A 72089-nucleotide genomic window follows, 5' to 3' on the forward strand; every position below is an offset into this window, starting at 1 on the left:
ACATAGGAGGAAACAAATGGAGAGCCAATTAGGATAATCCTTAATTTATATAGTCAAGGAGATCATAAATGGATGAACAGAAGGCTGAAGTCAGACCTCCAACAGGAAAGTCATGATCCTTTGCCCAGTCTCCAGACCTGAGGCATTCTCAGACTCAGAACTCACTCACTTAAGTAGTGGCTGGGATTACATTAGGAAGGACTGTAAAAGACCATGAAAAATGTATGTAGTAATTCCCCAATCTTTCCCCCAGGGGATCATAGCAATTCACTCAGTTCATGATACACTGGAAAAAGAGGATACCCAGATCTTCTGAGGGCTGTGGTACATAGGGTCTGAGTTGATGCTGATACTTGGTGTCATTATGGAAATGAGATAATAAATAGAGTTCTGGCCAAGTCTGTCTCATGGTTTTCATTCACATGAGACAGACAAAAATATTAATTCATGGTCTCAATGTAGCACTATAAACCTCCTGCTCCCTGTTATAATGAAGGCACCTGGCCCATCTGGACATTCTATAGAGCATCACATTAATTCACTATATTGATGATATCATGTAGATCAGACCTGATTAACAAGAAGTAGCTAGTATTCTGAGTGCCATAGTGAAATTAATGTGCTCCAGAGGGAAGGAGATAAACCTTACAAAGATTCAAGGGCCTCACTGATCTGGGTCATGCTCAACCATCCTCTTCAAATTAAAGAGCAAGTTATTCACCTTGTATATCTTAGTATGAAAGAAGAATCACAACACAAGGTAGGCCAATTTGGAATTTTAATGTAACATATTTTGTTTGGAATATAGCACCAACCCATTTATTGGGTGATAAGAGAGACTGCTAGATTAGAGTTGATCCCAGAGTGAAAAATAAAAAATAAAAAGGTTTTTATTGAAGGTCCAAGCTGTGGTATAAGCAGTTCTTCAGTTTGGGCCAGATAACCTAGCAAATCTTGTGGCAGTAGAGGTATCTTTGGTAAAGAAAGACACCAAGCAGAATTTGTGGCAAACCCCCCATAGGGGAATTGCAGCACAGAGCCTTGGGCTTCTAGAGTAAGAGTATATCATCTGTAGCATAGAATCAGGCACCATTTACAAACAGCTTCTGGCATGTTCCTGAGCTCTGGTGGGGTCTGAGCATCTGATCATGGGACATGAAGTCCTAACTGAAGATGATGAGCTGGATACAGTCAGACCCATCCCATTGGGTCATTAGGTTAGGCTGGCTGAGATAGATATGGAGCCACTCAAAGGAAGACTTGCCAACCAACAGTAGGAAGTACAGACAACTTCCAACTGTCTGCTCCTTCAGGGCCTGCCTCAGCAGCAGAGAGACACTCAACCCAAGGTTATACCATTCCCAGTGTCCACACCTAGTGACTGAGAGAGACAAGGGAGCCAAGGCCTGGCTCTTGCAGCCTGTTGCAGGACATCCCAACAGACACCATTTGCTGCAGAGTTCCCAACCAGGTCAGCCCAGACCTTGGTAGACTGGGTGGAAGTTTGACTTCCTCCTCTGCCCAGTCTTGCTTCCTTCCACTTCGTTTCACAAACACAATTTTTTTTAAACTATTTATTTATTTAGCTGTGCCGGGTCTTAGTTGTGGCATGTGGGATCTTCACTGCAGCGCGTGAGATCTTTAGTAGCAGCATGCAGGATCTTTTAGTTGCAGCATGCGAACTCTTAGTTGTGGCGTGTGAGATCTAGTTCCCTGACCAGGGATCAAACCCAGGCCCCCTGCACTGGAAGCGTAGAACCTTAGTCACTCAACCACAAGGGAAGTCCCAAATGCAGATTCTTTAAAAACATCTTGCACCCCAAATTTTTCCTAGAGTCTGCTTCCAGAGAACCAATTCTGAAAATACTTATAAAATGGAAGTGATGTATCTATCTGGTTCAGAGGGCACAAGAAAGCTGCACAAACATGTGGCCCAGATCCCCGTGTCATTCACCACTGTTGTTCCAAGGCCTCTCTCTCAGCTCACACCTAGGACCTAACTGGGGCTTGAGTGGGATTAGGTTTCCCCATGACCAGCTAGTGAAGAACAAAAACTAAACTTAAGTCACAGATGGGTCAGCTCAGTATGTTGGTGCAAGCTGATAAGAGATAGTTGCTAGTTTACAGTGCTACTCAAGTTGATTCTAAAAGAGAACAGTGAGAGGAAACACCCCAGTAGGTAGAGCTCTAGGCAGTACATCTGGCCATCCATTTTGCATAGAGAGAGGAGTGACCAGTGTAAGAATACACATAGTCTGTGTGAGGCAAATTGCTTAGCTGTTGATCAGAGCCTCCCTCTAACCAAAGGTGATCTAGCTGCTATCAGTGTGGACTGTGCAGTATGTTAGCAGCAGAGACAAATCGAAGCCTCCAATACAGAACCATCCCTCATAGACACCAACAAGCCTATTGATGTGACATTGATAAAAGGGCAATGATTTATTTTGATCAGAATTGACAGATATTCTCAATATGGGTTGAGATCCCTCATAACATTGATTTGATAACAGATCAAGGGACCCAATTTTTAGCAAAGGAGGTTTAGTAGTAAGCCCATGATAATAAAATCCACTGGTCTAACACACACCTCACCATCCAAAGCTGCTGAGCTGATAGAACCATGAAATGGCTTCTTGAAGATACAGCTAAGGGCCAGTTTGGAGATGACACCCTGTGAGGACAGAACACTATCCTTCAGGATGTAATATACTCATTAAACCAATACCCTATATTTGGTGCTGTGTCTCCAAAAGGTAGAATATATGAGAACAAAGGAGTAGAAGTAGGAGTTTTCCTGCTCATGATCATTCCAGTAACACACTTGAGGAATTTTTGCTTCTTACCCTTGAATTTTTAGGACCCGTGGGTCTAGATATCCTTACTCTCAGAAAGTACTCACTCCCCCCAGGGGGTACATTGAGTCCCACTGAACTTAAAGCTATAGTGGCTGTCTGGTCACTTTGTATTCCTTGTTCTAGTAGACTAGCAAAAGGAAGTTAATATATTGGCAGAGATAATAACACCAGGAGGATAAAGGACTATTGCTACATAGTGGGGGCAGTAGAATTATGATTGATACTCAGACACCAATCATAATTGATATCTCTTAGTATTCCTATGCCAGTTTCAACTCTAAATGGGTAAATTCAGGAACTTTGGTCTGATAAAGACGTGGTGATCGGGGGCCTAGACTTTCCAGGACTGAGAGTCTTGATCACTCTAGCACGCAGGCTATTAGAACTGGAGAAGTGCTAACCAGCAGGGACAGAAGATGGATGGAAGGTAAAAGCAGAAGATAATGAGTGAAAGTTATGACCTCAGGATCTACTGTAGCAACAGCGGCTGTCGTTTTTCCTACTAATTCTCCTCTTAGGTTTTCCAGAAATTGTGACCAACCAGAATCCCGGGGAAGCAACACTTGCACAGAGTGAGCTTAATGTGAGAAGCAAGTGGATTTCATCACTGCAAGGGGAGGACGGTATCAGACACTGTTGATGCCCACCCAGATCCCTTTACTCCATTGGCGCCCCCAGCCCTCAGCTGTTGTAATTGCTCTTACTGGCTCACATTTGCCCCTTTCCCATGAGAACTGCCCTTTAGCAACAGGAGCTCCTCCCCCATAGGATCTTAGGTACTCCAGAAACCCCAGCTGCAGCCAATCCACAGCTAATAACTGCCTAATACAGGAATACAAAAGGCTGGACTCCTTTCCTCAAGGTAGGACTAACCTTTTGGTGCAACTAATACTCTAGAACTCCTCATAGGATCAGGTTGAAGCTAGACTTCAGCTGAGAGCATATTCTGGCTTAGCTTTCTTCCCTTCTCCTATCCTGATTCCATCACCCCCTTTCTCCTGAGAGTGTTCCCATAATAAATCACTTGCATAAGAATCCCCACCTTAGGTTCTGCTCCTAGGGAACCCAAACCAAGTCACTGCACCTCAGCTTCCTCAACCATATCTACTACTATTGACCCTTTGTCACAGAGAAGGAAACTGAGGTGTAATTATAAAATCCTTTTAAAAATGCTTAGAACATGCCTGACACATTAAATGTTCAATAAGTGTTAACTATTACTCATACTCTGCAAACCTTTTGAAAAAACAATATGCACTTACCAAATTTAGTTTGCTCCATTATGACAAATTAGAGTCATAATCCCCTATCAGGCTCAAAGAAAGAAATTATCTATCTTATTGTTTTCTCATAAAGAGAAATTTAAAAATTGTTCATCCACAGGTCCTTTGCACTGTGCAATACAGACCTACCCCCAAGTACTAGCTATGATATTTGTGTCTCACTTATCCAACATGTAGTTCTATGTAAGGGACCCTCATTAATCAAGGGCAAAGATTCCTCCTGATTCACAAACTTTCAACAAACTCAATTTTGTCTTAAATAGTTTTGTTTTGGGTATATATGTATAGTGATCTGGAAATGAGATAAACACAAAGAGAGAACAATAATAAGCCAAATAACTTTCTAAAATGTTGTCCACCTAATCCTAAGAAATAAATTTCAGTACTTTAAAAGTATTACCTTTGAAATTGTACTTCAAAATTAAATTTACCCTTCCCTCAAGAGGCGAGGGTTTATGTCCATTTATTGAACACTCATGACAAATCTATCATTTATCTAACCTGTGTCATAAACTATTCCAAATCAGAGTAGCTTAAAATAACACACAACGTTTTTTGTTTTTGTTTCTGTGGATCAACAGTTTGTGCTGGGTTCAGCTGTGTGATTCTTCACTGGTCTCACATGGAATTACTCTACGGCTACAGGAATAGACAGGTTTGATTGGAGTCTTAATTTGTTTGAGCTGCTATAACAAAACATCATAGGCTGGGTGACTTGAACAACATACATTTCTCATAGTTCTGGAGCCTGGAAGTCCAAGATCAGGACACCTGCATATATGGTATCTGGTGAGAACTTACTTCCTGATTCATGGATGGGCTGTCTTCTGTGTCCTCACACAGCAGAAGAGACAAGGGATCTCTCTGGAACCAGGGCACCAATCCCATTCATGAAGGTTCCACCCTCACAACCTAATCACCTCCTAAAGCCCCACCTCCAAATACCATTATACTATATTGGGTGTTGCGATTTAACATATGAATTGGGCAGGAGGGACACAAAATTTGGTCTATAGCGACTGGGCTGGTTGGGCTAGCATGGCCTTCCTCCCATGTCTGGTGATTGTTATGGGCTATAGGCCCTCTCTCTACCTGGTCTCTCATTCTCAAGAAGGCTTCTTCACATGGAAGTCAAGGAGTTTCAAGATGATAAGAACAAAAACTCATGGTCTCCTGTTGCCTAAGCACAGAAGCACCACAACATCATTTCAACCACCTTTTTTTTTTTGGTTGCCTTGGGTCTTCGTTGTTGCACACAGGCTTTCTCTAGTTGTGGTGACGGGGGGCTACTCTTTCGTTGTGGTGCACAGGCTTCTCACTGCGGTAGCTTCTCTTGTTGCAGAGCATGGGCTCTAGGCACATGGGCTTCAGTAGCTGTGGGGCATGGGCTCAGCAGTTGTGGCTTGCAAGCTCTAGAGCACAGGCTCAACAGTTGTGGTGCACAGGCTTAGTTGCTCCACAGAATGTGGTATCTTCCCAGACCAGGGCTCAAACCCATGTCCCCCTGCATTGGCAGGCAGATTCTCAACCACTGCGCCACCAGGGATGTCCCTACATTTACCACTTTAAGAGTAGAAAGTAGACTAATAAATAGAGCTTTGTGAACATAGACAGATGCAGCACTAATTACACATCATCTCATTTTCCCATCTGTGGTCCAGGGTGAAAATATTCTCAAAGTCTGAGCCTTCTATTGTCAGGATGTATAGCTGATGGAATTGAGGATTGATAACCACTAGACCATGACTGGGCTGGGCTGGGCCCAGTGCCAAGGCTCCAGTTCAAGGAGCATCGAAGGAATAAGATTGATCTTGGTGTCATATAAATTAGTTTTTCAAATCATAAATAAGCAATGAAATCAATTTAGGGAGCTACCACTAGTATTTCTTAAATGAACAAATTACAATAGAATAAAAACTATCAGTAATGTCACCACAGCACCCACAGGCTATGACTAGAGCTCAAATATTTAATTATGTAGCCAGTCCCACTAGCTCCTGTCAACCAGAAAAGACTAGCTCTTCACTAGTCCTTTTTGCTCCATCTGTTAGATTACTACAGAGATTCAATGTTTATTGGATTACATCCTTCTAAAACCCAACTTTTGAAGTGGGGTCCTGATGATATATTGGCTTATTTGGTTAATAGTATTTATTTGGTTATAATCTTACTTACTAAGCTGAGCCAAATTCAACTAATATGAGAAACAAAGCTTTCTTAAAGCCAATGTAACATTATCTAAGAGTCATTGTGCTTTTTAAATCACATCAGGGTCAATAACTAATCTCAAACTTAGTGATAAGATTTATACTAAATTCTTACCTTAAGGGAAATAATCAAAATATTTTGTTTAAAATTCCTGTACAGAAGCTGAAACCAACTTTCCTTTTTCTTTACCTTTCAAGATGAAATAATCCCACAGAACATGGAAAAAAAGGTCCTATTTAAGTAAAGAACTAGGGAATTCATCAGTCCCTTCTACCATCTAAAGAGATATGGATACAGAATAATACCCCTCTTCCCTGGAGTTTGCACTTCTGGCAATCTCAGTCACTTTAAGCAAAACTAGACCCTAGATATAAATGTAAAGGCTCTAAGTAACTTCTAGATGGCCAAAATAAAAGTCACAAAATCTACATGCTAAAATCCTTTCAGTTTGTTAAATAATTTTTACCTATTTTACATTTTTATTGATATTCCAATCATAGCACACTTAAGGCAAAAAATTACGAAAAGAAGTTGCAGTTAGAGATAAGCATAGTGATAGCAACAGAAATGGTAGCTAACAACCCACTAAGTTGAGAGATAGGAAAATTGTCAAAACTCTGATAAGAGGACACCAAAAACATAGCAGTGTATCGTCATTTAGTATAAGCACCAATGTAGCCTTACATATCTAGCCTACATACATACCATCATGAATGATTCCCACAAACATAATAATAATTGAAAGGAACCAGACCAAAATAAAAGTATATGCTGAGTGATGCCACTTATTTAAAATTAAAAGATAGGCAAAACAGATCTATGGTGTTAGGAATTCAGGCCATGGATTACCTTTGAGATGGAGTCAGTGTGGGAGAAGGAATAAGTTGGGGGGGGGTAGAGGTTGCTTCTGAATTACTAGTAATGTTCTTATTCTTGATCTGGGTAATATTTTCACTTTGTGAAAATTCATAGACCTGCACACTTACATTTTGTATGTTTTTCTTTATGTATACTGTAGTCAATAAATTATTTATAGAAGAGGTGATTAGGTAAAAGTAAGTTAAAAATGTGGTTATGCATTTTATCTCTGTGGCGATCATATTATAGAGCACAAAACTGGAAGTTGTGTTGGTTCAGGTCCCACAAAAAGCAGCTGGCAAGACAAGATTAAATATGTAAGGATTTTATTCAGGGAAATGCTTGTGTGGGAGACCTTGAGAAGAGAGCCAGTGAGGCTGGGAGAGCCATAACCACCATGCATTCTGTCTTGAGTGAAGAAGGAAAGGAGGTTGGGTGGAAGTGTCCTACACTGTGGTGTAGCCTAAGGAAGGTTCAACCAGGCCACTGGAAAGACCCATGACCCCCAGGAATGTGCCTGCCTTAGTATCCCTGCCATGCTCAGTCACTGGGAAATGCAGCAAAGAATTTCAAGCACAGAAGCTGACCCTTTGGTCAAGCTCTTTGTGTTGGATGTATGCAATGCCTACTTTTATGGCCACTACAGACACTTTGGCAAGGTATTTTCTTTTTTATATTAAAATGGAATTTTTTTAGTTTCTAAATTTTTATTCACTTTTTAAATTTACATACAGTAAAATTAACTCATTTTTAGGGACAGTTCCATGAGCTTTGACAAATGCATACAGTCATATAGCCACAACCACTGTTAAGAAATTTATCAGTTCCCTCAGTCTAAAAATTCCCTCAGGTATAACTTTTTTTTTTTTTTTTTTGGTCTTCCAAGTGTCCGGGTTTATTGAGGGCCTGAGGGTCTACAGGGGAGCCCCAGGTGCCTGTGGGGAGGGCCTGCCATCGGCCTAGAGGGGCAGCGGCCCGGCGGGCAGCCAGGGATGTGGTCTTCAAACCCTGGGTTTACTTGAAAGTGTGGCTCTCTGCCCCACCACGCCCAAAGCCTTTGGGGCCGAACATGGCCGCGTAGCAGGGGTGGTTGCAATAGGGCTTGCCTTCATGCTGGGCGTGAGCCCCCGTGGTCAGAGTCTTTCCACATTTCTCACACTTCAGGCAAGGGCGATGCCAGTCCTTCCCCCGGTAGGTCACCCGCTCAGCAAAGTACACCTCCTTGTTGCACTTGGGGCACTTGGGCGTGGTGGCGCCGGGTCCGGGGTGGGTGGCTGAGCGGGAGCAGAGCGGAGTGCGGGACTCCTCATGGTATAACTTTAAAGTGACCCTCTCATCCCATCCCCAGGCCCTGGCAACAACTGATCTATTCTCTGTCCCTATAATCTTTCCTTTTCTAAATTATAAGTAAAATCATATGTTATGTAGCCTATCGAGTCAATGCTTTTGAAACTAATTCATATTCTTACATGCATCAATACTCTTTTTTATTTCATTTTTTACATCTTTTTTTATTTCTGAGCAGTATTCCACTGCACTGATGTACAACAATTTGTATCCATCCATCAGTTGTGAATATTTAGTTTGTTTCCCATTTGGGGCAATTACGGATAAAGCCACTGTAAGTATTTGCATATATGTTTTTGTGTAAACAGATTTTTTCTCTCTTGGGTAAATACCTAGAAATAGAATTGCAGGGTCATATAGTAAGTATATGTTTAATATTAAAAGAACTGTCAGTTTTCCAAGTGGCTATATTATTTTTACATTTCCATGCACAATGTTGTTCCACATTCTTATCATCACTTGGTATTTGTCGGGGTTTTTTGTTTTTTATGTTTTGTTTTAGCAATTCTAATAGGTGTGTGGTACTACCTCATCTTGGATTTAAGTTATATTTCTCAGGTGACTAATGATGTGGAGCACCTTCTCATGTCTTTAGTTACTATTCACATATCTTTGGTGAATGTCTGCTTAAATCTTTTCAAGTATTGCATATTTTAATCCATGGGAAAAAAATTTGCCTTCCAGCCCCAAAATTTCTATGCCCAAACATTTTCTGAGGTTCAAGTGTTTATTTTATTTATTTTTTTAATATTTATTTATTTATTTATTTTCCCCTGTGTTGGGTCTTCATTTCTGTGCGAGGGCTTTCTCTAGTTGTGGCAAGCGGAGACCACTCTTCATCGCGGTGCACGGGCCTTTCACTATTGTGGCCTCTCTTGTTGCGGAGCACAGGCTCCAGATGCGCAGGCTCAGTAGTTGTGGCTCACGGGCCTAGTTGCTCCGTGGCATGTGGGATCTTCCCAGACCAGGGCTCGAACCCATGTCCCCTGCATTAGCAGGCAGATTCTCAACCACTGCGCCACCAGGGAAGCCCCAAGTGTTTATTTTTATATGAAAATAAAAACAAAACCTTTAAGGGAGATCACCTCATCTCCCTTTAAAATATGAATTGTTGACCAGAAACAAATAGACTGCTGACTATTTCCCTAGCAAAGATGAGTTTATTGGGGATCAGCAGAGAATTGCAATTTCGGGTCTGCAACCATGGCAAGCTACATGCAGGTCCCTGCACTACAAGGAAAGGAGAATGTTTTTATAAGGAGGAAAATGAAGTTGGGAGGGCTACAGTAAACAAAGCAACCATGATTTTTCATTAGTTGAGTCCTTGCCATGAAAGGAGTCTTTCTTTTTCCTGTTGGGCTCTGCTATCATCGCAGAGTGTGAGCACTCCTTCTTCTGGTCTCCCAACTCTATGTAATTGAGGTTTCTGTTTATTAATTGTTATATTTCCCCCTTTTGATCAAGATCTTTCTCTGAAAGCATCACTGATGAAGAGTCAGGCTTTCTAGTTTCAGAAGCTTTTTCCCTCAGTTGTCAGGAAAGACCGTTCCTGGTTGTTGTGTCTCACGCTGGAGGGAAAGTGCACAAATTGGAAACCTATTAATGTCACATTCAAGTAACAATGAGGGGTAGGATGGAGAACTCTCAGGTACTTTTTATCTACATTTTTATCAAAATCATAGACTTTATGATCATCTGAAGCATTACGTCAACATCAAAGATTTAGCAACAAATTCCCAACAGGCCTGGTCAGGATGCCTTGGGAATGCTGTCTCATCAGATGTTGTCTACCTCAATTCCAGGAAATATTTATTTTCAGGTTATCAGATAATGTGCAGGTTCAGACAGGATTTGACATTTTTTTAGCTGTGTCACATGGATCCAAGAGTCTATTCCTTGGAGTTTGTCAGCACAAGAGTTGGTTAGCAGTACCTGATTGGGTCTTTCCAGTGAGGCTGAAGAGAGTTCTTTGGGTGTTGTCTTTTCCAACAGGTGAAATCTCCAGGTTGCAAGGTGTGATGCTTAAGGTCTTTGCCTCCCTAAAGCACACCGTGAAAAGACTGCTCTACCAATACATGGTTATAGAAGCAATTAGGCCTTGCAATATTGGAGTATCTCTCCTTTCATCAGTTGTGAGTCAAAAGAAGAAGGAGTAAAGTGCACTGGGCATCCAGTGACTGTCTCAAAGGATGAGAGTTTATGAGTTCCAAAAGGGGTGGATCTGAGATTTAGAGGGACCAATGGCAATGTTTTTGGCCACATTATTTGCAGGGCCTCTATAAATTTTGGCAGTTGAGTCTTAATAATGCCATTACTGCATTTGACTAAACCAGAGGTTTGAGGGTGGTAAGCACAGTGAAAGTGTTGTAAAACAAGCCAAACAACACAGACTTGTTGAAACACTGTGCCAGTAAAATGGTTTCCTCAATTACCATGAAGTTTTAGAGGAGTTCTCCAGGTAGGGGTAATCTTTCCCAAAAGGACTTTAGCCATAGAAGAAGCAGTAGCAGCCTGTCTTCAAGGGAAGATTTCAGTCTAGTGTGAAAACATACAGACTATGACTAAAACACATTTATACCCATTAGATAAAAGAATTCGTTTGCCAGACCTTTAATGGTCCATTTAGTTAGAAATGCACATGAGGAAGAACCATAGTTTTTAAACATAAAATCAGCCAGAGTCCTCTGGGGATAGGAGCACCCTCAAAATACCTAGATAACTGGGATCCCATTTTCTAGAGGTTTTTCCTCTAAAGAACAATTTTCAAAAGCTCAAACAATGTACAGCACAATGGCTCAATTCAAACAGCTTTCAAGCCAATTGCAGCTGGTCATAAGGAGGCAGCTTTGTCCTGGAGGATCCAGGCTGAAAGCTTTTTTTTAGCCAGTCTCCAGAAGACAGAAGTCTTCCAAAAGAATAGGCTAAAGGCTGAAAAACCTGAGAAACCATTTCAGAGAAACAACTCCTCTCCCTGAAGGAAGGTATGTATTCTTTGAACTATAAATTCAAAGAATACGTAATTCTAATAATTTATCATAAGGATATGTATAAATATATATATATTTGTACACATATACATACCAACAAACACATGTACATTCAATACAGTGTTGTCTGTGATATAAGAATGTTGAAAATAATATAACTTCAACAATATGGGATTGTTGAAATAAAATATAATAAGTCCATATAATGGAGTATCATGTGGTCATTTAAAATGATGTTTCAGGTATAGATCTATAGATATAAAAAAAAGTATTCATGACAAATCACTATGAGAAGAAGGCAGATCACAAAATATATTATTGTATGTTCCTTTTTGTTTTAGTATATGTGTGCCTATAAGTGTGCATTTGAAAATACATGAAGAGTTAGCATTGGTTATCTCTGGATAAATGTGATAACTGATGTTTTCCTCTATGTATTTCTGATTTTCTGTAATGAGTATTGCTTCAGTAATGGGGAAGGGGAGATAATAAAAGCAAAGCATTACAGAGAAATAAAAACATCATATTTAATTATTAATAGTGATGGATGAATCATCAAGAAAATGTTTAAATGTGTTTGGTATACTTATTAAAGAAGGCAGATTCATATTAAATATTAAAGTTTTTTTTTCTTTATTGGAGTATAATTGCTTTACAATGGTGTGTTAGTTTCTGCTTTGTAACATAGTGAATCAGCTATACATTTACATATATCCCCATATCTGCTCCCTCTTGCATCTCCCTCCCACCCTCCTTATCCCATCCCTCTAGGTGGTCACAAAGCACCAAGCTGATCTCCCTGTGCTATGCTGCTGCTTCCCACTAGCTATCTCTTTTACATTTGGTAGTGTATATATGTCCATGCCACTCTCTCATTTCATCCAGCTTACCCTTCCCCCTCCCCGTGTCCTCAAGTCCATTCTCTACATCTGCGTCTTTATTCCTGTCCTGCCCCTAGGTTCTTCATAACCATTTTTTGTTTAATTCCATATATATGTGTTAGCATACAGTATTTGTTTTTCTATGTCTGACTTACTTCACTCTGTATGACAGACTCTAGGTCCATCCACCTTAGTTTAGTAAGTTTCATTTGTATAGAGAAAACCTCATTCCTATGAAGAAAAAGGAGATGAGGTATATCTGTGTGTGCATATTTGCATGCATATGCCATGAATATGTGCGTGCCTGTCTGTGTATTCTATAAAGTAAACCTGGGACTCCCTAGCCTTTTTCACATAGTCATAGAGAATATTTGACACAGAGGGCAATGTTCTGATTCATCCCAAAGCCTGCACCAGCATTGGTAAAATATCTTTATTCTTATTTTGCTACAAGCATTGAATTCACAGAGGAAATCGTACTTCAATAGCTTCCCTCAGTTTGGGTCAAAGAGACCTACTTTTGCATCACATAGTTACAGAAACCATATGAACATTTTAGCCACAAAGCATGTGTCTCAAAGACATGATATTCACAACAGAAATTTCAGGCTTCAAACTGTGGCTTTCATAGCTCATATGGTTGTGTAGATTTCTTTTCACTTAAAGCTAGAAAGATGATTCCTGGAATACTTTATCTTCTTTACCTTTTTTTAATAATCTCAGCCTTACTGACACCCAGAACACAAGCATTTTTCTAAACAGAAGGTAGTTTCCAAGTCGTTCGAAAACACTGTACTTTTCAAAGCAGTCTCAATGAAAGTCACAGTAATCTGATACTCCATGAAGCTCTAGTGATTTAGAAAACATGGACCAATGTGTCAATCAGATCAGAGACACCACCCACAATAGAGGACAAAGAAGAAGACATACAAGCAGCATATTCTAGGATGATTCTTGTTCCCTCTATTGCCCCCATTGAAGGCTCTCCTGCTGCTTTCTGGTATTTTGTTAATGAATAGAACAGTAGTAAATTCCACTATGAGCTGGAAAACATTTTTATTTCATTCTAGGGGCACAAAAGGAGATCTCCTTGTGAGTTACTAAAGTATGGAGACAAAAATCAAACAACCTCAGCAAAAATTTTCGCATTTCCCAGGAAATGATGATGGAAACCAAATCAGTCTCTGCTCCAAAACAAATAAAACTAATGCTTTGTTTTTCCATTTTACCCTTGATCAGTATATCACCAAAAGCAGAAGCATCAGTGGCATTTTTCAAATAAAACGACAGCTAGAGTAAGGAGTGCTAACAGATAATATTTGTTCTAATTTGAGTCAAATACGGTAGAACTTGTTACAGTAATAACCCACACAATGTCATTTTTATGTTCATCCAAATTCTTAATATTTCAGTCTTCTTTCATAGTAACTTTTCTTTACATTTTTATTATAAAAATTTTAATGTATTAGAAATATATGTATATAATCAATTCAACCCTCAAAACTGTCTCTATGTCAAAGAAAGAAAACTAAATTACTGGGAGGTTAATGAGCTTTCCTAAGGTCACACATAATTAACAGGTGTTAACACCTTTTGTTGCATTTTCTTTAAATTTTTTGTTCTTTTCATAAATAAAATATTACACACATAGCTGAAGTCCCTGTTTTATTCCTCGGTGAATCTATTCCTCCTTGCATCCCAGAAGAAATCACTATCCTAAAGCTATGTACCTTTCTGTTACATTACTGTACTTTTGTTACACACATATGTATTTATAAACAATATATAGAATTGTTTTCTGTGTATCATTCTGCATTTGCTTTTTTTACTCTATGTTTCTGTGACATAGCCACTTTAAATCATATAAATCCAATGCATTCATTTAGCTGCATTATAGTAGTCCATTATATGAATGTTCCACAGTCGAATTATTCTTTCTCTTATTGACAGATATTTAGGATGTTTCAAATTTTTCAATACTAAAAGCAATGCCACTGAGCAGACTTCTCATTTTCAGTCAGTCCTTCCAGTGAGCTTGGAAGTTGAAAATCCACCCTAACAACAGGTAAAAAGTTGAAAATCAACAACTCTTCTGAGATCCATCAAAGAAGTGAGGCCAAAGGGCAAACTGCTGCTCCCAAAATTGGAGAAATGCATACAGAGAATTACAATTTACCAGAGCAGAAATCCATGAGCAGAAACTTCCATGAGAACCCGTGCTGGGTAGGAAAACCTGAACTGTAATTGAAGAATTGCTGGAGGCTCAGTGTGGACAAGTCCAAGAGTTAAAAATTGCAGGGGGCCTCCCTTCAGGTTCCCCACACTTTTGTGAGTTTTACCATCAGGACCTCTACCAAGTTCTCACAGTGATGAATGAAGGAAAAACCCCCTTGTGCTTCTTGCAGGGGGGAGAAGAAAACTAACCATTTTTAAATCACTAGAGCATTCTGTTTGGGGGTTATTTATTTATTTATTTATTTATTTATTTATTTATTTATTTTTGGCTGCGTTGGGTCTTCGTAGCTGTGCACGGGCTTTCTCTAGTTGTGGTGAATGGGGGCTACTCTTCGTTGCAGTGCATGGGCTTCTCACTGTGATGGCTTCTGTTGTTGCAGAGCACAGCCTCTAGGCATGTGGGCTTCAGTAGTTGTGGCACACAGGCTTCATTAGTTGTGGCTCACAGGCTCTAGAATGCAGGCTCAGTAGTTGTGGCACATGGGCTTAGTTGCTTCATGGCATGTGGGATCTTCCCAGACCAGGGCTCGAACCCATGTCCCCTGCATTGGCAGGCGGATTCTTAACCACTGCACCACCAGGGAAGCCCCAAGCATTCTGTTCTTAACAAAGCTTGCCCTTCAAGAATCTATTTTACAAGACCCTAAACTACTGGGGTTTTATCAGAGCCTAATCTACTTGGTGGAAAGGAACTCCAGCCATTCAACTCCAACTCCAGCCTCCTTTAGCCATCCTGTCCCCCACCTAAGGCAGGGGAAAAAACTGAGAAGCCCTTGTGAAGTTCACAGAGAAGGGGTGCAGACTCACTAGACGACTGAGACCAAATCATAGGACTATAGAACATGTCCCCCCCCCAACACCCTACCACCACACCCTTAAAGGCCTATTTACATAAGTTCCTTTTACCCCATACATCATATCTGGCTTTTAACAGAAAATTACAAGGCGTACTAAAATGCAAAAAACACAGTTTGAAGAGAATGAACTAGAATCAGAACCAGATTCAGATATGGCAGGAAAGTTGGAATCATCAGACCATGAATTTAAAACAACTATGATTAATGTGCTAAGAGCTCTAATGGGAAAAGTAGACACATGAAAGGACAGATAGGCAATATAAGCAGAGATGGAAGTTCTAAGAAAGTACCAAAAAGAAGTGCTAGAAATCAAAAACACTACAACAAAAATAATGTCTTCACTAGGCTCATTAGTAGACTAGACACAGCTATGAAAAGTATCTCTGAGCTTGAGGATATGTCAGTAGAAACTAAAAGCAAAAATAAAGATACTGAAAAAGGGACTTCCTTAGTGGTGCAGTGGTTAAGAATCCACCTGCCAACGCAGGTGACACAGGTTCGAGCCCTGGTCCGGGAAGATCCCACATGCCGAGGAGCAACTAAGCCCTTATACCACAACTACTGAACCTGTGCCCTAGAGCCCGTGAGCCACAACTACTGAGCGCATGTGCCACAACTACTGAAGCCCACGTGCCTAGAGTCTGTGCTCTGAAACAGAGAAGCTGCTGCAATGAGAAGCCCGTGCACTGCAATGAAGAGTAGCCCCTACTCGCTGCAACTCGTCAAAGCCTGCACACTGCAATGAAGACCAAACACGGCCAAAAAATAAATAAATAAACAAATTTATTTTTTAAAAAACAGAACAGAATATCCAAGTACTGTGGGACAACTACAAAAGTTGTAACATACATACAGTGGAATACTAGAAGGAAAACAAAGAGAGAGGGGAACAAAAGCAATATCTGAAGCAATAATGACTGAGAATTTCCCCAAATTAATGTCTGACACCAAAGCACAGATCCAAGAAGTTCAGAAAACACCAAGCAAGATAAATGCCAAAAAAGAACAAACAAAAAACCCACTATGCCTAGGCATATCATATTCAAACTGCAGAAAATCAAAGATAAAGAATAAATCTTGGGACTTCACTGGTGGTCCAGTGGTTAAGACTCTGCACTCCCAACACAGGGGGCCCAGGTTCAATCCTTGGTCAGGGAACTAGATCCCACATGCCACAACTAAGAGCCCACATGCTGCAACTAAAAGAGCCCGCATGTTGCAAAGAAGATCCTGTACATGGCAACAAAGATCCCGCATGCCACAACTAAGACCCAGCACAGCCAAATAAATAAATAAATATATTTTTTGAAAAAAATCTTGTTATATGTCAATTATATCTCAATTTTTTTTTTTTTTTTTTTTTTTTTTTTTTTTTTTTTTTTTTGCGGTACGCAGACCTCTCACCACTGTGGCCTCTCCTGCTCCAGAGCACAGGCTCTGGACATGCAGGCTCAGCAGCCACAGCTCACAGGCCCAGCCACTCCGCGGCATGTGGGATCTGCCCGGACCGGGGCAGACTCTCAACCACTGCGCCACCAGGGAAGCCCTCAATCTTTTTAAAAAAGAAAAGAAAAAGAAAAAATCTTGAAAGCAGCCAGAGGGAAAAAACACCTCAGCTATAGAGGAGCAAAGATAAGAATTACCTCTGACTTCTCTTCAGAAACCATGCAAGCAAGAAGAAAGTGGATTGAAATATTTCAAGTATTGAGAGAAAAAAAAAACAACACCAAAATAGAATTCTGTATCCTCTGAAATTATCCTTCAAAAGTAAAGGTGAGGGCTTCCCTGGTGGTGCAGTGGTTGAGAGTCCGCCTGCCGATGCAGGTGACACGGGTTCGTGCCCTGGTCCGGGAGGATCCCACATGCCATGGAGCGGCTAGGCCCATGAGCCATGGCCACTGAGCCTGCATGTCGGAGCCTGTGCTCCGCAATGGGAGAGGCCACCACAGTGAGAGGCCCATGTAACGCAAAAAAAAAAAAAAAAAAAAAAAGTAAAGGCGAAATAAAGACTTTCTCAGACAAACAAAAATTAAGGGAATTTGTTGCCAGTAGATCTGCTTTGCAAGAAATTTTTTTTAAAGTTCTTCAGAGGGGCTTCTCTGGTGGCGCAGTGGTTGAGAGTCCGCCTGCCGATGCAGGTGACACGGGTTCGTGCCCCGGTCCGGGAAGATCCCACATGCCACGGAGCGGCTAGGCCCGTGAGCCATGGCCACTGAGCCTGCGCGTCCGGGGCCTGTGCTCTGCAACAGGAGAGGCCACAACAGTGAGAGGCCCACGTACCGCGTACTGCAAAAAAAAAAAAAAAAAAAAAAAATTCTTCAGAGAGAAGGAAAATAATATAAGGTCTGAAACTCAGATCTACATAAAGAAAGGGAGAAGATTAGAGAGAATGAATAAGTGAAGGTATATAAAAACTTTTATTTTTCTTATTCTTAGTTGATCTAACAGATAACAGTTTGTTCAAAATAATAATAGCAACAATATATTTGATGATTATTGCTTATGTATAAGTGAAATGAATGAAAGAAATGATACAAGGGATGGGAGAGAGGAATTAGGATTAGTTGATGTATTAGGGTTCTCCAGAAACAGAACCAGTAGTGTGTGTTTGTGTGTGTGTGTGTGTGTGTGTGTGTGTGTGTGTGTAATGAGGAATTGGCATATCCAATTATGGAGGTTGAGAAATCCCAAGATGTTATCTGTAAGCTGGAGACTTAGGAGAAACAGTGGTGCAATTCAGTCTGAGTCCTTAAGGCCTGAGAATTAGAGAAGTTGCTTGTGTAAATCCCAGTCAAAGGCAGAAGAAAATATAATAAGTTGTCCTAGCCCATTCAGTGAGGCAGGGAAAAAAGGGGTGAGTTCCTTGTTCTTCTGCCTTTTGTTCAGTTCAAGCACTCAACGAATTGAATGATGCCCACTCATATTGGGGAGGGCAATTACTTTATTGAGCCACCAATCAAATATTAATTTCATCCAGAAACACCCTCACAGACACACTCAGAAAAAATGTTTAGTCTGACCACCTCTTGGCCAATCAAGTTGACACAAAATTAACCATCATGCTTGGTTATTATAAAGTACTTGCAGTACCCATGAAGTGGTACGGTGTTATTTGGATTGGTTGTCAATGTGCATTGCAAATTCTAGAGCCACGACTAAAAAAAGTAAAAACATGGGAGCAATGTCAATTGCATAGATACCATGGGTATTATTTGCCAAATGCTTTAGAAATTCTAAGATAAAATATATGAGAATTACATTACCTAACATATCCAATAAAATTTTTATTTTAAAAAAAATGCTACTGTGAACATCCTTGCATGGTTCTCCCTGAGCAGATATGGATGGAACTGCTGAGTCACATGGTCTTTAGGGGCATCTTCCACTCTGCTAGGCATTACCACACTATCCCCAATGTGGCTGTACCAATTTGTACTCCACCAGCAGTTCTTGCTATTGTTCTCCATCCTTGTTGATACTTCTTACTGTCAAATTTTTTAATTTGGGAGTGTGAAATGATATACCTCATTTTAATTTGCCTTCCCATATTTATTAAATGCGGTTGATCATCTTTTCATGTGTTCTTTGGCATGAACTTGCTCTTCTATGAATTACCTGTTCATATCTTTGTTCATTTTTTCTATTAGTTTGTTTTTCTTTTTCTTACTGAAGTGTAAGATTCCTTTATATGTCTTAGATAATAATCCTTTGTTGGTTCTATGTGTTATAACTAAGTATCTCTTCTCAGTTCTTAGAACTCATCTTTCCACATATTTATGGTGCATGTTAAATTTTTATAACATAAACTGTCCTTATAAGTGGAAGTAAGATACTTACAACAACATGCTATATAAACCAGGCTTCTGAATTACTCTTTCCTGTGTTTACTGCTTTTGTTATTATATTTATTTTATTTTTCTTTAATAAGTAGTATGTGTGCATAGCATAAAATTCAAAATACACAAAATGATGAACATAAACAATAAATTGTCTTCCTTCCTCTCTTCCCCAAGATACTTAGTTCCTCTCCCCTGATGCAAACACTAGTGCTAATTTTTTTGTATCTGTGAAGACAGACCATGTATTTATAAACATTTATCAATATAGTCTTTTTTCCACAAAATGATAATATGCTACACCATTCCATTCCTTGCAGTTTTCTTATAAAATATGTATCTTAGAAATACACAAATATTTGTATTTCTAGACAGTCTAGGATATCAGTACAGTACATACAGTGGCTTCCTTCTTTTTCAAACCTTCCTAGAATTAGAATTCCACATGTATGGGAGAAACTGTAGCCTAGTAAGACTATGTCAACTCAAGAGCCTCAGTTTGAGTCCCAGCTCCTCTATTTATTAGGAGCAAGTTAGTTGTCCTCTCTGTGTCTCAGTTTCCCATTCTGTAAAAAGAGGATAATAATTATTCCTACCTCATATATTTGTTGTGAGAGTTAGATTGTATATGTAAAGTGCATACTATAGTACTTGGCACACACTAATATTCAAAGAAAGCTCTTATTATCCTCACGAACCGTATTTTATTTAAACATTCTATTAAAGGCCATTTAGGTCACTTCCAAATGTTTCTATTATAAACGATACTATCATGAATATCTATACACATTCATTTTGCTCATGTATGAGTATACTTTAGGATCAATACATAGAAAATATATAGCAGGATCAAAGGCTATCTGAATTTCTCAGTTAGATAGATATTGTTAAGTTATCCTCCAAAGAGTCTGTATCAAATTACACTCTCACAGGACTTTCCTGGTGGTCCAGTGGTAAAGAATCTGCCTTCCAATGCAGGGGACACGGATTTGATCCCTGGTCAGGGAACCAAGATCCCACATGCCGCTGGGCAACTAAGCCTGCACGCCAAAACTACTGAGCTCATGCGCTTCATCGAGAGGGCCTACATGCCACAAACTACAGAGCCCAAGTGCCCTGGAGTCCATGCCTCACAACTAGAGAGAAGCCCACGCGCCACAAAGAAAGATCACACATGCTGCAACTAAGACCCGGCACAACCAAGAAAATAAATAAATAAAATAAATATTAAATAAATAAAGTCCTTCTGTCAAAGACAAAGAAATCACTCCCATTTATTTTTTAAAATTACACTCTCACCAGTAATGTAAGAGAATAAATTTCCCTATGTCTGGCTAACCATGTATTATCAAACTTTTCTTTGCCAACTTAATATAGTGAAAATAAGTGGTATATTATTATGGTTATATATTTGTCTTTATCTTGAGTGAAGTGTTTTATCTGTTTGAGTCATTTTTATTTCCTTTCTTAGTAAAATTTCCTCACTTTGCTGTTAGCCCACAGTCTTTTTCTTTATTGATTTATAGGCTATTTTACATATTAAAAACAGTATTTTTATATAGTATATTTCAAATATTTTTCCAGTTTTATAACTTTTCTATGTTTACAATATTTTTATTATATTTATTTTTATGAAAGTAAATTAAATCATTGTAATGGATTTCAGAAGGGTTGTGTCATTTGTAGAAAGGCCTTCCAAACACCAAGTTTATAAAACCATCTTGCACAATTCCTCTGCTACATAATTATTCTAATATTTTAATATTTATGCCTTTGACCCATCTGGATTTACTTGGGGGTAGGGGGGAGATAGGGGTCATGCTTTATGCTTTCTTTCAAAAAGCTATCCAATTGTCCCATGAGAATTTAATGGATAAAGCATCTTTTCTCCATTGATTTGAAATACCACTTTTACATTAAAATTCCATATATATTTGAGTCTATTTCACAACTTTGTATTCTTTCTATTCATATACCAGTACTACACTTAAATAATGTAGCTTTATTGTAGCATATACATATTAATATGTGATTGGCAAGTCCTGCCTAAATCATCTCTTTCTCTTTTAGTGTAGCTAGAATTTTCCACGCTACAGTTTCTTGATCATTTTTCCATATGAATTTCAGAGTAAACTTGTGTAGTTAAGACAAAACAAAACAAAAATTCTGTTAGTATTTTAGCTTAGATTTATAGATTAACTAAGGGAGAAATATAAGCTTTATAATATTAAATCTTCCTTTCCATGAACATGATATGCCTCAACATTTGCCCCAGTCTTATTTGTGTTCTTTAGTAATATTTTAATTTTTTTCATGTAGATCTTGTGAATTTTTGTTCATTTTATTTCTAGGTATTTCTCCTTTTATCACTATTATAAATGAGCGTCTTTGTACTGCATCTTCTAACTGGCTGTTGTTTATTGTTCTTGGCGTATCATTTTGTTATTGCCAGATCTAATCCTCTATGAGATTTTTCTACCCCTGTAATCCATCAAAATCTTCTGAAGCTCTGGGCTGACCAAGAAGTACTAATCAAAAGTACAAATGTCATCACGGTCATGAGGGTAACATATAACTCTTATTTATGGGGCTTCCCTGGTGGCGCAGTGGTTGAGAGTCCGCCTGTCGATGCAGGGGACATGGGTTTGTGCCCCTGTCCGGGAAGATCCCACATGCCGCGGAGCGGCTGGGCCCGTGAACCATGGCTGCTGATCCTGCATGTCTGGAGCCTGTGTTCCACAACGGGAGAGGCCACAACAGTGAGAGGCCCGCGTACCGAAAAAAAAAAAAAAAAAAAAAAAGACCATCAGTGATTTCAGTGACTCATGTGTTTCCATAATGTAATAATTTTTAAATTATATCTTAATTTACTATGCTATGACATGAAATGGGAAAACTACCAGACACTAGTTCAACTTTAATGTGATATATGACCTATTTACATAGCTTTGGGTATACCAAGAACAGTGGGCTCTCCCTAACATGACCTCCAATGAGTAATGCATGCCTTTACATAATCCCCTTCAGTGCAGAAGAAACTATGACCTGCTTCTTAGTCAACAGAATACATCAAGGGTAATAGGATAATGAATCCCTTGGTTAGGTTATATTATATGGCAAAAATGATAGTATAGCCACTCCTGTGATTATGTTACATTATATAAGAATGTCTTTCAGACTGGAGGAAGAGATTCTCCTGCCGGCCTTGAAGAGGTATGCAGTCATGTTGTAAGAAGGCCACGTGCCAAACACTATGTGAGACCTCTAGGAGCTAAAATTACCCTGGCTAATTGCCAGCAAGAAAATGAGGTACTCAGTCCTATCGTCTCAGAGACCTGAATTCTGCCAACAATCACAGGAGCTTGAAAAAGGACCCTGAGTTTCAGAAAGAAATGCAGCCCAGCTGGCACTTTGCAATCCTGTGAAGCCCTGAGAAAAGGACTTAGCTAAATTGTAGCTGAACTCCTAATCTATGGAAACTGTGAGACAATAAATGATGTTTTAAGCCTCTATGTTTGTGGTAATTTGTTACAGCAGCAATAGAAAACTAATACACTATGTCAAATCCTGTCCCCAAACAGTACAACTACAAACAGTAAATATCTCTTATAGTTTAGCAAATTTATGGTGAGGTTAGTTCTGAGTGAAAAATCAGTATAACATAGTTTCATTCTCTCTCTAAATTTACCATTCTGTAAGGAATTCCAGAATAACCCCAGATGCTCCAAAGCTCAAAACTTTGACATAACTCCTTCATACCACATACTTCAAAACCGAAGCTAAATATTATTCATCAGCATTCAGAACTTGTCTAAATTGTAATCTCTTATAAGTGCAAGAGTCTATTTGAAAATTAAAGTACTATATTAATTTATAACTGACAATGGGGGGCGGAAACAGAGTCTTATTTTAGAATAACTGACATGCTTCATTTATCTTTGCCTTTTCAGTTACCCCTGGGGTATAAATTTCAGTGCTTTTTTTATGGTCAGAAACAAAACCACAATAGCCTACCCATGGTTACAGCTATAATAACATTTCCATGGCAAACCCAATTTTCTAGAATTTCCCATAACACAGCTATTTGAACACTTACAATCCAGCATATGGGTTCAGACTTGACATTTACTGTCTCACGTCTTAAAACAAACTGTTCCATCTCTTTCAAAAAGAACATTAAAATGTTGGCTTACAAAACAATACATTGGCTGACCAAACCCTTTTAATGCTTGCAGTCCTTGAATTCGAAACTGGTTTTTTTTCATTAAAAGTTTTTTCTTTTTCTTCTCCCAATATTGTAAAAGGCTACAAAATTAGTGTCTGACATGTTATATGGATGTAAATCCTGGTATATTATTCACATGTTATATGGATATAAATCCTGGTATATTATTCATATATCAGTCACTCAAAAAAAGGATCATATCCAAAGTCACAGTTTAAAGATCCTGTGAGTAGACAGAGTTTTCTGAAGAGGATGGGGCTTTACATCACAAAGACTTAAAGGAGCTTGCCCCCCCACTCAGGATCAGAGAGAAATATAGACCACTGGTGAAGAAGGCAAGGCCAGACTCTATTTATTTGTAGAGTCCTCTTAACAAATAAGTTGTATTCATCATCCAGTTTTAACTTTTTATGTCCTCTACTGTTATTCCCAAACCTTCTGGAAAGCTGGTACATAACAGCCTTGCATAATCTTAGCAGTCCTCTTGTGAATTACTAAGTATAATAAGATATGTATTCTAGAGATAAGGCAGTGAGGAAAAAGGGACCTTCACCAAACCATCCTGCATTAGACCAGCATAGTAATAGCATGAAGAATAAAGCTAACACTTATGTGACATCCTATGTGCAAAGCACCCTATGTAGGTAGTAAGTCAAATAAACTGCTTTAAGTTGACTTCCCCTGAACCAGACTCTGAGGCAAGGATTTGTGTGCAAGTGATTTAATAAAAGTGTTTTCAGGAGAAGTGGCAGTGGTGAAGTGGGACCAGAAAGTGAAGGAGACCAAGCAAAGATGTGAGCCATGTCAGAGGGAGGATAACTCAATCCCACAGCAGCTCTGATGTAAAACATACCTCAGAGTTATGTCACCCAGTGTGTCTGATGGTTAGGGGGCAAGGATGATGGAGTTACTTACACTCTATAAGTGTCAGTCATTGATTAAAAGGCTGGGGTGGGGGAACACAAACAAATTTCCAAGTACTTTTGGAAATTTACAAAGCAGGTTCTGACAGCCAAGGGCAGTTGACAATAAAGACACCCAGTGCCAGCTCGGGAGTGACAGCTCATCTGGAACATGTGTGCACAAAAATGGAAACAAAATCTGAGGGTATTGGACAAGTCACTTACTATATAACCCTCACGACAACCCCTGGATGTAGCTATACATTTTATACCCATTTTATAGGTGAGAAGACTAAAATACAGGAAGATTAAGTCAGAGACCCAAGATCCTACAGCTGATAAGTGTCAAGCCAGGATTTGACACCAGATCATCTGTCTCCAGAATCTACACGCTTATGCATTGTATTATTAAGTCAAGTGCTAGAGCATGGCATGCAGGGGCCAAAGGCAGAACAAAACCATGGTTAGGAACTAAGCAGTAATAGAGAACAGGCAGAACCAGGAATGACTAAGATGCAGCCCAAATATACGAGAGCAAGGTGATCCTCATTTGAGAAGGGTGGGTAATAAGATCCTTCTGTTACGTGATTAGAGCCTATACAGGCACCAGACACTTGGGTTACACATAACATTCACTTTCACTCTAAGCTTGCAGGGGAGAGAAATTGTTGCAGGCAGGAAAGTAACTGTGGGGAGAGGGAAGGAACAAAAGAAAATTTTTCCTCCTTCTTTCCTTTCCCTCTCTAATTCCCACTTTCTCCTTCCCTTCTGCACACACTCTCATGCACATGCGCATGTACACACACACACACAAATACACACACTGAAATCTGAAAGCTTCTTTCAGTGTGCTTCTGATATTTATTGAAAATAGAGATAATTGGCAGAGACATTAAATTCGACACACTATAGCAAGGAACAAAGTCAGAGAATTTCCTATAAGCTAAGCTTGGCTATCAGAATGGCTTGTGTAACAGATAGCTTTTTAATTAATTTTAAAAGCTCGTTGCTTCAATACATAATTTGAGACTCCCTGGGAAGGCTTGTGATCCATAATATATTTCTTTTGTCAACCAAGTTATTATTAAATCTACCATTAGATCTTCCCTCATTTGAATATTGTAGATTTTCAACTTTTAAAAAGTCTCCTATGGGTTTCAGCAATAGGAGAGACTGAGCTGTATAGACTCCCCTCATGTTACCAAAAATAACAAAATGCTGGATAAAATATAACCCCCAAAGTAGTTTACAAAGCTGAGAAATAATAATAAATTAGAAAGGTAAATCTCAAGTGTCAGAAATGAAGCAGGAACTCAAAGCCAGAGATGTGACAAAAGCAGCCAATGTCATGGATCTGGAGGGTAGGGCCAGGAAAGAAGGCAAGAAAACCAAGTCCTGGAACAGGCTGTCTCCAAGATAGGAAACCTAAGTGGTAAAAAAAAAACTCCACCTGACATGGAGAAAGTCTTCCTTGAGTAAGTAAAGCCCCGTGGCTGAACCATGCTTGGATATATTTCTAAATTTATATATATATATTTTTAATATATTTATATATATACATATATTTTTAATATATGTATATATATACATATATATGGAGAAAGACTGACAGAAAAAGAGTAATTAGCATAGGCATACACAAATAGACAAATAGAACCTATTTGGAGACACCGGAAAGAGAACGCATATACCTGGGAACTGGATACATGGCACAGATCACATTAAAAATATCAGAGGAAAAGGGACAGAATGGCTGATGAATGCTGGTAGGCATATTTGATTATCCATAAAAATAAACTAAACTTAGAATCTATCTCACACCATACCCCAAATAAATTCCAGATAGATCAAAAACACAAATGTAAAAATCAAGTCTTCCAAAGACTATATAGGAGAATATTTTTATGACATTAGGTAGGGAATTCTTTCAACAGGGCATGAAAAGCACAAACCACAGAGAAAGGGATTGGGCAATGGGGTGCGGCAGACTGTATCACTCTGAACAGATTTGCTACCCCTCCCTACCTGTTTCACCTATGGGAGATTATATACTCTCACCTCATGTCACTTGCTTTGACCAATAAAATGTGGGTATAAAGTGATATGTGCCACTTGCAGACAGAAGCTTTATGAGCCTTCCCGTGGGTCTGCAATCTCTCTCTTCTCTCTGCTACAAGACTGGCATGTCTAAGATAAGAGCTGCATCTTCAGCTATGATCCCTGGAGTGAAAAATATGTGGAGCAGGGCCTGTCAACCCGTGTGAATGTGAGTAAAAAATAAACTTCTGTTGCTGTAAACCCTGAGATTTGGAAGTTCTGTTACCATGGCATGATCTACCTTAAGCTAACTGAAACACTTAGCTACACTCAAATATAAAAACTATGAAAGCAAACAGATTAGGTACAGGTCTTTTTGATGTATATGATCAACAAAGAAATTGGTATATAAAAACCATGAAGAGGGGCTTCCCTGGTGGCGCAGTGGTTGAGAGTCCGCCTACCGATGCAGGGGACACGGGTTCGTGCCCCGGCCCGGGAAGATCCCACATGCCGCGGAGCGGCTAGGTCTGTGAGCCATGGCCGCTGAGCCTGCGCGTCCGGAGCCTGTGCTCTGCAACGGGAGAGGCCACAACAGTGAGAGGCCCGTGTACCGCAAAAAAAAAAAAAAAAAAAAAAAAAAAAAAAAAAAACATGAAGAATATCTACAGATCAATAAGAAAAGAAAAACAACTTGAGGAAAGTGGGCAAAGAATACAAATAGCTATATTGCAAAAATTAAAAACCAAATGATCTATAAACATAAAAATAAACCCAACCTCATTACTAATCAGGAACTAAAAATTAACACAAAAAGATATAACAGTTCATGCTTAACAATATGGCAAGAATTTTATTCTGACACTACAAAATACTATACGAATGTGTAGTACAAGGAGTTGTCATAGACTGCTAGAGAGAGGTGGGTACAAATTTGTACAACTGCTTTAGAGAAAAATTTGTCGGTATCTAGTAAAGTTTCAGAAACTCCACGTCCAGGTATACACCCTAAAAAAACGTTTTTACATGGACGCAAGTTCAAAGATACACACAAAAAAAACTGAGTGAAAAAAAGTGAGATATAGATATAGATAGAGCGATAGAGATAGAGCATATGTTAGAGATAGATACATATGGATATATTGTATGATACTACTTAGTAAACTGAGAGCACATCAAACAATACTCTGTGTGTGTGTGTGTATGTGTGTTTGATGGATCATATATAAGCAGCAAAGTCTATAAAAGAGATATATATGTATCTCGGTATACTGGTTAACTCTGGGGAGAAAAATAAGGAAATGAAATAGGTTGCATAGGTTCAATACATCTGTAGTATGTATTTCTTTAAAAAATGTTTTTGGAGCAAATATGACCCAAAATGTTGACATTTGTGAAGTCGAGTGGTGAATAGTAACAATGTTGAGCTTTATTAGAGCCCTGAGATCCTGTAAAACAGCAATGTTTAAAGAAATCCCCCCACTCACTCTTTTGTGTTCTGGAAAATGGCTTACTGCAAAGAACCACCAGTCCCCATGTAAATTAGATAAGATTCATGGATAACACCCTTGTTTACCTTAAGCATGACCAGGTGCAGACCAAATTCCCATTCTTTGCCTCATGTATGATTAGCTGAACTGCTTGTCCCTACCGATTTGTCAGGACAAAGTGCTTGTTAAGCTATGGTTAACTTACTCTCCTACCCCCAGGTCTCTCTGGCCAGCAGACAGATCTTCCTTTATAAGCCCTGTGGAGAATAGACTGGCCTTAGGGTAGAACATTCTCTAATCTACTATCCTATCTTGCTACCCTTTCATCCCAATTCCCTACACCACTCTCTCTAGCCTTGTTACTCTTTCTATTAAAGAAAATCCCTTTTTGCATAATGCTTGAGATGCTTGCAGATCTTATGGTCAAAGTGTTCTACCTAACGGCAATAGTCCCTTTCCCCATCATGCAATAATCCCCTCAAATAAAGTCTTTCTTTACTAAGTCTGGATTTGCTTTTTTTATTTGAAAACCAGGTACTTTTACTTTTTTGCATTTTGAATATTTCATATTATAAAATAGATTTTAAAGAGGTCTTATTAAATAGAAAAATAAATAGTTGTTTAAAAAGTTAGAATAGTTTTCAAAATGTCTTGATAAAAACAGCAACAGAGGGCTTCCCTGGTGGTGCAGTGGTTAAGAATCCGCCTGCCAATGCAGGCGACACTGATTCGAGCCCTGGTCCGGGAAGATCCCACATGCCGCGGAGCAACTGAGCCCTTGAGCCACAACTGCTGAGCCTGCGCTCTAGAGCCCGCGAGCCACAACTACTGAAGCCCGCGCACCTAGAGCCTGTGCTCTGCAACAATAGAAGCCACTGCAATGAGAAGCCCGCATGCCACAACAAAGAGTAGCCCCTGCTCGCTGCAACTAGAGAAAGCCTGCGCGCAGCAACGAAGACCCAACACGCACAAAAATAAATAAATTAAATTAAAAAAAAAAAAAAAACAGCAACAGAACTCAAGTCATATCAACTTTCTAGCAGAGATCGGATTAGAGTTTCTGATTGACCAGGCTGGTCAGGGGACGCCTATGAAATACAAGTGAAACAACTGGGAAAGAAAAGATTCAAATGGGCAAAACAGCTGATGGGTTGTTATGTGAGAAGTGGAAGGAAGTTTCTATATGTTGCTATTAGGTAGAATTGTGATCAATAAATGGAAGCTTCAGGAAGACTTCAGCATAATCTAATGAAGAATTGTCTGACAGAGTGGTCCAAAGGAGGAATGGGCTCCTCACCTGTGCCAGTGTCCAGATATGATGTGTATGAACCCCTAGACCAAGAGCATTAGACAGGTTGTTGGACCAGCTAACTAGTCAGCTTCTGGATTCCATGCTTCTGTTCACTGGATAATGCAGAGAGCACCTGAGTAAGCTTTAATAAGCAAGCAATCACTTACTGCCAAGGTTTTCCCATTGCCAATAATTTCCAACTTCATTAGTCATAAGCAACAGAAAAAAGACAGTAAATACCACCCACTGGGAGATACATGTTTTAAGATTTTTTTAAAAAAAAGAGGGGAAAGAGTAAAATCAGAATAATCAATAAGCAAAAGAAGTCATTCTTTAACCAGAATGTGCACATTAGAAAGAAACAAAAAGAACTCTAACCCCTAAACATGTAGCTTATGCTTCTGACTTTAATGGTACTGCATCCATTTTAAATATGAGACTAAGAAAATTGTAAAACATGTAAATTCTCCACCAAATAAGTATTTGATGGCTGAAAGTTGGATAGAGCAATGAGACACTTTTCTAAAAGCCATAACAGGAAACTCTGAATGGGCATATCAATCAATCCAACATAATCTACACAATACAAGGTTCTGGAATAGCCAATGAAAATGATAGCTGATTGGATTTAAGCAACTGCTTTAGGAAAAAAAAAACTGCTTTGCAGATTTGTTTGTCAATTACTTTCATATTCCAGCCTCCATGACCATGAAAGCCACACAAGGGGGATAATTATATTTCACAGAAGCTGTTCTTGTCTTAAATAGGCCCCTAATATAAAGCAGCCAACAGAGGAAATTATATTTAATAAGACATCTGGCTTCTAAGTGAAGATGCCTCCCATTTTTATTATAAAATAATTTTAATTTGGTTTGTAATTGAAACACGAAGTTGATGGAGTTTCCTGTCCCAGAAAACTGTTTACAAAAGAAAGGTATCAGAATATTTTCATGGTGCAAGATTATGCTTTTATCTAAAGTATGACAAGCCTGAATAGATAGTTTGACATTAATATCTTCCAGGAGAATTTAACTTCTTTTTACTCATGAGATTATATTTCCTTTAACTAAAATGAATAACATAAGATATTTGCTTTATCCTATGCTATCTTTTTAATACTTATCTACTCATTCATTCATTCCATCCATTCATTTTCTCCAAAGTTAATGTTTTTACTTATACCTCCTTCTATTAAATAAAATTCTTCACCTGTTCCCATTTTATCTCCTTTATTTTTCCACTCCTTTCCTTTTCTCTCTTCCTATATCTTGTCCCTTCTTTATTCTACCTTTGCAACCAAAATGATTCATAACTGTTCAGTACCAAGGGAAAAGTGAATGTTAACGGAAGGAATTACTTTGCATATAGAAGACCCTCCTATAGAAAGACACCTCTAAAAGAATGTTATCATAGAAGATAGTAAAATGTGAAGTGAAAAAATAATAAAAGAATGCCAAAATAAACCAAAAGTCAGACTACTCAAAATCTAGAAATTAAGATTAGTGGCTATTACAGTTATCAGAACAAAGCCAGTTATAAGTTCTATTCTTACTAAAATATTTATTGACATTTTATTGCTAACTAAAAATTAATAATTTAGTCCTTATAGACAACTGCAATAAAATTTGAAACTATAAAGAATTTATCATTAAGAAAAAATTTTGATTTCATAAATATTCTACTGATCTATTCTTGCAAAATAAAAAAATAAATCCATGAAAACTGAATCTAGTGGAAGACGGCACCCAAATCCATCTCTTCTCAAAATAACTGGCCTCTCGTGTCTTCTTTAAATTATACATAGTTATTCCTGAGTTTATTTGAAAAGTAGAAATTTACAATTTAAAATAAGATTATAATTTAAGTTAGAGATGTAATGGGATTAAGTTATCACATTATTGTAACTAACACAGACTCCCATATTGCATATTCACTTAAGAATTTCAGTTAAATGCTAAAAAAAAATTAAAAAAATAAAAAATATAATAATAAACCATAAGAATACATGAAAAAAATTAATTAATTAATTTAATTTAATAAGATTATAGGGCTTTCCTGGTGGCACACTGGTTGAGAGTCCGCCTGCCGATGCAGGGGACACAGGTTCGTGCCCCAGTCCGGGAAGATCCCACATGCCGCGGAGCGGCTAGGCCCTTGAGCCATGGCCGCGGAGCCTCACGTCCGGAGCCTGTGCTCCGCAACGAGAGAGGCCGCGGCAGTGAGAGGCCCGTGTACCGCAAAAAAATAAATAAATAAAAAATAAAATAAATAAAATAAGATTATATGAACAGAGTTGTTTTCTCAAAATGTAAAGCATTTTACCACATTATTCATGATTATGTATGTTATAATATGTATTTTGTGAAGATCAAATGGAGAATATTTGTTAGCCTGCTGAAACACCACTGGCTTAATTAAAATGCCTGAAAGATGCTTTTTGCCTGCAGCAGAAATTGTCATATAATTACTATAATGCATCTGCTATGTTTTCACTTTTTTTTTTAACAAAGATGAACCCAGGTGATTTCTGGGTAACTCTAATATGAATCAAGAGGGATAACTGTAGAAAATGAAGTGTAAATAAAATATGTGGACCTCAGAGTAATTGAAGAATTTTGCCTTTGAATAAAATTACAGTCATCTGCTTTTTAAGAGTTTAGGGGGGGACTTCTTTGGTGGCACAGTGGTTAGGAATCCACCTGCCAGTGCAGGGGACACGGGTTCAAGCCCTGGTCCCAGAAGATCCCACATGCCACTGAGCAACTAAGCCCATGCGCCACAACTACTGATCCTGCGCTCTAGAGACCGCAAGCCACAGCTACTGAGCCTGCATGTCCAGAGCTCGCGCTCCACAACGAGACGCCACCCAATGAGAAGCCCGCGCACCACAACTAAGAGTAGCCCCCACTTGCAGCAACTAGAGAAAGCCCACGCACGGCAATGAAGACCCAATGCAGCCAAAATATAATTAATTAATTAATTATTTTAAAAAAGAGTTTAGGGGGTTATTGTGGTTATTGAGAAATTTTCATACCAACATTCATCAGAAATAAACCAACTGTCATAATAAACTTGTATGTATCGAAGTGAGTTACAGTACAGCAGGCTGAGTGAATCATATATCAAATTCTAATTTCAGCTGTTTTTAATCTTTAAATTGATGAATGTTCCAAGTTCAAGAGTTCTCCTTTTTAGAAAAAAATAGAACTCTGAGAAGTACACAAACTTATCTTGTTAATAGACGTTTACTTTGGTTCATTTAAATACATTTTTTTCAGTAGACTAATATGTCTTCTACAGTTTTGTTTTCTCACAATGTTTTTATACTAGTAAAAAACAATTCTAAATGATATTTATGGATCTTTTTAAGATATTTTCAAGTACTTATGACTTAACAGGTTTATTCAATTATACATTTGCAAACATCAGAGAGGAATGGTTTGACATTTTACTTATGCGAGGTAAAAAAAAATTATAGATTACTGCAGATAAAAGATAAAGTTGCAGACTGAATACTCAGGGTAAGATTCAGAAATATGTTAAAGCATTATATGGACAACCATATAGGGAGAAAATATTCCCTGGCATTTTTCAGGGGAAATAATGTCATTTCTGATTCACTTATATTTGGCAATGAAAATGCTGTTTCTTTAGAAGTTCTGTCCAGGACATGTGAAAACTTTGAAGTCTTTCTAAAAATTTTTGCTTAGAAATAACAGTCTTAAAATATGTTGAAACCACAAATGTGTTTCTATTTGGAGAGGGTCAAAACCAGCCATATTTGAATAGATACCACATATCAACCTTAGGAGATGCTACCTTAGAGCAGTGGGAGTTTTTCAAAAAGAGTAAATGTGTGAACTCTGTGAAGGTTTGCCAAGAATTCCACTCAAACTGGATAACTATTGAGAGGTTTTTTATTTAAAAAGAAAAAATATGTATCCGAGGTATCTCAAGGGCCTCAAAGGCAGAAAGTACACTCAGAATCACATAGCTGAATCTTAGAATTGGAAAGCGATCAGGAAATAAACTCTCTCTCTTCCTCCACTGCCTGCTCCTTCACACTCATGACCCAGACACAGCCACACTCTGCCAGCTCCAGCAAATTTATCAACTCATCTGCATTTCTGTTTCCCAGTTACAAATCCCCATTAGATAGCTCTAAAAGGGTTCAGTCAGGCACTGCTTTGGCTCTCCTTGGCGCTGATGTCCACCCCCTGCCCATTATAAAACTGTAGGAACTCATCCTCTGTTTGGGAAAGGAAATTTCCAGAGAAGTGAAGTGATTTGAGGTGATTTGCTATTCTCCAGAGCTAAGAACAATTAACTACTTGTTCCTACATAGTTTTAACTTTATAGTGTATCTTGTGTATATTTCCATCAGGAATTCAATTTCATTCATCTCTGAATGCTTCTGGCATATCACAGATGTTCAATTATTATTTGTTAGAGATGAATGAAGTAGCCACAGACAAACTGTTAAAAGATAAACTGAGGCATATTTTATTTTTTTATTATTTTTTTTAATTTAGTCAAATCTCATTCATTCCTTTTTTTAAAAATTAATTTATTTATTTTTTAACATCTTTATTGAGGTATAATTACTCTACAGTGGTGTATTAGTTTCTGTTGTATAACAAAGTGAATCAGCTATACGTATACATATATCCCCATATCTCCTCCCTCTTGCATCTCCCTCCCACCTTCCCTATCCCACCCCTCTAGGTGGTCACAAAGCACCAAGCTGATCTCCCTGTGCTATGTGGCTCCTTCCCACTAGCTATCTATTTTACATTTGGTAGTGTATATATGTCAATGCTACTCTCTCATTTCGTCCCAGCTTACGCTTCCCCCTCCCCATGTCTTTAAATGTTAAGAGTTTGAGCAAAAATTGACCCAAATGAGGCAGCACCAAATGGAAAATGGTTAAGAGTACTCGGCAGATAGGAGCCAAGGGAAAGACTTATATAACGTACAGAAATAAAAAAAGGAAATTATTTGATTGCCTGTAGCTTAAAGCCTAGTTGGCTGATTGGGATTGTTGTCTTTAGCTTTTTGATTTTGTAACCTTAAGGCATCTGCAGGCTTAGATTTTGTTTTGCTTATGTAAGCCACCATGGCATTAGCGCTTCCGCAGTAGAATGGTCCCTTGTTTAACCAATTTAACACTACATTTGGTTATTTTTCTGGTTAATATGGAAAGTCCTACAGATTGTTGGAGAGTAACCTCTGGCAGAGGTTAATCAGTGTTAAAATAGCTTGTATATACAATAATTGAGACATCCCGAGGCTGAATCCATAATGTTGAAATCAATATACAGCTTTTAAAAACAATACAAATTAATTTAGCTATTATTATACAATGAAATGAAACCCAAACAAAATATTTAAATTGGAGTTATTATTAACAGAGACTCAACAGCTGTCCTTCAAAAGTGTAGATATGTCTAAATGTTATTCAGCAATTTCTATTATCTATTGTCTCTAGCAGAATATACTGAGAATATTTCCTTGTACCAAATGTCATACTCGTCCTTGAAAGTATTTTTTCTCTTCTTTCATCATCACCCTTGACCACCTCACCTCGCTGCACCCCAGTTCAGTTCACAAAGCTAGAAAGTGTGCTGAAGGCAAAGTATTGACTAATACAGTACTTGACACCAAGTGAATATTCCAAAGAAGCCTGACCGGACATATAAATGAAGGAATAAATAAGTGAGTGAACACATTTTGACAGTTATTCAGGAACCTTTGTCTGCAAATACTCCCTTCTACTCTGGCACAGGATGAAGAAAACAAACATTTGGACATGAAAGTAATCAAATTTATAGCCATGGACATTAACATCCAGTCGCCATAATCTCCGCCTGAGTTCAGTTTGTTGGCCACAGCTTTGAAGCCAGAGAATTTTTACTTATGAAAGTTATGGAAATGGAGGAATAAAAACCTTTACACTATTATTCCCACCTCTAAAATTCTATTTCTACAACTTGCAGCTAAAGTTCCTCTTGCTCATCCCCTAATTAGTCTCCTTTAAAAATACTTGGTGGGCTTCCCTGGTGGCGCAGTGGTTGAGAATCTGCCTGCCAATTCAGGGGACACGGGTTCGAGCCCTGGTTTGGGAAGATCCCACATGCCGCGGAGCAAGTAGGCCCATGAGTCACAACTACTGAGCCTGCGCATCTGGAGCCTGTGCTCCGCAACAGGAGAGGTCGCGACAGTGAGAGGTCCACGCACTGCAATGAAGAGTAGCCCCTGCTCGCCGCAACTAGAGAAAGCCCTCGCACAGAAACGAAGACCCAACACACCCAAAAATAAATAAATAAATTTATTTAAAAATATATATATATATATTTGGTGTAGGGACTTCCCTGGAGGTCCAGTGGTTAAGAGGCCACCCTTCCAATGCAGGGGGCGTGGGTTTGAACCCTGGTTAGGGAAGTAAGATCCCACATGCCGCACAGTCAAAAAAAAAAATTGGTGTTGTTCTCGCCCATTATGAATGTTGTCCCTAGCTGTGACACAAAATGAACCCTTCCAGAAGTCTCTCCCCAGGAGGGAGTTAAGTGCTTAAGGAGGCTTGTTTATTCTCAAGGCTGAGCAGCCATTTAGTCCATTACCATGGAAAGAGCGATTTCAAGGCAAGTATATACCGCTAGAAACAGGTGCCTAACAATGTGGCTGTCTTACAGGCGTAAGAAGGCAAGAAATTCAAATTAACCCCATGAATCCTTCTGTTGGAAACTACCACTCTGACAAGCAAAGCAATTAGCACCTTCTGTCCAACTCTGGACTGCTTGATTCTCTAGGTTCTTGGCACTTTCAGTTATTTTCTTTTACTACATCAAAGTAAAGAGGAAGTAAATCATGACGTTTTAGTAATTCGAAACGAAAAGCCACAGGAAAGAAAAACAGTAATGAAAGAGAAGGGGGAAGTACTGCCGTTTATTAGAAATCAAACTTTTCCCAAAATTCAAAATTTATTTCACAGTACAATGTTTCAATCTAGTAGAAAATTCATTTTAAATGATTTAATGCTGGCCTTGTTTATTCACAAAAACTCTTACTAGCTTAATAAATTATAAAATAGACATTTTTGTTTGATGAATTACACACTCCTGCCTAGCTCATTTATAGGGATAGAGGGCAGACGGACATTGTTTTATTGCTCTTAAATTCTCCAACGTGCCTAACACAGCGGTAGGTGATTGTGAATTGTGAGTTGAAATTTAATAACACTACCCAAAGCCTAGTGCTACTGCATCTCATTTCAAACAGTAGTCAGTCCAACAACATAAATTCTGCTTGTAGAATGAAATGCTATATGAAGCCATGTCCCAAATACCACATTCCTCTTTTCCTTTACTCCTCTTCCCCCAAGTCAACTGAAAAAAGAAAAAAGCACAACCTAAAAGCTGAGAGTTATGTTTTATTCAGCAGACAAAACTGAGAACTTAAGATAGCTCTAAGGGACTGCTCTTAAGAGGTACGGAAGGAGCCAGGATATACAGGAGGTTTTGCAACAAAGACCAGGTAGTCAGAACATCAAAAGATTCCTGTTAATTAAAGAAAACCAGACATCTCAAGTTAAAGAATTTAGCGCTCTTCTATATGCGGGAAGATGCAAGAGTCTGAGCTCACTGAAATCATTCCTTTGATATGCACCTCAGCTATCTGGGGCCAGTATCCTTGTGCTTTTTCATCCAGTCTCCTCAGGATGCATCGCTGCGGGTGGATGCGGTGACTGAGGGCTTGGCAGCAGGCAGCCTCCAGGCTCACTGTCTGGGCTGGTTGTAGTGGCTGGATGGCTGCAACATCCCTTGTTTCCTGATACGGCAGAGGCAACACTTTCTCACTGACCCCCATTCCGAGTTATGCGCCATGATGAGGGAGAGAGAGAGAGAGAGAGGAAAAAGAGGGAGACGGAGAATAGAAAGTTTCTGCCATCCTAAAAGACCACACCTTCTCCCAACAGTGAGAAGCTTATTGTGGATTGACTTGCCTCTTCCGATAAGCATTGTTTTGACTAAATAAATGACCTGAAGCAACTGAGAATTTCAAAGGACTAATTCAGTCAACTTTGGAACTAAATCGCAGTGGACTTTTTTTTTTTTTTTTTTTTTTTTTTGCGGTACGCGGGCCTCTCACTCCTGTGGCCTCTCCCGCGGGCCTCTCACTCTTGTGGCCTCTCCCGTTGCGGAGCGCAGGCTCAGCGGCCATGGCTCACAGGCCCAGCCGCTCCGCGGCATGTGGGATCTTCCCGGGCTGGGGCACGAACCCATGTCCCCTGCATCGGCAGGCGGACTCTCAACAACTGCACCACCAGGGAAGCCCCCGTAGTGGACTTTTTAATTCCTTACCATTAAATCTGCTCATCCTGCCAGAATGTGTTGTTGAAATTTTACACATGGGGCCCAAGAGAATAAGGCACAGTGCTCTAGCACTCTTGGTTATATCTGGGATAACAATCTAATGAAAGATGAAAATAAAATTAAAATACAATAAATTACTGCTATCTAACAGAGACAAGTGTACTCAATTTCTTGCTTACCTGATATTTTTCACTTTTTTTTTTTTTTTTTTTTTTTTTGGTGGCAGGCAGGAGACAGTCAGTTTTCCAAAGAGCTGATTCTTGGATTTAGTTAGTGCAAAAAAGATTTCTAGCTGTTACGGTAGGGGTTAAAATGTGCAAATGCCTGCAGCAATTCACTCTCTTTGACTACGCTGTCAAAACATTTAAATTGTGTCCCTGTCATTCCTCCCTCCCTCCTCCACCTTCTCCCCAGCAGGGGGTCCCAGCACTGAATCTTCCTCAAAAGTGAAGAGAGTCAGATTAGCAAACTGTATCTTTCTAAAAGGATCTCCAACCTTCTTTGTGTTGCTTGTCATGTTTATTTCTTTATGTCATTTTTTCATTAATCCTTGCTGACTCTTTTCAGTTTTATTTAATGGAAATGTCCTTATTTTAGGTCAGTTAACAGCCTAACAAAAGACATTACATTTGGTTAATGAACGTGCTTAAAAATAATAATAATAATTGGAGACTTTCACTGTGTCTGGACAATGAGGAAAATAAGCAGTCTGCAGAATCACTTTATAATTACTTCAACTGATAATAGAATAAACTGTAGCAGAGAGACTTCACTAAACATGTTCCTTAAATTCTGAAATGTGTACAAGGGAACAAAGGCACAAGCATCACCCTCATATTATAAATAATTAAATAAATATTATTAATAGAATATAGTGGGTAATAAATGTACAAATTTATTAAAATGTTGAAAATATTTATTATTAAATACCTGCCCTCTATACTTCTGATTATTTCATTTAATCCACATACACAGGCATTCACTGAGCAGTCATACTGTGCTAAGTCTTGGAATACTGATGAGAAAGACACAATCTTTGCCCTCTGATAGCTCACAGTCTAGTGAGGAAAAATGACCAGTAAACAATTGTGAAACGAGATTCAATGGATGCCCACTTACAAAGGCATCTGAGAAAGGTCATTCAAGTATAACTGGGGAAGTTGAAGATGTTAACCAAATATGGCTTTGTGAAAAAAGGGGGATGGGTGGAGGTCCTCCAAGTATTGAAGAATGAGAGTTAGACAAAAGATAACATATTGGGGTGGGAGCAAGAGAAGGAGGGGCAGTTTTCCAGGCCAAGAAGGCAGCCTTAAAAAAGGCAGAGAGTTATATGAAAGCAGTGCATGTTTGGGAGAACAGCAAGTGATCATTATTAAACCTCGGAGTGGAAGATGAGGGAAAGAGGCGTTAATGCTCGGCTTAGTGGGCCATGCTGAAGACAGTAGACTTTATCCTGACGACGCAGAGGGATAGCAACACGATTTTTAAACAGAGTAGCTAAATAACTGTACTTTTAAGCTAGAAATAATGATAATCATAGATATACTTTACTGAGTGATATTACATGCCATTTACTTTATATAATTCAATCTTACTTAACTCTCTTTACAATGTTGTAGGTATATATTCTCATTTCACAGATAAAATAACTGATGCTCAAAATCTTTAAGAAACTTGTCCAAGTTCATCTAGCAGCTAAGAACCGAAGCTAAGTTTCACAATGTTCTCTCACTTTTCCACCCTATCTCTCATAATAGCTGTAGTTGCTCTCATAATAGCTGTATTTGTGTGGTTAAGTGCAGGTGTTTTGGAGGCTAACTGACTGAGCATGAATTCCTCACCACTTTATTTGCTGTGTGACTTTGTGCAAATTGTGCCTTATTTCATCATCTGGAAAATATAAATGCGGTAGTGCACATAAAGCAGTTAGTACAATGCCCGGCCCTTGGTTTAATGCTAACCGTTAGTAGTATGATACTAGATAATGCTTGAGCACATTTTACATACAAGAACCAAGTATGGGTATTATTATCTTCATTTTACAGCTTTTTTTTTTAATGCTGAAACTTAAAGATATTAAGTCACTTGCAGAAAGACATATAACTGTATAACAGAGCTTGTTCTGCTCCAAAGCCCACACTCTTTCTGTTAATGCAGAATACAGTATACCAGAGACTGTCTCTGGTGCACTATAGAGGATAAATTAAAAGGAGATAAGACAGGAGGCAGAGGGTAGAATATTTAAAGAGGTTTTTGTAGAAATCTAAGAGAGAGATGTCAAGAGTCTGAAATAAGTAGTTAAATGGAGTAAAAAAAGTCAGTTAAAAGATATCGACAAGGTTGAATGAACAAGAGTGGATGGCGGGCTTCCCTGGTGGCGCAGTGGTTGAGAGTCTGCCTGCTGATGCAGGGGACATGGGTTCGTGCCCCAGTCCGGGAGGATCCCACATGCCGCGGAGCGGCTGGGCCCGTGAGCCATGGCCGCTGAGCCTGCGTGTCCAGAGCCTGTGCTCTGCAATGGGAGAGGCCACAACAGTGAGAGGCCCGCATACCGCAAAAAAAAAAAAAAAAAAAAAAAAAACAAGAGTGGATGGCAAATTGGATGTTGGGAAGTAAGGGGGCTGGAGAGATAGCACCGAACTCACCAGCATATGGGGCAATTAGTATGTAGGGTATTCTCACATAACAGCTTCTATTTGCTGTGTGTTAGGAAAATTCATTCACAGGAGGTAATGGGCAAGGTTGCTCAAGGAAACTTGGCCAGGTTTGAATTAGCTTTTGAGCAGCAACAATAGAAAGAGAATTGCCCAGAGACACAGAAACATCAGCACACAGGCTGCTATTACTGGAGATAATGAATCTGCAGTGGAGCTAATCCACATAAAGGTGTGACTTACAGCAACACTATTCTATAGGTGGTTGAACGAATACCCTGCTGGAGATGGGAAAAGTGAACAATGCAGGACTATTGGCAAAGGATCTGATGGTATTGGTGCAGATTATTAAAATGATAGTCCTTAGGGTATTTTGTTCCCTTGACAGGAACCATCAGTTCCCTATTATACCACCTCCCCTTCTCCTTTATTTCTCTTTCTCCAGTTAACTCTTGGCATTTCATTAAATCCAACATGAATATCATTTTACTGGAGATGCCTTCCCTGACTACATCAAATACACCAATTCCCTCCTTTTAAACTTTCTTATATATTCTTTGGAGCACAATTGCATTGTAATCTTACGTGTTTAAGAAATTAAAAATACAATAGTTATTTGGATGATTCTTTGATCATGTCAGACTCCCCTAGTTGGCTATAAACTTTTGGGACTTATCTTTGTTCTGTTTTCCTCCTCACCATTATATCTCCTATGTCTAGCAAAGTGCTTTATGCTTAGTAGGTGTTCAATAAATAGTTTTCGGATGAGTAAATTATTCAAAAAATGAGTGATTGGATGAATTGTGAAAAGAATAAATAAGGAAGCATATAAACAAGTGAACAAGGAAGGAACTGAATCAAAAGAAGTCAGCAGCCTCAATGAATTTCAAAAGCAGTATCAAGAGCTTCATGGGAGAGCCAAAGTTTAGTGGGCATAACAGACTGAATTGTGTACCCTCCAAAATTCATATGTTGCACCCCTAACCCTCAATATCACTTGAGGAAGGGACTTTTAGGATGTAACCAAGTTTAAATGAGGTCAAAGGATGAGATGCTAATCCAATAGAACCACTGTCATTATAAGAGGAAGAGAGCCCAGGGGTGCTTAAGTACAGAGGAAAGGTCATGAAAGGACACAGGGAGAAGGTGGCCATCTGTAAACCAGGAGGAGAAACCAACCCTACCAGCACCTTGATTTTCAACTCCCAGCCTCCAGAACTGTGAGAAAATTAATTTCTGTTGTTCAAGCTACCCAGTCTGGTATTCTGTTATGGCATCCCTGGGAGACTAAAACAGTAGGCTATAGATTTTAGGTTTGAAAGGATGGAGTGGAGATGAGAAAGAAAACTAAAACTTAATAGACACAGAAACAAATTAACACACTGTAGTTTAAATTAATAACCATGATGGGGGGGGGGTGGCGGGAGTTAGGGAAGGATAAATACCACATAGAAGGGGAAAAAAAGAGAACCAATCCAAATAACTTTTGAGCACAGCATTTTGACATTATACCCACAATCTAGGGAATAAAAGAACTCCAAAAAGTCTTGAGGTTTTTCTGATGGGTTTGTTTTTCATCATGATATCGGTGTAGCTATTCTAAAACTATTTTGTGGGTAATGTAAGACTGAGAAAATAAATAATTTGATGATAATGTTGGGAACGAAGTTTCAACTGTGGAAAAGAAAGATAAAGTTACGGAATGAGGTAAGAAAAGAAAACCCTGCAACTATCATAATAAAGACTCATTCAAACAAGAATTAGTATTGCATCCAAGGGGGAAAAGCTCAATGAAGAGCAGGATATGTGCATAGTCCCAAAGTGTCTCCCCACAGATCGCTTAGCATTGAAAGAGAAAAATAGTAACTATACAGCAGAGAAACCAGACAACACCTTTATTATGTGATTGAATTAACATCACCAGTAAGGGCAGATGCACACTGTGTGCCACCAGATGTAGTACTTTGAGAGGAACAACGCATTGATTTTCGGTACAGGTAGGAACACATGATCTAAGTCTAATCATCAGGAAACACCAGACAAACCCAAAGTGATGAACCGTCTGTAAAATAGCTATCTTGTATTCTTTGAAAAATATCAATTTTTTATTAAAGATTTTTTTAAAAGCTGAGGAAATCTATTTGGACTCTACAGAGATAGGACAACCAATTGCAATACAGGATTTTGAATTGGATCTTGGAGAGAAAAAAGACATTATTGGGATAATTGACAAATTGGATTATGAACTGTAGACTGGAAAAAGTATTGTTTCAATGTTAAATTTCCTAAATGTGACAACTATACTATGAAAATGTTAAGAAAATATCATTTTTCTTAGGAAACACATAATAAAGTATTGAGGTCAGAGGGAATAATAATACAACCTGCTCTCAAATGATTTTATATATATATATGTGTGTGTGTATATATATATGTGTGTGTGTATATATATGTGTATATATATGTGTTTGTGTATATATATGTGTGTGTATATATATGTGTGTGTGTATATATATGTGTGTGTATATATATGTGTGTGTATATATATGTGTGTGTATATATGTGTGTATATATATGTGTGTGTGTATATATATATGTGTGTGTGTATATATATATATATACACACACACACACAGAGGGAAAGAAAGAATACAAAAAAGCAAATGCGGCAAAACATTAAGAATTGTTAAATCTGTATAAAGGGTATATGGGAGCCCTCTATTATTCTTTCCACCTTTCTATAACTTTGAAATTATTTCAAAATAAAGCTTTTTTTAAAAAATCGAGCACACGTACACTCTGGTGGGGGATATTGATAATGGGAGAGGCTATGTATGAGTGAAGACAGGTGTTATACAGGAAATCTCTATTCCTCCCCCTCAATTTTGTTGTGGACCTCAAACTTCTCTAAAAAAAATATCAATTAAAGAAAATCAGATGAACAAGCACAAGGACAAAAGAGGTAGAGGAGTTCTGGATGATGTGTAGTCCCAGCCTTGATTTTCCGGTAGGTTCCTGAGTAAGACTACTCAGGAATAATAACATCCTCAATTTACTGAGAGGAAGTTGGGACTTAGAGGCCTCAAGATCTGAGGCTACCTAGAGAAGATGAGGCCCAGATGAGGAGAAAATGAGCCAAGTTCTCCCCCTGGCTCCACTTGCTGTCTTAATTTAGTCCCTTGATAGATGAGCTCACTGAAGGAAAAGCAGCTCCCTCACACCATTCCCCACCTCCTCCCATTTCTGAAATGATGCACTGCTCAGATCATTAGTCATCTCATTAAGGCTCCAGCATGCACAATTCAGTAATGCCTCAAACACTGTCCTTTTATTTTCTTGACACAGCTGATAATAAAGAAACTATTGTAAGATGTCTACCCTTACCTCAGTTTTCCATAACAATAAGGAAAATGATACTCTTTAATCAAGGTCTAGTTTCAGCTTTAATAAGTATGATTCCCGGTTTTTTCAAGCTTCTGGCACACAATTTTATGAGTTTGGTAACATCCTGTAACCCAGTTTTCCTATCCAGATAAAGGGAGAGTAATACAAGATCTAGATTACTGGACTGAGTACTATCTCAGTATTATCTAAGTAATATCTAATATCTAAGTAATACCTAATAATATCTAAGGCTGAGTCCTGTGCAACATTTAATTTTAAAATGTTTTTGCAATATGTATCCCGTAATCAACCACACTACTTTCCTCTACTAGTTTTCCCTTTCCCAATAGTTTCTGGTATGAACTTTAGTTTCCGAGTCTGCCAGATTTCTTTTTACCACACAATGGCATTTAGCCCAAGTTAGGGGCAGTCCCAGGAAAAGCTTTGAAGTAGACAAAGATCATCTTTACCCTTCCCCTTCTCCAGACCCCTCTCTTCCTTTCTCTCCAACCTGCAGCCTTCACAGCAACCTAAAGTCCTATAGTAGATGGTAAAAATGGCATCAAATCCCTCCCCTCCCTGTGGCAATATAGAGCCTCCCATCGAGACAGTCTATTTCTCCACTCTTTGAATTGAGTTTGGCCACGTGACCTGCCAAGTGGGACATTAGCAAACATGAGGTCCAGCAGAGGCTTAAAAGTGCTGGTGCTTGCTCCCTTGCTGCACCTGGAAACCTGAAACCATCTCTTTACAGGCCTGTTGCCACCTGCTAGAGGACAAGAGGCCACTGGAGGAGAACTGAGATACCCTAGCTAACAGCCAGCCAACTACCACACATGTGAGGGAGGCCAGCTGAGAACAGCCAATTCCCCAGCTGACCCACCATCTTATCTACAAGCAGCAGGTGACCAGAGATTCATGAGTAAGCCCAGCTAAGACAAGCAGGAAAACTACCAAGCTGATCCCATGCCCTAACCATGAGCTAAATAACGACTGTTGTTTTAAGCCACTAAATCTTGGGGTAGTTGTTTATGGGGCAATAGATTACTAATTTAAGCTCAAATACCTCCAAGAAGGTACTGCTCTCCCCCTGCCTCCTGGCTCCCCATCTTTACTCCACTGTCACCCACTACCAACCCAACAGCTGATCTTTTCCTCCACCATCAAAATTCATTTGTTTCATGTGTTTTAGGACCTCAAAATCCTTGACTAAGTTGATAAACTAATATGAATTAATTAATTTATAAATATGAATTAACCCTAATTAATGTAATTAGAGTATAAGAAACAAGATAACACACACATACACAGAGTCCCCAAAAAAGGCCCAGAAATAAGCCTTCTCACTTCTTCTATCATTCTCTTGTGTAACATTCTGACTGGTATCTCCTTCTGAAGCAGCAACTTGAGAATTCATAGGGGTATCTCTTTTTTCCCTTCCAAGGAATAAAAGTTAACTCTCAGGCTTCCCTGGTGGCACAGTGGTTGAGAGTCCGCCTGCCGATGCAGGGGACACGGATTCGTGCCCCGGTCCGGGAAGGTCCCACATGCCGCGGGGCGTCTGGGTCCGTGAGCCATGGCCGCTCAGCCTGCGCATCTGGAGCCTGTGCTCCACAGCGGGAGAGGCCAAAACAGTGAGAGGCCCGCGTACCGCAAAAAAGGCAAAAAAAAAAAAAAAGTTAACTCTCATTATACCCACTAGAGATAGAGTCTTTTCAAAGGTACCCAAGTTGAGAAACTGTTGCTCTTACTCCTTATCTCCTCTCCCTCTAGTCAAATTTGAATGGTTTCCAAATGAGTTGATTAATCTTTCTCCACCAAAATCGACTTTCCAACTCACTCTCTGAACAGTTAAGCCCTTCAAAAGGCCCTTTTTCTGTTCCTTTATCAGTAGTCAATCCCCCCACATCCAACGTCAAGGGTTAACAAAAACCCTCCAGATAACAAGCCAAGTATGGTTTACATACTCCTGATATATTAGCAAGTCACAAAACATTCATTTAAGGGACTTCCATGGTGGTCCAGTGGTTAAGACTCTGTGCTTCCACTGCATCCCCTGGAGGGGGCACGGGTTCGATCCCTGGTCAGGGAACTAAGACCCCACATGCTGCACAGCACGTGCCCCCTCCCGCAAAAAAAAATTCATTTAAGCCACAAAATTTGCCTCCTAACTATTCTACCATTGTTCTTTCTTAACTACATTTATGCAGTAAACTTCATATCTGCCTCTTCTTAAAATGTATTCACTCATTCAGGAAACATTATTCTGAGTACTATGTTCCTGAGAACCTCCTTTCTCCTGGTCTCATGATTCCATGAGTAAGAACTTCTGCAACAATAATTCTCATGGCTTCCTTCCCACCTCCTCACTCATTCCACCCACGGAAAAGAAAGGAAGTATACTATTGTGGACTTTGGGAGAAAGTGTTTCCGAACCAAATGTGGGGCCACTTGCCTGATGCACACCAAAGCCAATCTACTGACACCAGGTTGCAAGGGAAGGAAAGTACAGCATTTATTGCAAGGAGAACAGGGTGCTCATGCTCAAAAGACCCAAACTCCCCAATGACCTTGAGGGAAGGGTTTTTAAAGACAGTGTGAGGGAGAGGGTCACAGGGTATGTCATCAGCTTGTACTCAGTTCTGTGATTGGTTGATGGTGAGGTAACTTGCTGATGTTTTGGGGAATCTCACTCACCAACTCTCTCATGAGGTCTCCATGCTGGTGGGCAGCATGCAATTAACTTCTTCCACTTGAGGGGATTTTAGTATCTGCAAAACAACTCAAGGAAATGGCCGTTGAGGAGGAACTAAAGGTTCTTGACTTTGTTTTACGGGTAAACTTATTATTTTGTCCTGCTTGACTGTTTTCCTTTTTTCTGCATTTTCTCACTTCTCTGATTAAATTTGCTCTTTGAAACTCAGGGACAGCCTAGGAGGCTAAAGCTTTTCTACAAACAAGAGGTGGAAGACACAAGGAGTCCGTCCCCAGGAAGGCCCTGCAGAGCCCAACCTGCAGGGCTGGTTTCCAAAGCCCTGAGCAAACTTGGCAAAGCCTCTTCTGAGCCTCAGGTTTATATATACCAGTGTAGGGAGGGCAGAGCCTGGTTGGCCCTCCGCTATGTGATTAGTATAGTGGGCCAGGCTCTATTCCGAAAAGGAGAACCCTACTATTTTGAATGGTAAATTCAATTAACGATAGATTTTTAAAATTTTGTTACGTTTTGGCCATGAGGCTTGTAGGATCTTAGTTCCCCAATCAGGGATTGAAACTGGGCACTCAGCAGTGAAAGCACTGAGTTCTAACCACCGGACCACCAGGGAATTTCCAATGATAGATTATTAGAAAGCCCATCGTGGTGGTGTACCTATGCAATATGCTCTAATTCAACTTTTACTATTAAAAAAGAAAACAAAAATATAAAACTTCCTCCTGCTTTGATCTCCAGAGGCACCTGCACAAAGGCACTGGTCCTGGGGACAAGCAGGCACTAAATCCAGCCCAGCTTCCGCACACCAAGCCAGGTCCCCACAACTTTCTTCTGACTTATCCACCCAGAGGCAGTCTGTCTTTACAATCATCTCCCAGGAGTGGGTGTTTTCTTCTAATTCATATGTCCAAAGGAAGAAAAAGGTGCCTTTTTCTACTCTGAACAAAGGCAACTTATGTGCTAACAGCAGCCTGTTGATTTCCAGCTGTCTTACTCCTCTATTTCTTAGGTGGTTCCCAACTTAAGAAGGAAAGCAAGAAGTGTAATTAATTTAGCTCCTAAAATTCACAAAATACGTACCAGATATTGTGCTAGGCATTGGAGGAGTTGGGGGAGAACATAAGTAAGATAGAGTCACTGACTTCAAGAAGCTCACTGTCTAGCTAAATTCCCTAAGTTCTCAAAACAAGTGTTTGTTTTTGTATAGAGAGAAAAATCTACAACCCGGTGTAAACCAGTCCCTGTGAATGTCTTCATTCTTGGCTCCCCTCTCAGGGTCTTGAGGGATCTCTCAAGCGTGAGTTGAGTTGTATGAACCAGGGACTGGAAGGGGGTACAGTGGTCACAAGGGTGACAGTGCTGTGATTGATTAAAACAGACACAAGCAAAGAATACAAGTCCCTCAAATGTAGGTGCATGACAAAGTGCACTTTACACACTAACAGCGACTCAGGGCAGGACAGACAGTGGCACAAGCAAAGTGAGGGGCACACACCCCTGCCAGATGGAGGAACCCACCTGGTTGATGATCGCTAAGCATCTGCTCAGGGAAAGATCTGCTGTGTCCCTCAGGAAGCTCCTTTTCTGCCACTGCCGTGGAAAAAGATTTGAAACCCTGGTGGGCAGGCAGATTCTTAGAGTCTCCGGAACTGGGGTGGGATCACGAGGAAAACCCCAGACACTGCTAACTGATAATCTTTGAGACACTGCTACTTAGTGCCAGGCTGGGTGAACCAAAGGTCCGTGTCCCAGGAGAGTGTCTCCCAGCAGCTCTGGCTCAGGGCAGCCAAGGTCTACTCCTGCAATTAGCAGGGATACCCTATAACCAACAGGATGAGAAGAGCTGAGACATGGTGCGTGTGCTAAGACCCAAAATGACAGAAAGGCTGTGTCTCAAAGGTTATCAAATCGGAAACAGCCAGAAGCAAATTTCAAAGTGATGCCAAATCCTAGAATCCAGGGCCAGGCAAAAGGGAGCCCAACTAAAATCTGGGAACAATGAATGGGGAAAGGGAAATAAAAGAGAGAAGAGGGTCCTGAGCAACTACCTAGAATATGTAGAGACTATAAAGAGAGCTTTGTTAAACGTGTGTGTGTGTGTGTGTGTGTGCAAATAGGTTGATCCAGTGTAAAACGTTAAGATCAACTGGACAGATAGTAACTTATTTTGACACCCCTCATAGATAACATTTCTTTTTAAACTGTAGTTTTCATGTGCCTTCATCTTAGAAGTAACAGATATTGTGATATATTTCCTGAACCAAAAAAACAAAACATATGATCTTACAGTGTATCCAAATTGCTTAAAATTCAAGTCACCTTGGGAAATTTGACTACCACGATAATTTTAGATATATAGAGAGCACATACCTTTACTGAGCACCTCTAAAGTTCCCAGCATTTTGTTAAGCACTTTACATTAATTATCTCATTCAATCCTCACCCAAAGAAGAAAAATACTGAAATCAAGTGACTTGCCAAAGTCATGTGTATGGTGGTACAAGAATCTGAACTTGTGAAATCTGGGTCCAAAGTCTACACACTGAACTACACCAGCTCACCACAGAGCTAACAAGGGTAGAGGAGTATTTTTATTTGGCCAGGGGAAGAGGGAAGAGTATTCTGCCCATAGAGGATGCTTGGGAATCAGGTACTTACTTAGGGAATAGAAGGGGAGAAGAGAAAGAGTTGGCCACAGCTCCTGATGTTAAATGTTTCCTTATAACTCTGCTCTCCATAACACTGCACTGCCTGCTGTTGTTGCAAGATCCCAACCCTCATTGTTCCTTCTCAGGACCTACTGAAGGGTAATTTGCACACCTAGAGTCTGCTGAAGTATTCTTACTACTCTTACCCTCAGAAATAAGCTCACATGCCATGACTTCATGAATCAATTCCATAAATTTCATATCTGAAAATCTAAATAAAACTTCTCTATTATTAAGAAAAAAGAGAGGTGCCTGCCATTAACAAACCACTATGTGCAAAAATAGAATAACTCACTGGGACTACATTACTTTGTTTTCTTTTGGGTTGAGAATCCTTGCTGGAAAGGAAGCAGTTAGAGACCCAAATTAGAAGCTGGAGAGGACATTCACACCTAGTCACTGTCCCTAGCCACACTCTATGTGTAAGGTAAATAATAGATCACTTCTCACCTTTAAGAAAAAATAAAAAATACTGTATGTGCTTGAAAAATACAGAATAAAATTATAAGGAATCGACATAAACAACCTACAAAAAGCTTTTTAAAGTCTAAGCATTTTTTTACAACTTTATTGGAGTATAATTGCTTCACAATGGTGTGTTAGTTTCTGCTTTATAACAAAGTGAATCAGTTATACATATACATCTGTTCCCATATCTCTTCCCTCTTGCATCTCCCTCCCTCCCACCCTCCCTATTCCACCCCTCTAGGTGGTCACAAAGCACCGAGCTGATCTCCCCTGTGCTATGCGGCTGCTTCCCACTAGCTATCTATTTTATGTTTGGTAGTGTATATATGTCCATGCCACTCTCTCACTTTGTCACAGCTTACCCTTTCCCCTCCCCATATCCTCAAGTCCATTCTCTAGTAGGTCTGTGTCTTTATTCCTGTTTTACCCCTAGGTTCTTCATGACATTTTTTTTTCTTAGACTCCATATATATGTTAGCATACGGTATTTGTCTTTCTTTTTCTGACTTACTTCACTCTGTATGACAGACTCTAGGTCTATCCACCTCATTACAAATAGCTCAATTTCGTTTCTTTTTATGGCTGAGTAATATTCCATTGTATATATGTGCCATGTCTTCTTTATCCATTCATCCTATGATGGACACTTAGGTTGTTTCCACCTCCGGGCTATTGTAAATAGAGCTGCAATGAAGATTTTGGTACATGACTCTTTTTGAATTATGGTTTTCTCAGGGTATATGCCCAGTAGTGGAATTGCTGGGTCATATGGTAGTTCTATTTTGTAGTTTTTTAAGGAACCTCCATACTGCTCTAAGCATTAAAGTGACATACCTTCCTACCGAGAAATAAAACAGATTATTGACTGTTCCCCTACATGCATCTACATGCTTCAATTTAGGGTCATTCTTGCCAGATAATAAGGCCTAAGGGGAAAGAATCCCATATTAAAGTCCTGCTCAGTCTCCCCCTTCACGCCAACCCTGTCCAGAAGGAAACCATGGTTAGGAAACCGCATCTCCTCGTGACCTTCTCTTCAGTACTAAGTATCTACCTATAATGGTTAGTTACTATGGATTTATGAAGATACAGTTTTATGGGCCACCCTGCTTGACTGGAGATTTTGAAATTGTTGAAAAGGGGCCATGTCTTGATATATGTGTTTGTAGTCCCTTCTACCTCTCTTCCTCAAAACCCAAGAGAAATGAAGGTCCCCAGCCTGTCCTTCCTGAGACAGCCCACCACCTCCCACTCCACATGCTTTCCACTGGCAGGCTCATGCTCTCTGTTTCTCTCTCTGTGTTCTCTGGCTTCTTTCCCCATGGGACTCGGTAATGGACATGCAGCCTAGACCAGCTCCCCACTAGGTTCTGAGACAAATTCTCTCTAGTTCCTTCCCTTCTATCTTGTGCTCACTTCAGCCTCTTGTTGGCAGATGTGGAGTAATAGCAATAAGGCTCAGATCCAGGGACTTCCCTGGTGGCGCAGTGGTTAAGAATCCGCCTGCCAATGCAGGGGACTCGGGTTCGATCCCTGATCAGGGAAGATCCACATGCTGTGGAGCAACTAAGCCCGTGCACCACAACTACTGAGCCTGCACTCTAGAGCCGACAAGCCACATCTACTGAGCCTGCACACCATAACTACTGAAGCCTGTGCACCTAGAGCCCATGCTCCACAACAAGAAGCCATCACAATGAGAAGCCCATGCACCCCAACGAAGAGTAGTCCCCGCTCGCCACAACTAGAGAAAGCCTGCGCACAACAATGAAGACCCAATGCAGCCATAAATAAATAAATTAATTTTTTTAAAAAAAGGTTCAGATCCAGGCTGTGGAGTAGAAGTAAGCAGAGCAGGTATTTAACCCCTTTTAGTCCCTAGCTTCTCAGGCTTATGTAAAGAGTTCCTGGTGGGGTCCTTTCTAGCTCACTGAAATTCTTCACTGGGGATACACACACATCAGAGAAACATGGTGTATTTTCTTACTATTTTTTTTATTCTTTTCCATTATGGTTTATTACAGGATATTGAATGTAGTTCCCTGTGCTATTCAGTAGGATCTGGTTGTTTATCTATTTTGTGTATCGTACTTTATATCTGCTAATCCCAAACTCCTAATTTATCCCTCCCCCAGCCCCTCTCCCCTTTGGTAACCACAAATTTGCTTTCTATGTCTGTGAGTCTGTTTCTGTTTTTAATTCTTACTATTTTCTCCACGCACTTTTTTTTTCGGGATCTGGTAAAGAAGATTGCTAGTGAGAGGCTGGGTCCAGTTATTCCTGGATCCCAGATCTAATATGATCAAAATGCCATCTTAATCACAACACAGAAACCAAATACCCTATTTCAAGAAGAAATTTTAAGAGCTGGTGTACAATGTTTATATTATCTTATTTCCTCAACCATGGTAATTGGCAAAGTTTCAGATGGTGGCTATTCCATCAACATGGATTTCAGAGGGAGGGGACTTGAGCAGAACTTCAGTCAATCCATGGTAGGTATGTAGCGTAAAGTGAGAAGCAAATTTTGTTGTCACAGACTGCTAGGATTTCACAGTTGTTTGTTACCCAGCATAATTTAACATGGTGATTGATGGTGGTGGTGGTAGTGGTGGTGTTGGTTGTGTTTCAGGAGGATCCAGACCCAAGTGGCACATCAAATTTGGTGTGTTAAACTCTATAATTGGCAACATAGCCAGTATCATCCCCTTGAGAACGGCCTAAGATATGACTCAAACTATCCTAGATGTCTTCAGGCCTCCTAGCGGATACTAGCACTTTGGAAGCTGCAGCAAAAACCGCTTTCATCGAAGATTCTGCTCAAGTCTCTTCTGAGAATGTAAGGCCTGCAGCAAATGGGTTCACCACTGCTCCCACAGTCTAGGGCCAATGCCCCATCTACTGACACATATGATAATTCTGATGCCTAAACTTTTGTCTACACCCATCTTACATATAAGCTGTAAATGGAAAACATCTCTGCCCTGATACTACTCTCCTTTCCAGATGTTACAGTGCCTTTAATATTCCCACTTTCATTGTTCAAAGAATCAAGTGTTAGCCCTTAAATAGGAGTTTTCATAGCCTTGACAAAATAGTCATCCTACCTGTTTACATTTCCAAGTGAAACAGGAGGGAAGGGGGCAGAGCACAACCTTTAAAAGAAGATATAGCCACAGTACATGACAAAAAGTAGTGAGAACCAACTAGGTCCAAGATGGTGGAAGATTCAACTTCCAGTAGAGCTTGTGCCTCATTATATGCTCATTGTAATACATTAGCATGTTAAATGACACACCCACCAGTGCCATGACAGTTTTGAGGCCAACCATAAACGGTCAAAAAGTGGGTGGGGCTTCCCTGGTGGTGCAGTGGTTGAGAGTCTGCCTGCCGATGCAGGGGACATGGGTTCGTGCCCCGGTCTGGGAGGATCCCACATGCCGCGGAGCAGCTGGACCCATGAGCCATGGCCGCTGGGCCTGCGCGTCCGGAGCCTGTGCTCTGCAACGGGAGAGGCCACAACAGTGAGAGGCCCGTGTACCACAAAAAAAAAAAAAAGTGGGTGGTGGCCCAATTTCTGGAAATCCCTGCCCCTTCCCCCAAATAATTGGAACAATCCTCCCACTCATTAGCCTATGAAATTACCCAGCCCATAAAAATTAACCACGCCATATTTCGAAGTTTCCTGCTTCTTGCCTTCTGAGATGGCCGATACTCTGTAAGTGGAATGTGTTTCTCTCTAAATAAATCTGTTTCTTACCTATCCCTTCATCTCTGAATTCTTTCACGACAAAGAAAGAACCTTAAATTCACCGGGAACACAAGGACAACATCACAAGGTGACTTCCTTCATTTTGAACATCAAAAACTGTTAGAAAATTCTTCCTTATAAAAGGTTGAAACTTGCCTCCACATGCTTTTCTTTTATTCTAACTTTTAAAGTTTTGATCATTCTGTCTTGAAATTCTATTATTTTCTAAGTTTCCTGGGGAAAGGTTAATCCTGGCAAGAAATGAGCATTTAAGGAAGTAGATTTAAAAGAATTTGTAAAGCAATTTTGTCATTTTGGGAAAGTTAACACAGATATACATTTATGCACTTTTCTTAATATTTGTTGTAATTTTTAACAGTTCAAAAATATGTAAGATGACTGATAAATGACAGTGATGGATGGATGTCTAGTTGAAGTATATGAAAATGTTATGTATAAGACTTTGCTCTCATACTTGTTTTCTCACTTGTAGAACTATGTTCTCAGAGGAACTACTTACTCAGATAGAATGTACCTCGAGGATCAGTAAGTTTTTCTTCTTTGGGAAGATAATGAGTTTGTTGCAATGTGTTGAACCTGAGGTACCTGTGAAGAAGTAAGTATTCAGGATATTAGAGATGCAGAACTTGGAAAAAGCTTGGAATGCAGATATCTATATCATATGTGTCATTCTATAAATGGTGTGCTTAGAAAAAAAAAAAGAGTTTGTATAAAAATATTCTCTCTCTGGGTCCCTGGAGTTTGTCCTGGATTCTGAGTCATGTAATGGTCCATAATAATTCCAGTGGTGGAGAAAAAACTGCCCCTACACAAATGGAATAAGACCAAGAGAGGCCGAGGCAGGAAGCCAGCCTGGGCTGGTGCAGAAGGTATTTTCTGTGTACTGCTCTCTTTCCTTTATCTTTCTACCTTCAGTAAAGACTTGTTACAAATAACAGTCTTATCTTGGATCATTAAAACCCATTAGTCTGCAAACTCAGTGAAGGCAAGGACCATGGTCTTTTTCGCTTACCTTTCTATCTGCATTGCCTAGCCCTGAGCCTAGCATATATTAGGCACTCAATAGCTATTTGCTGAAAGAATGATGAAATAGCTATGTAGGAGATTAGGAAGTGGTCTGGGCTTATCTTGGGCCTTCCAGGGGGAAATAGGTTAACTTAACATTTGCAAAGGGTCATGCCTTATTTCAGACTGGTATCAGGTGCAGGGAGGCTCAGCCTTGTGTGTTCGTGAGTAGAGAGAAGGAACATTATATTATATCAGAAGAGGCAGTGATGGAAGGCTGGCAGGATGGCAGCATCCTGGGTCTGCATGGAGAGTGTTCAGAGCAAGAATCCAGGGAAGCACTAGGTAGGAAAGCAGTACTCAGCCTCCTTAGAACAAGTAGGGGAGTGGTTTTCCACATGCACTGAGGTTAGGGTCAGGTGGGTGGAAGAGGGAAGATAGTTAGGGAAGGGGTATATAAGCAAGTCTCAAACCCTGAAGCCAAGTGGAATTTGAACAACAGGGTCAGTCAATGTCTTACTCTTTGGGTAATTTAAGCTTATTACATTGTCTCTTCCCAAAGAAGTCTTACCCCTGATCTTTAGTCTACGATCCCCTTTTGATTTAATTTGGAGTTAGAGTCCAGATAAAACTAACCTAATTTCTTAGCGGTCCAAGAAATCAAGGTTCCCTTTGGTCTGAGCCAGACTTCTCAGGGCTGCTCTTCATTTTGTATTGGAGGTACAACTTTAGGATGTACCTCCAATAAAAAATGAAGTTCAAAGTGAGCTCATCTTAGGACTTCCTGGTGGCGTAGTGGTTAAGAATCCGCCTGCCGGTGCAGGGGACAGGGGCTTGCTCCAGCCCTGGTCTGGGAAGATGCCACATGCCACGGAACAACCAAGCCCTTGTACCACAACTACTGAGCCTGCGCTCTAGAGCCCGCGCACCTAGAGCCCGTGCTCCACAACAAGAGAAGCCACCGTGATGAGAAGGCCGTGCACTGCAAAAAAGAGTAGCCCCCGCTCGCTGCAACTAGAGAAAGCCCACGCGCAGCACCGAAGACCCAACGCAGCCAAAAATAAATTAATTAATTAATTTAAAAAAAAATAATTAAGGGAACAAGGGGAAAAAAGTGAGCTTATCTTGGGTTAAGGAGGGTGAAGGGAATTGTTTTAGTAGTCCGACAGCCTGTATTCATTTACATAGCTGTTACTAAAAGAACTGTAACAAATGTATTGATATTATTATTTTATTATGGAGAATTTCAAATACACTCAAAATCAGATTAAATGATATAATGAATTCCCAGGTATCCATCCGGTGCCAATAACCATAAGCCCATGGCCAATTGTGCTATATCCTCACCTCCATCTCTTCCTTCCCCTCCACTATATTGAAGCAGATCCCAGATATCATATGATTTCATCTATAAATATTTCAGTGTGAAACTCTACAAGATAATAACTTGTCTTTAAACAAAACTAAAATACATTATCACACCTAAAAATAATTAGTTAATATCAAACATGTACTTTCAACTATTCGTCTCATAAATTTTACAGATAGGTTTTCTTCCCCTTGCTTATTTTAATCAGGAGTGAACTTAGAGCTACCTATGGTAAAATTATGATATTCTTTTGAGTTTCTTTTAATTTTGAGATTCCGCTTTCATCTTTTTTTTCTCTTGCAATTTATTTGTTGAAGAATTGTACTTTTATGTCCTGTAGAATTTCTCAGTCTGAGTTTGATTACATCTCCTCAGTATAGTCTAACATGTTCTTCTGTCCCATGGATTCCCTGTAAATCACTAGTTGGATCTAGAGGTTTGATCAGATTCAAGTTTAGTATTTTTTTTTGTAATATATTAATTTCTACCAAAATTAAAAAGTTCACCAGAATAATCTCAGTTTGGGCCAAAAGCTTACTGACAAATTTATTTTTCTAGAATTTGTACTAGAAGATATTGCACAAAGCATCAAAAAATTTAGAATTTATAACTAGACATCAGATTCTGGGTTCTGTGGGAAAGAATACACACACACACACGGATTACCACCAACAATAAACACGAGAAAAATTCAAGTAACAACAACAACACTTAGTATCTAAGAAATGCCAAAACCTGAGTTAATTACATGCCCTTTAAATTGAAGGCTTAAATATTCAATACCCTATTTTATATTCAAAGAACTGAGCTTTTATCCCCCAGGTTTTGGTTCGGTTTGCCTCACCTACCACTAGAGGGAAGCCAAGATACATCTAAAAAACCCACTAAGAAACAGCACTCAAACCTGAAAGATGTAAATTTTCTTTGTTTAACATATCAAAATTCAATATTAAAAAATTATTTATTTTTCATTTTACAAGGAAACATTATATTAAAGTAGTTTCATATCTGAGCTCTGCCTATAGTGTGGAGAAAAAAAACAGCCTTATGTGTTCTGTACAAAGTATTATATATGACACAAAACGTACCTCTGAAGGCTTCCTTCACCCCAGTCCTTTTAAAGACAAGGAAAAGTATAAGAACCTAAGTAAAAATTATTTCATGGTGGCTGAATTAAGGTGTTTTTAAGAAAATTAAATATTTTTAAAGAACGCAATACCCCTTCCAAATTATAATTTTAATTATAATAAACTCCCTTCCAAAGTATAATTTTAAAACAAACTGTAAAAGATGCATAAAGAAATCCAATAAATTTCTATTTTTCCAACGATGATTAATTTATTTTGGAGGGATTGAGGAAGATATATCAAATTCTTTCCCTCCAAAAAGTAAGTCAATACTCCTTTGCTGTAGGGCTAAGCACATGCTTCATTAACTTTGGGATAATCCAGCTCTGCTTCCTGCCCTCCGAATAATTAGCTAAAATGTCAGAACTAACTAACCTCTCCTTTTACCACAATAATGCTTACATTAACATAGCTCTTTGATTTATAACTCATTTTCACATGCTATTTCATTTATCCTCAAAACTTTATAATTGAAGATTATTAATCCCACTTTAAAATTAACCAACACTGCAGGCAGTGAAATATTTTTTGCAAAGTTCAACAATTGTAATCTGCATAAACAGGACTCAAATCCAGAACTTCTAACTTCTAAAACGCAGGTACTTTGGGACTCCACTGAGAAAACGATTGCTAACAATTTCATTTCCCCCATGAAGTAGCCTGTGTCCTGATATCAATGCCTGTAAGACTCTTAAAAGCATCAAAGTGACTCTTATGCTTTCCACCTCAATACACTTGGCAAGGGACTATAGAAGCCTGCACTGAATGACCAGTCTTAGTGCCAATGGAAGACACATCCCCGGCTCCTTGGCTCTTTCAAGACAGAGGGCTCAGAGCGCAGACTGCCCTGGGGGCATGCCCAATGGAGTACATCTCTGAGAGGCAAGCAGATGGTGCAAAAGCTGGAGTTTTTTTCATGGCAATCATAAATGTGCGTTTAATCACTGATCATGAACATCTCCACTAGATGATGGGGGCAGAGAGAAGTATCAACCATAAACCCACGGAATTAAAACTCCAGTCCAGGGCCAACTGGTGTGCTGATGGATTTTTAACAACCAGTTCTACCAGAGGAGAGGAAAAAAAGGCTCTAATTTGTAGTTTGCCATTTCCTGTGGTGTAAGTACTCCCATTATGGCCAATTTCAATCTACCAAGCATCACTGAATGTGGAGTTGAGAAGCAATGCTAACAATCAGCTCTGCACACCACTCCCCCACCCCTATGCTTAGAGCACCCACTCTGGCCTTCCTCTGGTTGTGTAAATATTAGAGACAGGCCTGATGTTTTCCTCCTATGGATTCTATGAGGATGGCTTTTCCATGAGCACAACTGGCTTCCTGGGCCATCCCTCCCTTCTCCTGTGTGTTGAAGAGCTGATTTATCTAATTGGGGCACTGGGGAGAAGAAACTCAGTGTGCTGGTCTTCTTCCGCTTCTCTCAGATCTGCCTGCCTGAAGACAGTGTGCTTTCTGCTTTGTCGTCGTGAGATAAAAGTCAGAGACCTTGGGCTTCTCTGGTGGCACAGTGGTTGAGAGTCTGCCTGCCGATGCAGGGGATACAGGCTCGTGCCCCGGTCTGGAAAGAACCCACATGCCGTGGAGCGGCTGGGCCCGTGAGCCATGGCCGCTGAGCCTGAGCGTCCGGAGACTGTGCTCTGCAACGGGAGAGGCCACAACAGTGAGAGGTCCGTGTACCGCAAAAAAAAAAAAAAAAAAAAAAAAGATCCCGCATACCTCAACAAAGATCCCACATGTTGCAAGTAAGACCCAACGCAGCCAAAAAAATAAAAAAAAATAATAAAAGAAAAGAAAAAAAAAGTTTATCTTTTTAATGAACTACTATCATACACTAATAATGAACTATCATAAAGAGAATGCATTATGAGTAATGAACTATCGTAAAGAGAAATAATGAACTATCATAAAGAGATAATGAACATTATCATATTCATACTCACATTATGAATAATGAACTATCATAAAGAGAAATAAGAAAAAATCTTATTTACAATTGCATTAAAAAGAATAAAATACTTAGGTATAAACTTAACCAAGGATATGAAAGATCTGTATGCTGAAATCTATAAGATGTTGATGAAAGAAATCAAAGAAGACACAAACAAATGGAAAGATATTCTATGCTCATGGATTGAAAGAATTAATATTTTTTTAATATCCCTACCTACCCAAAGCGATCTACAGATTCAATGCAATCCCTATTGAAACCAATGTCATTTTTCAGAAAAAGGAAAAAAAATCCTAAAATTTGTATGGAAGCACAAAAGATCCCAAATAGACAAAGCAATCTTGAGGCAGAAGAACAAAGCTGGAGGCATCACACTTACTGATTTCAAACTATATTACTGAGCTGTAGTAATCATAACAGTATGGTACTGGCAAAAATAGACACATAGATCAATGGAACAGAATAGAGAACCCAGAAATAAACCCATGCATATATGGTCAATTAACTTATGACAAAGGAGGCAAGACTATACAAAGGGATAATCTCTTCAATAAATGGTGTTGGGAAAACTGGACAACCACATGCAAGAGAATAAAACTGGACCACTACCTTACACCATACACTAAAATAAACTCAAATGGATTAAAGACTTAAATTTAAGACCTGAAATTGTAAAACTCCTAAAGAAAACATAGAGGGTAATCTCCTCAACATGGGTCTAGGCAATGATTTTTTTGGACTTGACACCAAAAGCAAAGGCTACAAAAGCAAAAATGAACAAGTGGGACTGTATCAAACTAAAAAGCTTCTGCACAGCAAAGAAAACCATCAACAAAATGAAAAGACAACCTATGGAATGGGAAGAAATATTTGCAAATAACATATCTGATAAAGGGTTAATATTCAAAATATATAAAGGTCTCATACAACTCCATGGCAAAAAAAAAAAAAAAAAGACAATTCCATTTTAAGATGAGCAGAGGAACTGAATAGACATTTTCCAAAGAAGATACACAAATGGCCAACAGATACATATAAAGATGCTCACTAATCATTAGGGAAATGCAAATGAAAACCACAGTGAGATATCACCTCACACCTGTCAGAATGGCCATATCAAGAAGACACAAATAACAAGTGTTGCTGATGGTGTGGAGAAAAGGGAACCCTCTTGCACTGTTGGTGGGAATGTAAATTGATACAGCCACTATGGAGAACAGTATGGAGGTTCCTCAGAAAACTAAAATAGAACTACCACTCGACCCAGAAATCCCACTTGTGAATGTATATACAAAGGAAATGAGAACAGAATATCAAAGAGGTATCTGTATTCCCATGTTCATTGCAGCATTTATTCACAATGGCGCCAAGATATGGAAACAAATTAAGTGTCCATCCACTGATGAATGGACAAATCAGATGTAAGATACACACACACACACACACACACACACACACACACGTACTGGAGTAGCATTCGACCTTAAAAAAAAAAATCAAAGGAAATCCTGCCATTTGCAACAACATGGATGGACCTGGAAGGCATTATGCTGAGTAAAATAAGTTAGACAGAGAAAGACAAAGTGAAACAAGCCAAACAGCATGATATCACTTATATGTGGAATCTTTTTTTAAAAAGGTCAAACTCATATAAACAAAGAGTAGAACAGTAGTTGCCAGGAGCTGGGGGAAGTAGGAGAAATGGGGAGAAATTGGTAAAAGAGTACAAACTTTCAGTTTCAAGTTCTAAGTACAGCATGGTGACTATAGTCAATAATACTGTATTATATAATTTAAATTTGCTAAGAAAATAGTCCTGAGGCTTTCTCAGAAAGATAGCAAGGAAGGAAGGAAAGAGGGAGGGAGGAAGGGACAGAGAAAGAGAAAGGGAGGGAGGGAGGGAGGGAGGAAGGAAGGAAGGAAGGAAGGAAAGAAGGAAGGAAGGAAGGAAGGGAGGGAGGAAGAGGGGAGGGAAGAAGAGGGGAAGGAGGAAGGGAGGGAGGGGGAGGAAGGAAGGAAGGGAGGAAGAGGGGAGGAGGGAGGGAGGGAGGGAGAAAGAAAGAAGAAAGGGAGAAAGAAATTACTACTGGATGTCCACACTCTTTTGCAATTAGAATTTTAAGTGAAATATTCCTTTCAAGCAAGTTTGCTGCCACCTATGCTTTTGAACTCCTCCCAATCAATGTCTGGAGAGTGTGGAGCAGCTGGACCTCAGGGTAATACACACAGAGACAGACACACTTATAGAAGGCACAGAGCAGAAAGTTGCACAAAAGAAATGTGGCTCTGTGTCCCAGATTATTGTAATCAATCATTAAAGGGGAGATTTATTCTATCCTGGCTCTGCCTAACTATGGTCAGCAGCAGCTGAGTTGCAAGTGCACCAGGAAACCAGACTTAAGTTCAAGACCAAAGGCAGGGTGGGGAGGAACTCAGCAAGAACATTTCCAAACAATTCTGCTGATGCACTTGTTGGTTCAGTTACTTTCTTGCCAGGGCCACACATACACACCCATAGGCGGTGCCTCCAGATCACGAAATGCAGTGGAAATGTGTCAGTTGTTCAGTCAATAACAGCAAGACAAAAGGCCACCCATATAATTCACTGTCCAAAGATGATTTTTTTTTGGCTTTAATAATTGATTTTGGTTTCTTGCTATAAACCACTAGTCACCTATCTAGCATATAGTCTCTTCTTTTTCCTTAGTAACAGAACTTTGATTTTATTCCAAGCAGTGGTGTGTCCACCAAATGACTGCATTTACTAACATCTGCAGTTAGGGATGGTTGAAGAACAGTAAGTGGGCCTTTAGAGAAAACTCCTTAAGACAGACAGCTGGAGTATGCCTTGTTGTCCTTCCTGCTTCCTGCATGGAACATGCATATGATGTCTCAAATCCTAGCAACTATCTTAGACCATAAGATAAACTTGGGGATGGAAACCACATGCTATGGATGGTGGAGAAATAGGAGAAAGAGCCTGGGTCCTTGATGCCACTTTAAATGCCCCATGTAAAGCCTGGGGTATCTCTCTTCAGCCTTCCTTTATGAAAGAAAAAAATAAAAGTCCATCTTGTTAAATTCCTATCTGCGTTAACCAGCAACTGAATGAAATTTACAGCTTATATGCCAGCTCTACAAATCACCCAAGTTACCTGAAAACTGATCAATATCCATTTCATTTTGGGATACAGAAACAAAGCTTTAAAACTAACCATGATGGGCTTCCCTGGTGGCGCAGTGGTTGAGAGTCTGCCTGCCGATGCAGGGGGCGCGGGTTTGTGCCCCGGTCCAGGAGGATCCCACATGCCGCGGAGCGGCTGGGCCTGTGAGCCCTGGCCGCTGGGCCTGCGCATCCGAAACCTGTGCTCCGCAGCGGGAGAGGCCACAACAGTGAGAGGCCCATGTACCGCAAAAATAAATAAATAAATAAAAATAAAACTAACCATGATAGTGACGGTGATTTGATTCGCAAACCAAAAATTAGGTCACACAATAAGAACAGTTTGCATCTACTTATGGAAGAAGCAGATCATCAGCTCATTTGAAATCAGGGCTGTGCTAGAACACCCAGATCATATGATTCTACTTGAGTTATTAAGTTCAAGCACGTTGCAGTAATCCTGACCTGATTTTCCACTTCATCAGGAAAAAGATAAGTTTGGGTACTGGGTGATACACACTATTTTAACCAGGAGCTTCAGTTTAATACATAATCTCCAAAAGTAATTTCACAAAGGGTTCTGGGCCTCCTGAAACTCACATCCCCCATAAACTTGGTAATTTTATAGTAATTACACCTATGCTTCTCTCTCCGTACCCAGGGAGAAGCATTATTGGCATCTTATCCTATAGAACTCAGTTCTATACATTTAATATTTGCCTTATCTAAGCCCTCTATATCTGTTTCCCCAAAGAAGGATAATAATACTTATTTTTCCTCCAAGGTGTGTTGTGATGTTTAATTAATGTTTACAAAGTATGTAGTAAGCTGCAGATGAAAGATGCTAATGAAACATATAAAGTAGTGTCATTAGTCTGACTCATCAGTTACCCTTATTAGGTATGCAAAATGAAAGTCATGTTGCTACAACTAAAATAGTTATAAATACACATTAGGTCAAATATAAATCCCAGAGAAACTTAAATCTATATACCACATCTACAAAGCAAACACCTGAAGCTCCTTATTATTAGAGCACTGTGTTTTTTTTCTCTAACACTTGAAACCCCTTAACTTTTAAGAACAGAAACTGATTAGAAAGTTAAGGTAATGATGAAAATACGATATCTTTGGTAAACATCTGAAGTTCTTTATACCTTAGTATGAATATAAAGGTTCAGTCTGAAGTTATGTGAAACTCTATACAACTTGGAAAAACTTTTGATTCTTCTGCAATTGAAACTAGCAAGAATACTCTGAATTTCACAGGAAATTTAAAAAATAAAATGATAACCTTGAAAGTTTAGTACAACCGACATTTCTTGAGTTCAAATGTGCACTATGTTGAGGTGCATGCTATTTTATACAGTCTCAACAATTTTCAACTAAATATACAACTATATATAATAAGTACATACTAAGATTTTACATATTTCCAAACCAAGGAATCATTTACACTATATACTCTGTTTTGGCATATAAAACCAAAATATTTTATTGTGTGACATGGGGCTCTTTTTCAAGCTCTATATCCTAATGCCCCCTTGCTGTGCAGCAGAAAGAGAATTAGGAAATAGGAAGAGCACTATGATAAGATGATAAGAAAGGTTCATTCTCCTACAATTCTTTGGTGTAAATCCATACTATCCATCCATAGCTTACCCTGGGTGTACAGTTTCAAAGAGAACTAATAGTCTTAAGAGAGAAAACACCACACAAACACACACACACATGCACATGTACATATATATTACTGTGCAAAGAATGAACTCATTTGGTTCCGAAAAACATTGCAACAGGATTCATCATTACATTGTGTCAGAGAATTAAATGACTGTCTTTCACTCAGAAAGTACATAGTTGAACTTTCCTTCCAACCTCCACAAAATTTGTTCAGTTTGGAAACTTATGATCTAGTTAGGTTTACATGGAAGGTAAAAAGACTCACATCTGGGGCTTCTCTGGCAGTCCAGTGTTTAAGACTCCGTGCTCCCAGTGCAGGGGGCACGGGTTGGATCCCTGACCTGGGAACTAAGATCCCACATGCTGCATGGCACATCCATTTCATCACCCAAAAAGCACAAAGTTAATATTCTCCTGAGTTGAAAGTAAAAACTTTTTGGAGTTGCTTAACCCCTTATAAGAAAAAAAATTTTTAAGAGAGAAAGAAAGAAAGAGAGAGAGAGTAGGTAATTGCATTACAGGACAGGAACAACTTGTAAAGGTCAGAGGATTTGATGACATCTTAACCAGTCCAGATATAAAGTCACCCAAGTGTTAGAAATAATCTGAAATTATTTGATTCTACCTCTTCGATGACTGCTTTTCTCATCTCCATTTCTTCTTTTCTTCCTTAAATGTGTTGTGACCCATATGTTTACAAGCTGGATGTCCCCAAAATAGTCACCACCCCCTTCTATGGCCACATATTTTTGCATATATTATGTGAATTAAAATGGAAAGAATCCCTATCCTGCATAGGATGGAAAACCAGTATCTCCCATCGCATCCCTAATATCTTCATGAACTCTAAAGGAACTTAACATTATTCTGAGTCACTTCCTCAGATTTCTTGCTTCTGTTGAATTCTCAACTGTCATCCTTGTCTTTCCTTAAGTTAACTCCATATTGATTCAACATAGAATACATCCCAAAACACTAATTTCCGAAAAACACTAATCCCATAAGATCTAATCACACTATAGCTGTGATCATACGTCTTTACTGAAGTTTCAGTAACAACATGAGGTAAGAGAATGTACTATATCACAGCACAACATAACAGAAGATTTAAAATTGAATTCAGTATTCCTGCTATTCAAAGACAAATTTTCCCCATTTTAATGTGCTTGGAATTTTGATATATCTTACAATCAATCTGTAAAATTCTTGTCATATTTTCTCTTGAAAAAATTTATTAAATTGACAGTCTATTACACTATCCATAGTATCCTAAAATCAAAGGGATTTGATAAAAAAAAAAAAAAAAAAGCACCTGTGTCCTTAAACGTCCAAAGCCATACCCAGAATCAGAAACTTCTCACTGATCATCTCGTTTGGGATCCTCGCTCCTGTCCACTCCAACATCTACTCGAGTCATCCCCTCCCATTTTTTCCTATCTCCCAGGTTTTCCCAGTTCTTAGAGGTCTTCACCCACTTCCTCCAGATTGCTCCTGTAAGCCTCACAAACGTTCTTGTTTACTTGTCTTTCTGTCTCCCCTAGACCACTTTTATGCTCTGAATTTTATTTTCCAGTACAATATGGCCCATCAAGGTGACTGACGAAAGGAAAATTTTCTTTTTGAGAAATTTTCTTGATAGCTTTTATTTTCCTCTTTGCTTTCCCTTTTTTCAATGTTAAAAAATGTTTTAAATTGAGATATAATTGGGGCTTCCCTGGTGGCGCAGTGGTTGGGAGTCTGCCTGCCGATGCAGGGGACACGGGTTCGAGCCCTGGTCTGGGAGGATCCCGCATGCCGCGGAGCGACTGGGCCCGTGAGCCACAATTACTGAGCCTGCGCGTCTGGAGCCTGTGCTCCGCAACGGGAGGGGCCAAAATAGTGAGAGGCCCGCGCACCGCAATGAGGAGTGGCCCCCGCTTGCCACAACTAGAGAAAGCCCTCGCACAGAAACAAAGACCCAACACAGCCATAAATAAATTAATTTAAAAAAAAAGAGATATAATTGACATATAACATTGTATAAGTTTAAGGTATATAACATGTTGATTTGATAAATTTATATATTGCAAGATGATTACCACCACAGCATTAGCTAACACCTTTATCACATCAAGTAATTACCATTTCTTTCTTGTGAGAACATTTAAGATCTCAATAGCTTTTAAATGTACATGTCCTCCCACCACGCCATCAATTTTTCAAATTAACTTTCTTACTACATAGATTTCTTCCCGCACCTGTAATTAATATTCTTCTCTTTTTACACTCTTTCCCTTGGGATTCTTACCCAGTTGGATAGCAAATGGCTCCCACCTTTCAATCTTCAACTTTTATTTCTCTTTCATATTCTGGACTTACATCTATATTCTGAAGGATATCTTCACCAAAACTTACCACACAGACCTCAAAGTTAGCACATAATCAAAGGAATCTTTTGTGAGGCTCTTATTCCATGTGGATCATCAATATGGACTACAGAGTAAAGTAACAAAGGTTTACTCTAGGAAGAAGAGTGGGGTCCAGGTGTCAAGGCCCCCAAGGATGTGAAGTGACTTTCTGCCAGTCAAAAGATCATGGTTTATCAGATGCCTCTGAAGTCTCAAAGCAGGGACTGCTGATAGAGGACTGTAGAACAGTAATTTAAAGGTGAGCATTGAAATCAACATAGATGTCTACAACTTCAAAGTCATGATACACAAAATTAAAGGCATCATCTTCTGTTCCTGACTTTTCCATTTCCGTTAATGGAACTCTTATTTTTCTGGTCACACAATTTCAAAAAATTTAGCTTTGACTCTTCTGTCTTGATCTTACCCTATATTCCTTCAATTGTCTAGTTCTTTCACTTCAGACTCTAAAATGTCCTTTCCCTTTGCTACCTCATAATCTTTCAATAAAATGGGCACCTAAAATTTCTCTCTTTCCTCAGATTTCTTTTTTCATTTAATCCAGTCCTTCCCATCTACTGCTACCAGTAAACAGATTTTCATAAAGTACAATGCTTATGATATCACTTCCCTATAAAATCTTCGAAGGTTCCTGTACACACTCCATAGTAAACTCCCTGTTGCCAAATCCAAGTGTCGATTCTCAGTCTTTATTTTATTCAACCAGTCAAAACCATTTGACAATTAATCTCTAATTTGGATTTCTGCAATTGGTTTCCTGTTTCAATCCTTACTTAATAATTTATTTCATAAACAGCTATGGTGATACTTTAAAACATAAGTCAGATTATGTCACTATTGTAATAAAGTCCTCCAATGGCTTATTTCTATCTCACTTAGGGTGAAATTCAAAGTACTTACAATGGTCTGCAAGACCCTATATTATGTGGTTGGCTACTCACTACCTCTCTGCCTCATCCTCTACCACAACCCTCCATCTTTTTTAACCCTAATTCTAGCCATACCTGTAGTCTTACTAAAGGACAACAAAATGCTCTCACCTCTGGGGCTTTGCAATAGCAGTTCCCTTGACCTGCGTGCCACATGCTCTCTCTGACTCACTCAAATGTCTATTCAAATATCACTTCTCTCTCCAATCTATTTAACATTCCCACAGCCTACTCATGCACTCCCTATTCTCCGTAACACTTAGCACCATTTGAAATATTATTTGTGTAATATTCCATATTGTCTGTTTCTTCCCACTAGAATATAAGCTTCGTGACAGGAAGATCTTTGTTTCTTTTATAGCTGTAGTCCCTGAGACTAAAAGAGTACCTTGTACTTAGTAGATATCCAATAAATATATGCTGAATGAATGAATGAATCTGTCACAGAAAGACCCTTCCAACAGAAACCCCATGCTAGCACGGTGGAGCCCAACCTGTTGGCCAAGTACCTGGGAGGTATTGGAATAATGTAAAGGGGTCTGAGAATTCACATAAGTCCAATTATTCTCTGTAAACTAAACAAATTTCTGCTATGTATATATGTTAACTTAAAAACAATTGTTAAATGTATATTTTATCATCGTGTATTTTCTCAATCAAAGGCACTAACAATGCAGTCACTGTTATGTAAGGGTCTATTGATTTATTTCTTATTAACAGGAAATTTTCATTAGGAACGCTACTGTGCTGGCCAAATGAAACGCCTTTCTTTTCTCCAGGTTGTCCATTAACCTTCACACCTGTGCCTTTGCTCACATTTGTATCTTAACTAGAAAAACCTTTTCCTCTCTTCCTCCTCTTCCCACCCCACCCTTTAATTGCTTTGCCTTCCCAAATCTTAAATCGTCATCATTTACTTCTGAATGAGCATGTTCCTCAGCGAGAGCTGGCAATGAGACCCATGATGACTGCCTGTGGTGAGGGATGGGTAGGAAGGAAGTGCTAGTTTGTCTAGAGTCCCCCCTGATTAAATGTCCCAAACAGAGCCTTCCCACCAGCAAAGCCCATCCACTCCGCATTCTCCCATGACACAACATGCTAATTCTTGACCCTGCACTATTTTTTCATACCAACCAAAGTTCTCTGCCCACTGCTCTCTGCCAAATATCTCCTACCACATCCTCAGTTTGATTCAACCATCACATAGTTCTGTAAGCTTTCCTGGTTAACCAACACCACGTTCTTATCATTCCTCTATGGTCTTCAACAATGAACAATTTTCAAATAAATTTTCTACTCTGATAACTTATTTTGTAACAGTTTCCTTTTTATCATTTGTTCTCTTAAATGTGAATTCCTGCCTGAGATATAAGTGCCTCATAAATTTCTTTTCTTTCATAGGTCTCTTCCCATTATACCATAGTGCCTAGTACTATACTAGATACAGAAGAGATATGGAAAACTATGTTGTGAACCCACTGTTCCACTAAAAGTTTTTCTATAACAAACATGGGCAAAGTTTTAAAGTATCAACAGACTGAAAGAAAAAAATATAATGTATGTACGTGTGTTTGTTTGCACACACAGTTTAGACACCTGCGTATAAATTGTAAGGTCCAAGGGGATATGGTTGAGTACCTGGCCACACTTGCTACAATATACATAAAAATATGAGAATCTGTATGCATGAGAATATATAACAAATATATATCAGGAAAAGACTGATAATTTAGATTGATAAATAAAAACTTATGCATTATAAATAATATCACTGGCAATGTTTTTAAAAGGAGCACAATGAAATATTAGCCATAAAAAAGAATGAAATCTTGTCATTTGCAACAATATGGATGGAGCTAGAGGGTACTATGCTAAGTGAAAAAAGTCAGACAGAAAAAGACAAAAACCGAGGCTTCCCTGGTGGCACAGTGGTTAAGAATCTGCCTGCCAATGCAGGGGACACGGGTTCGAGCCCTGTTCTGGGAAGATCCCACAGCCGCAGAGCAACTAAGCCCATGTGCCCACATGCCTAGAGCCCGTGCTCCACAACAAAGAGAAGCCACCAAAATGAGAAGTCCGCGCACCACAATGAAGTGTAGCCCCTGCTTGCTACAACTAAAAGAAAGCCCATGTGCAGCAACAAGGACCTAATGCAGCCATAAATAAATAAATAAATTTATTTAAAAAAAGAAAAAGAGAAAAATCATATGTTTAATTTATATGTGGAAAAAACAAAACAAATGAACAAACAAAACAAAACAGAAACATACATACAGAGAGCAAACTGGTGGTTGCCAGAAGGAAGGGGGGCTGGGGGAATGGATGAAATAAGTGAAGGGGATTAAAGGGTACAAACTTCCAGTCATAAAATAAATGTCATGGGTATGTAATACACAGCATAGAGAATATAGCTGATAATACTGTAATAACTTTCTATGGTGACAGATGGTAACTAGACTCATAGTGGTGATCATTTCATAATGTAAGTGTCAAGCCACTATGTTGCACACCTGAAACTAATATAATATTGTATGTCAACTATAATAAAAAATAAAGTAAAATAAAATAAAGTAAAAGGAGCAATAATCCAGAAAGAATATTTTCCATATATATAAAAATTATTATCCTTAATATACAAAGAATTCCTACAGATTCAATAATAAGCAAAACAACCCAATAAAAATGAGTAAAGGATAGAAGCACAGAAAGAATAAGAGGCAGTTCCCAAAAGAAAAGATAAAATGGTCAATAAGCATAAAAGGATGAGCAAGCAGAAAATGGAAGTAAAAACAATAATAAAATACCAGTTCTTAGCTATCAGAATGACCAAAAAATAGTCTGATTATATCAAGTGTTGGCAGACATGCAGACAAGAAAATGTGGAAAAACAGCCCTTTCGTTGCATTGGCCCCTTCAGAGGGCAATAATCAGTGTGTATCAAACCAAAAATACACATACCCTATGGCCCAATAATCCTCCTTCTCAGTTTCTCCTCTAGACAAATACCCATGTGCATAAGAATCTTTATAAGCATTGTTTATAACTCTGCAAACAAGCCTAAAAAGGAGATAGGCTAAGTATTATGAAATATTATGTCACTATTAAAAAGAATAAACTAGATATGTATGTAATATCACAGGTAAATCCCCCAAGATGTATTGCATCTTGGGGTAAAAGGCAACTGCATACAGTGGTACTACAGTATTTTACTATTTTTGTAAAATACACTCATACATACATGTGCCCCTATTCAAGTTCACAAGAAGTACCAAACAACTTCTATGTGTGCATTTACATATATATCACAGTTTAAATAACATCCACAAACCTACAACTGTGGTTACTGGTGAGAGGAAGAGAGGACTATGGCTGGGGTGCCAGTCAGAGGAAAATTTAGCCATTTCTGTCAAGTTTTAATTTGGGGAGAGAAGCATTATCCATGAACTATTTGTGTAGCATTATCCATGTACTATTTGTGTAGTTTACTAAATGTAAAATAACCAAAGTGTTTGTTAATGGCATGCAAATAAAAGAGTCATCCCTTAAGCAGGTGCCAAGACTGATGGGTTTGCACTTCCTAAGGAGCCCAGCCAGTACTGTTTACCTGGTAGACTCAAGTACATACTTGTTAAAATGGGTGAATGAATGGGGATGAAACAGGAGGTTGGAGCCAGATCATGAAGATCCTTAATTTCTGAGTTCAAGAGCTTGTAATTTGTTTGAGATAACAGAGAAATTAAATGAGATAATACACTTAACACAGTTTCTGTTGATAAGTTTTAGTTTTTATGATTAACATCACATTTCAGTTCTATCTTGTTTCATGACCAGAAGATGGAGCTCCAAGCATTTAAACCTTTTTTTTTTCGTCTTTTTTCTTTTTTCTTTTTTCTCTTGTCTTGTTGGAGTCTTCATGGAGGTTGTGGTTTTGTTTCTTTAATTCTGGTTCCCATTTAAACCCTTCCACTTGTATTTAGTTCTCAGATTATCAAAATCCAATTGCTGACAGAGAGCAGATGGGAGGAGTAACCTTTAGGGGAAGCTCACCCTTTAGTTTGACTTTCCTACCTCTGGGGACTTCTTTGTTTCATGCACTACTTCATACATTTTTATCCAATTGTTCCCATTTGGAACTCCTCAAAATGGAAAAGCCCACTCTAAACAGGTGCTGACATCCCATGCTGTCCTCATGGGACGGAAAATTCCAATCCTGCTACACAAAGACTTTGTCACTGTGTGCAGCCAGGAACTTGTGCATTGAGGGAAGAGAACCTGACAGGGCTGGAATAGATACTTTGGACTGTTCTCCAGTTTCTATGCTTTTCTAACATAATTCCACAGAATTCTTCCTTGAGACCTCTAAAGACTCAGGGGAAATAATGAATTTTCTAAATTTCCATAATATCTACTCTATTACCATTATTTTGATGTTATTAATACAGCTGTATCTTTAGCTATTTATTGAAGATTCATTCATTTGTTCACTCTTTTTTTTCAATAAATATTTATTGATCACCACTGCAAAATTGCAGAAGGGTGGGCTTCCCTGGTGGCCCCGTGGTTGAGAGTCCGCCTGCCGATGCAGGGGACATGCGTTCGTGCCCAAGTCCGGGAAGATTCCGCATGCCGCGGAGCGGCTAAGCCCGTGAGCCATGGCCACTGAGCCTGCGCGTCTGGAGCCTGTGCTCTGCAAGGGAGAGGCCACAACAGTGAGAGGCCCGCGTACCGCAAAAAAAAAAAAAAAAAAAATTGCAGAAGGGTTATGGTAGGATGCACATGCACATGCACACACACACCCTACTCTAAGTCCTCAGTGTATTTATCCAAGAATACACAATCTAAGAAAGCCAGGAGAGACTCAAGCAGGAGCAGCATCACCTATTAAGATTTTTCCTTGCCTTTTGTTCCTTACCCTGAGGGCAAAAATGTCAGTGACTCTGGTAAGGTTCTGCAAGAAAAACTTCTTGCTTCACCAATTGCCCTGTTATACTCAGGCTTACATAGCTATTTTGAAAACAAAACAAAACAAAAAACAATAACAATATATACAGCATGGTTTAATGGAATGTTTATATATA

The 72089-nt window shown here is 39.2% G+C and overlaps 1 protein-coding gene across 1 annotated transcript; it reads right to left on the reverse strand.

Annotated features, from left to right (window-relative positions):
- Window positions 1–8073: 8073 nt before the first annotated feature.
- On the reverse strand, window positions 8074–52293 carry LOC132488897 (cysteine and glycine-rich protein 1-like). The gene is made up of 2 exons (XM_060097724.1): window positions 52157–52293; window positions 8074–8600 (listed from the first exon to the last, which is right to left on the reverse strand). The coding sequence occupies exons 1-2, from the start codon at window positions 52291–52293 to the stop codon at window positions 8219–8221; spliced, it is 519 nt and encodes a 172-aa protein (XP_059953707.1). The 3' UTR covers window positions 8074–8218.
- Between the last annotated feature and the right edge of the window lie 19796 nt (window positions 52294–72089).

This window comes from Mesoplodon densirostris, chromosome 1 (genome assembly GCF_025265405.1).
Source record: "Mesoplodon densirostris isolate mMesDen1 chromosome 1, mMesDen1 primary haplotype, whole genome shotgun sequence".
NCBI lineage: Eukaryota > Metazoa > Chordata > Mammalia > Artiodactyla > Ziphiidae > Mesoplodon > Mesoplodon densirostris.

Bases quoted from the DNA above. Each gene is read 5' to 3' on its own strand.
- LOC132488897 (XM_060097724.1), bottom strand. From the start codon at position 52,293: ATGATACTGGCTATGTTGCCAATTATAGAGTTTAACACACCAAATTTG. The intron at 8,601-52,156 runs GTAACAAACAAC...CTTATAATTTAG, and splicing joins ACCATGTTAAATTATGCTGG to AAAAGGAAAGATTATAGGGA.